This window comes from Bidens hawaiensis, unplaced genomic scaffold, assembly GCF_021521415.1.
Source record: "Bidens hawaiensis isolate Kalapana, Puna unplaced genomic scaffold, B.hawaiensis_p1.1 tig00004003_1, whole genome shotgun sequence".
In the NCBI taxonomy this organism is placed as follows: Eukaryota; Viridiplantae; Streptophyta; class Magnoliopsida; order Asterales; family Asteraceae; genus Bidens; species Bidens hawaiensis.
The window spans coordinates 14,573-86,661 of record NW_027491234.1 but is presented as its reverse complement, the minus strand read 5'-3'; the positions used below and the strand labels follow the sequence as shown (position 1 = coordinate 86,661).

At 34.2% G+C, this 72,089-nt stretch overlaps 3 protein-coding genes, 1 long non-coding RNA gene and 2 pseudogenes across 5 annotated transcripts; 2 read left to right on the top strand and 4 right to left on the bottom strand.

Moving 5' to 3' along the window:
- The first annotated feature begins 12,866 nt into the window (after positions 1-12,866).
- On the top strand, positions 12,867-14,508 carry LOC143624946 (transcription factor HY5-like). Its single transcript, XM_077095434.1, has 4 exons — positions 12,867-12,966; positions 13,764-13,956; positions 14,037-14,193; positions 14,328-14,508. The coding sequence occupies exons 1-4, from the start codon at positions 12,867-12,869 to the stop codon at positions 14,367-14,369; spliced, it is 492 nt and encodes a 163-aa protein (XP_076951549.1). The 3' UTR covers positions 14,370-14,508.
- Positions 14,509-19,531: 5,023 nt separating this feature from the next.
- On the top strand, positions 19,532-24,396 carry LOC143624947 (transcription factor HY5-like; annotated as a pseudogene).
- A 1,172-nt stretch (positions 24,397-25,568) lies between these two features.
- On the bottom strand, positions 25,569-27,937 carry LOC143624945 (uncharacterized). The gene is made up of 6 exons (XR_013152195.1): positions 27,785-27,937; positions 27,624-27,708; positions 26,749-26,858; positions 26,592-26,673; positions 25,814-25,971; positions 25,569-25,613 (listed from the first exon to the last, which is right to left on the bottom strand). It is a non-coding gene; the product is annotated as an uncharacterized LOC143624945 (long non-coding RNA).
- A 1,635-nt stretch (positions 27,938-29,572) lies between these two features.
- LOC143624915 (uncharacterized) lies at positions 29,573-30,961 on the bottom strand. Its single transcript, XM_077095410.1, has one exon. The coding sequence runs from the start codon at positions 30,959-30,961 to the stop codon at positions 29,573-29,575; it is 1,389 nt and encodes a 462-aa protein (XP_076951525.1).
- A 9,400-nt stretch (positions 30,962-40,361) lies between these two features.
- Positions 40,362-45,290, bottom strand: LOC143624914 (uncharacterized protein C115.02c-like; annotated as a pseudogene). Its single transcript, XR_013152194.1, has 12 exons — positions 45,206-45,290; positions 44,331-44,467; positions 43,478-43,614; positions 43,268-43,413; positions 42,737-43,185; positions 42,550-42,672; positions 42,321-42,442; positions 41,396-41,465; positions 41,186-41,278; positions 40,962-41,089; positions 40,744-40,885; positions 40,362-40,651 (listed from the first exon to the last, which is right to left on the bottom strand). The product of XR_013152194.1 is annotated as an uncharacterized protein C115.02c-like (transcript).
- Positions 45,291-51,162: 5,872 nt separating this feature from the next.
- On the bottom strand, positions 51,163-57,476 carry LOC143624944 (putative polygalacturonase). Its single transcript, XM_077095433.1, has 5 exons — positions 57,010-57,476; positions 56,176-56,296; positions 55,226-55,400; positions 51,921-51,991; positions 51,163-51,836 (listed from the first exon to the last, which is right to left on the bottom strand). Exons 1-5 carry the CDS (start codon positions 57,433-57,435, stop codon positions 51,211-51,213), a joined length of 1,419 nt encoding a protein of 472 aa, XP_076951548.1. The 5' UTR covers positions 57,436-57,476; the 3' UTR covers positions 51,163-51,210.
- Positions 57,477-72,089: the final 14,613 nt, after the last annotated feature.

The following is a 72,089-nucleotide window of genomic DNA, read 5'->3' as shown; positions in this document are numbered from 1 at the left end:
AAGTGTCACATGGCATTTCTTAATTATTGATAATTACTTTAATTCAATTTTAAAATCAAACTTGCGATGCCTATTATTCAGAATTTTTTTAATCCCGATTCACATGTTCTATCCTTAGCAATCACTATCTACCTATTACATTGAAATTCATCAGCATTCAAGGTAACTATCAAACCTTTGTAATCAGATTCACATATTCAATTGTTTCATCTTCACAGATTTAATCGGGTTAACATCCTCAATTGAAGTCAATCGATTCACCTAGACATATTCAATCGGATTCAATCGATTCACAGGTTCAATCGATCAATCTTCTTAATGCGATTCATTTAATCTGAATCATGTAATCTAATTCATGTAGTTGATTTATATGTAATCCGTTGTCTTTAAATTGAAACCATAATTCTATGATCATTATATAACACCAATTTTTTACTTAGAAATATATTACAAACAAAATAAAGTATGTCATCAATTATCGATAAGCATTATTTAAATAAAGACATATTATCTTCAAAAACACACATTAAAATATCCAAAAAGCAAGTTGATATAGTACAAGATTCAATGTTTAATAGATTAACGAGTAAATGTCTTCGAATATGCAATGTTTGAATTACTTTTATTCTTAGTTGATTGTTTTCGAAGAACCATGGACTTTTTATTGTTTTTAAGGAGATGATGTATTCTACATTTAGCAATACTACCTTGCGAATATCTCTATCTAATATTACTGATAGTATATTTTTCTAAACTATTATTTTTAGTATTGATTGCATAATAGTTATTTATTTAGTAAATTATCATCTTTAACTTTTTATTTTTTTTATATAGGTATCACCAATGAGAATTTAGAGCATGTTTGGGATTGAGTTTGAAAAATACTTATTGGTATTTTCAAAAAGCTAATAAATTAAAAATGTGTTAGGCAATCACAAAAACTTTCTTATTTTGGATTTTTGAAAGGGTTGAAAAGCATTTTTCCAAAAGCCCCAAATCCTGGCTTTTTAAAATGGCTTTTTGAAAAACCCAATAAGCATTTTTCAAACTCAGTCCCAAACATGCCCTTAGTCTCTACACAACAAAGATTGAGCACAAATAGTAAGTTTTATTTTTTTTAACTGGCCATGTTACTATCACTATTATATTATATTTTAGATTTTTTATAAAGTTTAGCCATCTTAAAGGAGAACCGAAGGATAAAAAAATGGTTTGTGATAACAAAAAGAACTCCTCTCAAATATCTTACCAGTCTGCACATCATAATGCAACTTTATATCACCTTTATCATACAGTTAATTGCAAGTAATTGTAAATGACTTATTTGGGTTCATGTTTAGTTCAAAATAATTGTAAGTAGTTTTATTGAAATTTAATTGATATACATTAAAATTTTCCGACACATATGTTGCGATAACTGTAACCTAAGTTAAGGAAATATTTAGAGAATTGTAATTTAGATGTTTACTTAAAGTGGTATAATTATTTATATAATATGAACCTATTATCTATCTTACTATGTATATATATGTTTTTTTTATTTCGTTTTATTATATTTTTGACCAACCCGTATGTCACACGGGTTCTAACCTAGTTAAATAATAAATTGAATTAAACCATAGTCCTGACTCCTGATCGTCAAAAGAACCTATGCTAGCATGAAGATAAACCAAGCAATTGCTGGACCTCAGTCCAAACCCTTCGTGACCTGCTTTTTTAATTTTTTTAATTGGGCCGCCTAGGCTGCTTTTGTTTATCGCTCATGGGCTGCTTAGCCCAGCCTGTTTGTTTCTGTCTCATAGGCTGCCTTCATTAGTTCGCTTGCTATATGTTAATTTATCACCACATAGGGTTGTTCTTTGAACCGAGCAAAAATCGATACGAGCCAAAATTGAATCGAGCATTTTTTGATCGAACATTGAGCGACTTTTGAGCATTATTTATTTCTTTTTTACTCTAAAATTTTAAATAAGAAATAATTTTGAAGGTTATAAAAAATATATTAAATTAGTAGTTTTTATACAAACGTGTAATATACTGCAAATTTTTAGGAGAAAAAAGTTCGAAGTGAGATATAATAAACATGTAAGCAAACTTCTAGTATTCAAAAAACTTGAAACAAACTAAGGGAACTATAAAATTGACAGAATAAGAAAAATTTAAAAGAGTTTAAAAAATCGTATACTTATATTTTATGTGTGTTGTCTATATGTTTATGTATTTGTTCGTATATAACTATATATCAAATAAATTAAAAATATTCGATCTGGACCAAACCGAGCAGAGCGGCTCGTTTACAATCAAGCGAAAAAACAAGCAAACATTTTCTGTGCAATTTCCAAATGAGTGAACATTTTCTGTGCAATTTCCAAACGAGCGAACATGTTCTGTGCAATTTCCAAGCGAGGGTCGAGCAAGTTCAAGCGACGAGCGGTTTGTACGGCTACTGTCACCACATCAATTCATTCTTGATAACTCCATTTGGTTTTAACTTTGCTAAATTCGATTTAACAAAATTTGACGTTGAGACTTTACCATTCATTTGTTTTGGGTAGTGCATAACGTTTTAACCTGTTGTCATATTTGAAACCCAAAACATCTAGAATTCTAGAAACATTTTATAGCGGTCAAGTTGTGGAACGATGATGACATATATCGAGCAAATTTACAAATCCATAACAGATTTATTTGTAGAAGTATCCGATACACACTCCATGATGAGAAATGGATATCATATTATCTTAAAACCTTAGGAATACAGTTAACATTTTTCTTTTTATTTGAACGGCAAATGTTATATGTATTCTTACTCTTTCCTAAATTACAGCAAATTTCCTCCTTTATTTGAATTGAACCCAAGACCTTTCATTTTAGAGACTTTCACTCTACCGTGTGTCACATTCTGATTTAGGGCCCAGAAGTGTGACACCCAGCTGACACATGTTTTGTAAATACATCAGAGTTGCGGGTTTTATTTTAGTGGAAGACTTTATAAAATATTAATTTACATTGAAAATTTACTCGGGAATTAAATACCCGAAAATTCGATTACAAAATATTGTTTTTATATTACTACAAGGATTATATTCAAAATTGAGCCATCTTGTATAGCGATCGTCTAACCCTATGACTCTAATCCTCGTCTATAGCTACCAGCACTTGTGTACCTGCAATGGTTGGAAAAAATACGTCAGCGATGAGCTGGTAAAACGTTGACTAACTCTTATAAGAATTTATAACAGTTGCTAATTAATACAAATATAGTTTTCTGTTCACAATCTCAGCAGGAATGTCGGTCATTCCCGGGATTTGTACCACTGCCCTACACACACAATTCAAGAGTTCCCCTAGGTTACATAGCCCCTGTTTGGAGATAGAGTTTCCCGAGCTATGTAATCCTGTTTGGAGAACAAGTTATGACTAACTTGGTTTTGTATGCCTGTTTAGTCAGTTATGTTTGGATTCAGACACATGTGTAATCGGTCTGAGTTGCATTTATTTTCTATTTTGTATTGTAACGATTTTAGAGATTATGTAATCTCATGCAAATGTTTATTAGACTCTTTGTAATAAACAACCTGTTTATTACAAGAGTAAAAATGTCTATCTGTAAAAGGTTTAACGTATTCACCTGTGATTGTCGGTCTGGCGATGTTTGAAAACCTTTCCTGTCTGTCTGATGTTAACCTATAGTAAAATAGGTTTGTATAAATACCTTGATAGTGTTTCTTGATTGGACCTTGAATCTGGTTAACCTTGATAGAGCTACAGTCGTTTATGAAAATATACTTGTATTTATATATGACGTTTGGAATAACATGCTTTAGCCTAATAGATTCTATCACGTTGGTAAGTTTCTCCAGGTAAGTAAACGGATCCCGCGGTTGATTGGGATTTGTACGAATTATTTTCCTTAGGCAGAAAACTTGCTACTAGTGATACCCCCCCAGTTACTACATGCCCGTCAAAATATATAGTTTTGATAGCATTACTTCTTATGAAAGTAACGTCATTTCTTTTGTAAAAGCATTAGTTAGAAATCTTTCAAAATTAAAGACTATACCTCGACTAGGTCTAAACTATTATAACTTAAACATAACCTCTACCTTAAACGATCACTCGAGAATAATAATAATAATAATAATAATAATAATAATAATAATAAGAAAAGAACAGCAACTCGTCGATAGAAATTCGGTAAGAGAGAGGTTTGGATGTTAGCAAGGCTTCGTAACTCGCACAATCTTCAAAAAATGAGCCGTCGGTTCGCCGGGAAAGTTAGGGCACGAATTTCTAGGTTAAATGTGTGTTTAGGAAGGTGTTTTTGGGATGAAATGGTTCAAGCCCGTACCGACCCTTTTACATTGGTTTTCGTTATTGTTACTTCGCGTAGCGCGAAGTAAATCTGATGAATGCTTCATCTAGCGCGAACGACTTGGAAATCAGAATTTTTATTTTGGTCCTTTAACTTTAAATCTTGACGTTTTTAGCCAAAGTTAAATGGTGTGTTTTCGAGATGTTACAGCGTGTGAGCTACACCACAATGGCAAGAGTACAATTACTTAAATATGAAAGTTTATTTACATAATAATTTATGTAATCTCAAATTATTATTATTATTATTATATAAGATAAATAACAATTGGTAGATGCCGTATAATCTTCAAGCACATTACTTTGAGTATTTAAGTAATTCAATTGATTATATAGACATATATATATATATATATGTATATGTATATGATGTGATGGATATTATGGTTTTCGTTAAGATTTTCTTGATTTTCCTGTGCAAGTTCGAATTCTAACTTTTTGATGACCTATTTCTCATAGGTGAGTGTAAATGTGTCATTCTTAAGATTTTTTTATTGAACATTTTAATGATCTCTCTCACTCTCTTTCTCTTTTGTTTAATATTTAACATTTTTTTAGTTTTAATATCGTAACGAACGTAACTTCAAGTAAAAATATTAATTTGCATCGACATTTCCTTACAACACCCGAGGTTTACTTGTAGTCACAATAGACTTTTAGAATATTTTAAGTTTTTTTAAGTATGGGGTTTATTCGTTTTGTTTCAAATATGTTAATGGAATTATTTTTCGGGTTTACTTTTGGTACCATAACGAAGCTAATTGATACTGATCGAATTCGTGTCGACTTATCGTTGCAGCCGTTTTACTGACCGAATAAGTGTCGTTTTAAATTTTGTTTTTCATAAGCTATACGAATACCACTATTATTCAAGACGTTTATTAATTTATTTGTTGTGTTTAGTGATGGTATCGTAACAAACCTAAACCAATACCAACCAAATTCGTGTCACTTTGATCATAATTTGTACGTGTGTCGATACCGTTTGGGCGTTTAGGAATTTATTTATTTTTTGTTTTCTACTGATCCCGTAACGGACTTAACCAGTACCAACCAAATTCGCTTTGTTACGTCGTCGCAACGCGGCGGGTTGTTATCTAGTTGTTGTTGTTGTTGTTGTTGTTATTCGAGGAAAATGAATATGGTGTTGTTGAGCGTTTAAGCTTGCACGCAAAACCCATCAAAACTATGTACTTTTGATTAAAATTTCCTAAAATGCATTCATTTAAGTTACATCTATTGGGGAAAAGGAGTATTTGGACGTGGTTGAGTCATCCTTCTTCCTAATGCCTTATGATCTCAATTCCTACACTCATATGTATAAATAAGAAAAGGTTTAATTAAAAACAGAAGTCGTGTGAAATAAAGATATCGATGATGAACCAGTGACTGATTTATGCAAAGATGACGTCTAAAAGATTAAATTCAAGCCATCGCCGAAACATCAAAAAGGGGTGGTTGAAATGATCGATGTCTTAATGCTCTTTCACATGGAGCCATACACAAGGTTTTTTTTGGTAAAAGTAGCAGTTAAAATGAATCTTTATTGATATATTGTGCTCTTAATTTCACAACTACATTAAATATTATCAAATTTGGGGAAACCATTGCTTGCTAAAATTTTAACTTAAATGAAGTCAAGCATAAAAGATGACACCATAGAGAAAAGTTGATTACGTAAAATATGATCTTCAGTGCTCTGTTTGTATTTCAGCATTAAGCCTCATACTCATGTAGGTGTTTTTTTTTTCATCTTACGATCGCATGTGCATTTTTTTATAAGCTATTAAGAAGTTTCAAACTCCTTCTCTAACACATACCCTGCAATGATATAACATACGTGCTCAAATTTCTAAAGGTAGGCTTTGAACAATGAGATCGATATATAACATTATGTTAGATGGGAATTCAGTATCTTACTACGAGGGATTTAAATTGGTTGTAATCAATCCCCTTAAGCGACTTGTGAACTAGTCTATGGGAATTCAGTATCTTATTACGGGTTTTTTCAACTAAGAGGGTTTTCAAACTATATATATATATATATATATATATATATATATATATATATATATATATATATATATATCTCTTAGTTGAGAAAACCCGTGAAACCCTATGTAACATCGTTTTTTTTTTGTTACATGTAATATACGTTGTTACATTTAATACAAAACATCGAAAACATAAAAAAAAAATGTTTTGCTATTTTTTTTACATTTTTTTAGTAATTTTTATATATGTTTTCAGGAGAGAGAAAATGTAAATAAACTTTTATATTTTTTATTAACTTTAATTGTGGACCACAAGATTTAATCTTTAATTAAAAACATATGGTTAATAATGAATTTCTAGAGTTTTCACAACTCAAGTGGGTTTTTATTCTAACCTAACAGGTTTTTATTCTAACATAACCCAATATATATATATATAGGGGAAGTATATAATGAAAACCCATTTTAGTAGTGAAAACCCTATGTAACATCATTTTTTTTTCTTTTTTCTTTTTTTTTTTTGCACACGTAATATATGTTGTAACATTTAATAGAAAATATCGTAACATAAAAAAAATTGTTTTGCTATTTTTTAACATTTTTTTACTAATTTTTTTATATGTTTTCAGGAGAGAGAAAATGTTATATTTATATTTACATATTTTTTATTAACTTTAATTATGCACCACAGGATTCAAACTTTAATTAAAAACATGTGGTTGAGAATGAGTTTCTAGAGTTTTCACAACTCAAGTGAGTTTTTATTTTAACCTAACCCTATATATATATATATAAATATATATATATATATATAGGGAGAGGATCAAGAGAGAACTCCTTTTTAAAGAGAGAACTAGAGAACTAATAAAAAAATATTTTTAATTTAATTAAAAAAATATTTTTAAATTTCCGTTTTTGTCATTATTCTTATATTATGTTACCATTTACTCGAAAAATATAAAAAAAAATTTTAAAAAAAAACTCGTAGTGCACATATGCAAGGGCGGACCTTTGTTGGGGCGGGGAGGGGTCGTGGCCCCTCCAGCTTTTGGACTCGGTAGCATATATTATAAAGTATTAGAGTAGTTAAAATAAAGAAAGGATAGTCGAACAATGTTTTTTATGGTCATCAGCCATAGATGAAAATGGAAGCAATACAGTACTTGTAAATGTAGTGAAGAAGATGGTAGATGGATAGGGTCATTTAAGTAATTATAAGTACACATATATTATAAAAGTCTGGCTAGTCTGCTAGTAGCTAATATCTATTATTTTAAACTTTTATAGTTTTATTACCATTACACTTGCAAAGGTTTCAAACTTTTTTATTAGGTGAATCTTTTCTAAATTAAGAGATTTTGTTATTTAATTAGTAGTTTTATACTTCTATTTATTTATTTATCATTTTATGTTTTTTTGGTCTGAAACGCAAATTTTTATTAAATGAGGCAAACTAACAAGACAATAGGCTAACAAAAAAACAACGAAGTAGATCAGGTTTACATCGTTAAGTTATTCTTGTGTTACATTGATTGGATAAAAAAAAAAAGGTAATTATGACATAATGTTGAATGTATCCCCCCCCCCTCTCCAGTGTTAAAAGAAACATATATGATTTATCGGATTTATTGGAATGTATTTCGCCCCCCCCCCCCCCCCCTCCCCCCCAATTTAAATGGTCAAGTTCCGCCACTGCACATATGCAATACATCGACTTTTTTATTGCATATGTGCACTAGTGTCTATTTTGATATGTGCAATAATATTGAATAGTATGTATGCAATTTTTTGTATTGTATTAGTGCAATAGTGTTATATTATATACAAAAATATCAAAAAAACAATATAGTGCATATGTGCATTAGTGTTGTATTACGTATATGCGATAGTTTGTTTCGAGTACAAATATTAGTGTTTGTATTTACATATATTCAATAGTGTGTATTATATAATGCAATTGTGTTTTATTATATTCAATAAAACACTATCGTATATATGCAATACACATTAGTGCATGCACTACATCGCCAGTTTTTTTTAGGAACAATATCATCTTGAAAGAAAAAAAATCACAAAATATTTTTTTAAAAAAAGTTAAAAATATTTTTTATTAGTTCTCTAGTTCTCTCTTTAAGAGAAGTTCTCTCTAGATCCCACCCCTATATATATATATATATATATATATATATATATATATATATATATAGGGGAGGGATATTTTGAGAACCATGTTGAGTTTTAAAAACTTAAGAACTCAATTCTTGGCCACACATTTAATTAAATGGATTGGAATATGTGGTTGAGATTAAATATGACCAAAAAGTCAAAGTATGAGAGATAATAAATATGTAAGTGATTACACAAACTTTTACATCCGTTACACATGTGTAAAAAGTCGACTCGGTGCGTAAAAAATTATGTAATTTTTTTACATATATGTAACCTACATATATTATGCATGTGTAAAAAAATTTTCGAAAAAAAAAATCATTACGTTAAGTTCTTAAAACTCAAAAGGGTTCTCATTTGAAATCTCCCCTATATATATATATATAGGCTAAGTATAAAATGAAAACCCACTTCAGTTGTGAAAACTCTAAAAACTCATTCTCAACCACATGTTTTTAATTAATGTTTAAATCTTGTGGTCCACAATTAAAGTGAATAAAAAATGTAAATATAAATATAACTTTTTTTCTCTTCTGAAAACATATATAAAAAATTGTAAAAAAATGTTAAAAAATAGCAAAACATTTTTTTTTTATGTTTCGATGTTTTGTATTAAATGTTACAACATATATTACATGTAACAAAAAAACGATGTTACATAGGGTTTTCGCGGGTTTTCACAACTCAAATGAGTTTTCATTTTAACCTTACCCTATATATATATATATATATATATATATATATATATATATATATAGGGAAGGGATATTTTGAGAACAATGTTGAGTTTTAAGAACTTAAGAACTTCATTCTAGGCCACACATTTAATTAAATAGATTAGAATATGTGGTTGAGATTAAATCTGACAAAAAAGTCAAAGTATGAGAAAGAATAAATATTTAAGTGGTTACACTAACTTTTACGTCCGTTACACATGTGTAAAAAGTCGACTCGGTGTGTAAAAAATTCTGTAATTTTTTTACGTTTATGTAATTTACATATATTACGCATGTGTAAAAAAAATTCGAAAAAAAAATCGTTACACTGAGTTCTTAAAACTCAAAGGAGTTCTTAATTGAAATCTCTCATATATATATATATATGTATGGGAGGGAATTTTGAGAACCATATTGAGTTTAAAGAACTTAAGAACTTCATTCTAGGCCACACATTTAATTAAATGGATTGGAATATATGGTTGAAATTAAATCTAGCAAAAAAGTCAAAGTAGGAGAGAGAATAAATATGTAAGTGGTTACACTAACTTTTACATCCGTTACACATGTGTAAAAAGTCGACTCGGTGCGTAAAAAATTATGAGTTCTTTCGAGTTCTTAAAACTCAAAATGGTTCTTAATTGAAATCTTTATATATATATAGGGGAGGGATCTTTTGAGAACCATGTTGAGTTGTAAGAACTTAAGAACTCCATTTTATGCCACACATTTAATTAGGTGGATTGGAATATGTGGTTGAGATTAAATCTGGCAAAAACGTCAAAGTAGGAGAGAGAATAAAGATGTAAGTGGTTACACTACCTTTTACGTCTGTTACAAATGTGTAAAATGTCGGCTCGGTGTGTAAAAAATTCTGCAATTTTTTTACGTGTATGTAACTTACATATATTACGCATGTGTAAAAAAAATTCGAAAAAATCCTTACACTGAGTTCTTTCGAATTCTTAAAACTCAAAGGGGTTCTCATTTGAAATCTCTCATATATATATATATATATATATATATATATATATAGGATTAGTATCATTTGAGAACTTTTAAATTATTTAAGAACTTGAAGGAACTCTTAATAACTAACGTTTTTTATAAATAATTTTGTATATTAATGTTATTTAAGTGTAGTTTTATCACTTTTGACATATATATTTACGATTACAATTATGAAAATTATTTTTATACACATATCTATGTTTTTTTACACATATGTAAATTTTTATCACATAAATTTTACACGTGTAAAACTTGTGATTTATTTATGTAATCAAAATTTTTTTTTATAAATATGATAAAACAAGTATCAAATAATGTTAATATATAAAAAAAGTTTAAAAAATATTTGGTTTTTGAGAGTTCCTAAAAGTTCTTAACTTTTTTTGAGTTCTCAAATGAAACTAACCCATATGTATATATATATATATATAGGGTAAGGATCCTAAGAAAACCATTGGCAAATTGAGAACTTTGAGAACCATTTTGGACCACTAAAAAAACCCTCTAAAAAATATTAAAAAAATTATAAAACAAACAAAACCGAAAATTTTAAAAAAGTAAAAAAACCAAAATTCTTATATTTCATTCCGGTTTCATTAAAGAAAAAAAAAAGACCGAAATTTTTTTTTTCTTTTTAATTCGTATTAGACCTATACACATATGTATAATTTCATTTAATCTTTAGTTACGTAATATACACATATGTACATTATCATTTACCTTAAATTATACATATATGTATAGGAAAAAACATGTGTGCACATATTATACATATATGTATAATAAAAAAACTGATTTTTTTTCTTTTTAATTCGTTTTATACCTATAAACATATGTATACTTTCATTTAATCTCTACTTATGTAATGTACACATATGTACATTATCATGTACCTTAAACTATACATATGTGTATAGGAAAAAAACATGTGTGTACATATATGTACATATTATACATATATGTATATGTATAATTTAGCTAAACCGGTAATTTTTTTTTTAACCGGGATGATAAATAAGAACTTTGGTTTTACTTTTTTTATTTTTATGTTTTTTTTTGTTTTATGATTTTTTTATTTTTGGGTTTTTTGTGATACAAAATGGTTCTCATAGTTCTCAATTCCCAAAAAGTTCTCACATGATCCTGATCATATATATATATATATATATATATATATATATGTAATGATGATGTAGATAAAGATGTTCACTATTTATACTTAGTAAAGTTGTCCAAACATCTAACTTTAGCGAGGATCCAAATCCAATACTTCACTAACTTCATTATTTTAGGAGCTCAAAATCCAAAGTACAGTGACCTAGGATGAATATATCGTTCCTAGTATGATTAAATTCTGTGAATCGAGATTTACACTAAAACGGGTTGAAGAATGTTGGTGATTTTAATATCATCATAATCTTCTAGCATCAAATAAGAGAGAAAATAAATTTTTTACAAGTTATGAAGTTCAGGGTAGATTATTCTCGTTTCTACCACCTTTTGAAGTGGATTATTCTTGTTTCTAGCTAGTACCTTAGAACCTGATAGATCATAGGGGGTGAAACCCCTAGCAACTATATTTGCATAGTTGAGGAAAAGTTTCATGTAAACAATAAAAAGCGAGAACTAGTTATTAGGAACAACCACCTTTAGTAGTAAATTATCATCAGTGGTAACCAAGTTTTTGTGTTGAATCTGCTATTAGTAGTAATTGAGTTATTAAGCTCCCAGTGGAGATATTTCTCAGTATAATTGTCTAACTGCCGGCAAATTATAATCGCTAACTGAAACGTTGTGAGTGTCGGTCACATATAAAAAATACTGGTCTAATTGTATTGTGATGTTTCATAACAAGTCTACATATTCATTCGTGTTATCTTTTATGGACTATACGATTGAACTTTCCTAATCACAAAGAAAATATCACAATTTGAAAGGAACTAGGAAACAATTTCAAAAAGAAATCCAAACCCTATACATTTTAAAACCATATAAAACTAACGGATAATCGATCAGTTCGATCCGTAAGTGAAGTGAGTTTAGTAGTGGTCATGTGATACGATAACACAACTACGCAAGTAGTCCTCCTATATCACATTAACTAAACGACGTTTGAACACGATACGTCATGTGTGATCACATTCTGTTTAGATATTTACACACACAGTCACATGTCCTATTATTAATACAATCATTGTTGATCTCATCACTTTCAAATCACTTTCTTTTGTCATCATATTCCCGTACATAGAGCACCTAGAATACGTCAATAGGGGCCCCGGAATCCCATTAAACCTTTCAAATCGCCACCACCTGTAACCAATCACAGCCATCCAATCATGTCACCATCTTAAGCTCACACTTCCTCCACGTATCTCATCTGCCTGCCTTCAGATTAACACATTCACATTGTGGCACATTACGTTTCCACGTCTCACCTTTTTAACCGTCCGATCATTCATCATCTAACGGCTATAATATTATTCACTTTCTCTTTCTGTCACCAATATCTTCCCGCCTTGTTTCATTCTTTTCACCCGACGACACACTTGAAAAAAGAGTGTTTTCATTGATCAATTGCTCGCTCGTTTTTTCGCTAGAAATGCAAGATCAAGCCGCGGCAACGAGCTCGGTCGCTGCGAGTCTACCGTCAAGTAGTGAAAGATCTTCAAGCTCTGCTCTTCAAATTAACGTCAAAGAAGGTAGATTTTCAGTCATTTAATTTCTTGTATTTTTTTTCTATAAATATCAAATATGGTGATCTGATCCGCATGTACATACATTTGGTGTTAGGATTAAAAATAAATAGATTTAACATGCTAAACGTACAAATAGCTAAAGCATTATTTTTCAGTTTTTGAACTAGAGTACTCTACTTTAATTATTTATTTGTTTTTGAAATTATTCTAGTTCAAATCAGTATAGCAATATATAGCTCTAAATATTACTGTACAATTTAATTTTTGGATTACATTAAATTTGGTGATCACATGTATATTAGCTGATTTTAGGATCAAATACAAATAGATTTAACATTTTAAGAGTGCAAATAACAACTAGAGTATTATTTTTTAGTTCTGAACTAGAACTTAATATATTTATTTTATAATTGCTTTAGTTCAAAATTGTATAAAAATAATTACTCTACAGTTTAATTTTTGAACAAGAGTAAATTTTGTGATCAATCGGCATGCATATATTCGATGTTTGTATTAAATACTAACAGATTTAACATACTAAGCGTCAAATAACCATATTACTTTTTTGTTTTTGAGCTAATTTATTTTTTTGTAATTACTCTAATTCAAAATTGTATAGCAATAATTACTCTAGTTATTACTGTACTATTTAATATTTTATTAGAGTAATTGTTATCGTCCTCCTCCATTTTTTGGCATAACCCTCTGTTTCAAAATTGTATTGTAATAATTACTCTATTTATTTATATGTTTAGTTAGTTTATTTGATTTATGATTTGAGTAATGTGTGATAATAATAGGTATAGAGAGTGATGATGAGATCAGAAAGGTGCCGGAGATTGGTGGAGAAGATGAACCAGAAACCGTCGGCGCATCAGGAACTGGCAGGGAACCGGTGTCGGTTTCACAACCAGACCGGGTTCAAGTATCTACGGAAGGCACAAGGAGAAAAGGGAAAAGTCCGGCTGACAAAGAAAACAAGCGGTTAAAGAGGTATTTAAAGGTTAACTTGTTACAAATGTAACCAATAATATATTAAGAATTTTATTTGAAATTTTGGAATGTTTGAACAGGTTATTGAGGAATAGAGTTTCGGCTCAACAAGCAAGAGAAAGAAAGAAGGCGTACTTGAGCGAGTTGGAGGCACGCGTTAAAGAGTTGGAGAAGAAGAACTCGGAGCTTGAAGAGCGTATGTCGACTTTGCAAAATGAGAACCAGATGCTTAGACATGTATGTATATATTCATTTATTTATGTTCATATCTTTTAGAAAGATAATTTTTTTTTTACTTACTGGAACTTGAACCTAAACCTTTGATATTTAAGAGACTTTGTTCTGATTAGATTATTGTTATTGTGATGCAGATACTGAAGAACACAACGGCTGGCATTCAAGAAAGGAAGTAGAATTAGAAGTAGAATTAGATTTTGTTTTGGAAGTAATTAGCACATGCTTTTGCCGTTTCTTGTGTGTTAAGGAACATAAATGGTGGTGGGGATGGCGATGTTGAAGCTTTATTTGAGAATATTATATAATTATTTTAATGGTGGAATGTTTGTAAAGATATTTAATAAATTAGATGTCCATATAAAATATTGAAATGGGCATGTACTTGGGCCGATTTTATAATTTACAACTTGTCTTAAGTTAATAAAATTGTATAAGGTGTTAGTTTTGCCACATGTTATAACGACATAAAAATCTGACTTTTACATTATTTTGGTAATGGTACCTACCAAAATGATCTTACGGATAAAAAAATAAACATAAAATCAAACGACCAAAAATAAGTCCAATATTCCATCCGTAAAAGAATAATCGAGGAAGAAACAAAGGACCGGGGGACTTGTGGAGGTAGGGTACCAAATACCCTACGACACAAGGATAAATCCTTCGCAGACGTGGTAGACCTTTCGCGGAGAAATATATATTCCCCATGGAGGGATTATTAACCACCCGCATGAAGAATGCCTTAGGCGTAGGAAGATATACACTTCTAGGAAGATATATACTAATTGCGGAAGAAACACTTAACACTTAACAACTCAAAGAGTTCAGCGGAAGATAGTTGTGAAAAAAAGGACAACGCGTGATATGGAAAGAAATGAGCAATCACAGGTTGAGATCCCTATAATGCCTGTGATTGCATGATGAACCATTCACAGGACCCTCGCACGACAGGAATCTTCACGAACCAGCTGTCTAACCAATCAGGAGCCAGCATCATGCTCAACCATGATAATAGAAGGTTCCATTGAGTGGGACAGCTGGCCTAATTCTTCTCCTCCCCTTCAGCTATAAATACGAGAATAATACCAACGATAAACGGATCCACATTAGCTCAATCTCACTAATAATTTCTCATCACTTACCATACTGATTCTCACGCTAGAGGATGGTTACGAGAAGCCCCTCCACCTCCCCTTCTCGTAACGAGCTCACGATGTTTGGTTTTGCAGGTCCCAGTTGTTAGTTACTATCATCGGAACGTATTAAGCTAAGCCCATCAGGGATTAGATAGATATTCGTACACTCTTGGTCGAGATATCAGGTTAAACTTACCAAGGGTCAACTTAATGCTTCTTCGGTATGTATTGATATACAGATGTTTATGGGTTGATCATGACTTGTCTGTCGAATGCTTCTACAGGATTTATCACGTTCCCAAGTTATAAAACAACTCAAGTCTAGTTATATCCTTTTGCTAATAAAAGTAAACAATAAATATTACTATTTGTTGCAAAAAGTAAAAATTAAGAAATAAATATTACATGTCTTGCATTCGCAGCTTTCTCCGTTAATCACATGAAACAAAATGGATTACATGGATATAATCGCTTGTGTTTTTGTTCCTGGATATATGAAGTTGCAACCGACTTTTGCAACTCAAAGAAAATGAAATATATTCGACTAACTTGTTTAACGACCAATAAGAAGAGCCATCTTCAGAGAGGGAAAAGTTTACCTTCTCCTTTAAACAACTTATTCTCTCACACATGTCTTCTCCTTCTTTATCCACCATCACTCGTTTAATCGCCAACTCGATGTCCACCCTTTCAAACCCATCCTCCAACGACATGCCAATCTTCCAAGCATCACTCACATATCTTGCATTTATTGGTTGGTCGACAAAGCATGGGGAACAAATCATGGGAACTCCTTCATTTATGCTCTCCAATGTTGAATTCCATCCATTATGAGTTCAAAAACACCCTATTGCAAGATGAGCTAAGACTTCTTGCTTAGACTACAGGTAAAATTTAGCATGATTCTTGAAAGAAATCATCCCATATATATACACTGCAGATCATTAAAAAATACATATAGGCTATAATATTAACAAAAATACATATAATCGGTATGGTTTGATTTTGCGGGTATAGAAACCTTGTTAGCCATAAAGGCCCCAATATTGTCTGTTTTTGAAAATCAGCAGCTGGCCCAACTGTTTTTAGACCGGTTCAGTTATAGCAATTCGGTTGATTCATATTTTATATCATAATCTTTACTGCCTTTTCTAATTATTTTATTTCTCACAAAGAAAGTAATTTCGTTGTAAATTTATTCATAATTTTTAAACCATTTATACTTCAAAAGGTAATACACATTTACTAGCATAAGTGTAGCAACGAGGCCACGTTACATGAATAAAGTACATATAATTTTGTGCTGTTTTACACATTCAAAAATATATTTTATTACACACTTCAACTTTTACAATTATTTCATTTATTTATTTTTAATAATTAGTTATTTAACACATAGTAATCTTATGTTTGCTTTAGAGCCAAAGATGTAATAATATAGAAGGAAATGTTGCAGTTATTTAGTATACTTCATGAAAATGAAACAATATTTATTATTATAAATATAATAAGCACACAAGGCTTATAGATGATTTGATTCTCCATTATGATCATGTTTCTTTACGAGATTGGGGTCGGGACAACTATCAACACAAGTTCCACCTAAAACTTTAATGCAAATCGTACAATATCCCGCAATTAAGCGGCATCAGAAGCGAGCTGGCAGTATACATAATTTACACTATCCACCATTATTTCCAAGCACATCCCTTATATGAATAAGCAAAATATTAGATGAAATACAAGATGCAAAATTACATATAAATGAAATAAGTAAATAAAAATATCCAACCTGATGAAATGACAACCATCAACATGAATAGAACCAAAGTTTTTTGTGTATTCCTCATCTTTTCTTTCTATGATTTTCTCTGTTATTCATACTACATACATGTATGCGCATATATATACTTACACAAACATATAAAATATTTATTACTTTTCAAATGAAATTAATGAAAATGTAACCTTTTTATTTTATTACATTATATTACGTACATTAGATATGTTAAATATTTAATTAATGTGTATTTATGTCAAGCAACCAAATAATAAGAAAATTACTGTTTGCGTATCTGTGGTTTCAGGGTGAAGGCACAGTTATTCCCCAAATAAAATTTTTAACTGGTTGAGTCCTTGTGGTTTCAGAAACGAATAACTTGAGTCCCTGTCGCTAACTGAAAATGTGAAATTACTAGTTTACTCTTTTCTATGATCTGTATGAGTCATTGTGGTTAAGTGATTGCTCAGTTTAGTCCCTCTTTAAAAATTCCCTCCAAATTAAAGAATTAATCACCAAACTATAACCAATCAATCCATAATCAACCAACCAACCAAACTATAATCTACTAAAAATAAATGAACCGAACTTTTTTTTTTACAAAAATGAAAAACCAAACGTTTTTTTAACAAAAATAACTGAGCCGAACTAATTTTTTTAACAAAAATACGAACTCAACTATTTTGTTAACAAAAATAAACGAAGCGAACTACTTTTTAATAAAAATAAACAAACCGGGCTATATTTTTAACAAAAATAAACGAACTGAACTACCTTTTTTTAACAAAAATAAATGAACCGAGCTACTTTTTTACTAAACTAAACGAACGCAACTACTTCTAAAATAAGTAATCGAATTGAACTCCACCTTAGGGCAAGCTACGACGATATTTTTGTTAATAATAAGCTCGGTTTGCTTATTTTTGTTTTAAAAAAGTTTGGTTCATTTATTTTAGTTAAAAAAAGTAGTTCGATTCTTTTTTTTTTTTTATGTTTTGTTGAAAATAAGTTTGGTTCATTCTTTAGGTAGTTTGATATGTTTGTTTTTATTAAAGCGAATTGTTCAGTTCGTTTAGTTTAGTAAAAAAGTAGTTCATTTTGTTTATTCGTATTGAAAAAAGGTATTTATGTATTTTATTTTTTTTATAAAAGTTGTTCGATTTTTTATTTTTGTTAAAAAATATATTTGATTCGTTTTTTTGTTTGTTTTGTAAAAATATAGTTGGATTCGTTTATTTTTGATAAGCAAAATGAACTAAACTGCTTGTTAAAAAAGTGGTTTTGTTCGTTTAATTTAGTAAAAAAAAAGTAGTTCGATTCGTTTATTTTTGTTAACAACCGATATGCCCTTAGGCACGGCCATACATAACATAGAAATCACACTTGGAAAGGGTGGACAATTAGCTAGAGCAGCGGGTGCTGTAGCGAAACTGATTGCAAAAGAAGGGAAATCGGCCACATTAAAATTACCTTCTGGGGAGGTCCGTTTGATATTCAAAAACTGCTCAGCAACAGTCGGACAAGTGGGTTTATTTTTGTTAAGAAAATAAGTTCGGTTCGTTTATTTTGTTAGAAGGGTAGTTTGACAAAAAATAAGTTCGGTTCGTTTATTTTTATTAAAAAAAAGTAGTTTGTTTCGTTTATTTTTGTTAAACGAAATGAACTACTTGTTAAAAAAGTGATTCGATTCATTTAGTTTGCTAAAAAAATTAGGTTGGTCCATTTATTTTTGTTAAAAAGTTGTTCGGTTCGTTAATTTTTGTTGAAAAGATTGTTCGGTTTGTTTATTTTTATTAAAAAAACTAATCTAGTTCATTTATTTTTATCAAACGTAAGAATAATGTTAATTATTACTGTACAATTTAATTTTTGCATTACAGTAAATTTGGTGATCGCATGTATTTTAGCCGATTTTAGGATCAAATACAAAGAGATTTAACATTTTAAAGGAGTGAATAACTAAAGTATTACTTTTTCAGTTTTGAACTAGAGCTTAATTTATTTATTTTATAATTACTTGAGTTCAAAATGGTATAAAAATAATTACTCTAGTTATTACTCTGCAGTAAGAGTAAATTTGGTGATCTAATCGGCATGCATATATTTGTTGTTTGGATCAAATATAAATAGATTTAACGTACTAGGCATTAAATAAATAGAATATTACTTTTAGTTTTTGAGCTTGAGAACCCAACTTTTTTCATTTATTTTTTCGTAATTATTTTGGTTCAAAACTGTATAGCATTAATTGCTCTAGTTATTACTGTACAGTTTAATTTTTGAATTAGAGTAATTGTTAACATCCTACATCATATTTTTGGCATAACTACTCTGTTTTAAAATTGTATTCTAATAATTACTCTAATTATGTTTACTTAGTTTATTTCAGTTATGATTTGAGTAATGTGTGATAATAATAGGTATGGAGAGTGATGATGAGTTTCGAAAGGTGCCGGAGATTGGTGGAGAAGCTGAACCAGAAACCGTCGGCGCATCAGGAACCGGTAGGGAACCAGTGGGTTCAAGTATTTACTGAAGGCACAAGGAGAAAAGGGAAAAGTCCGGCTAATAAAGAAAACAAGTGGTTAAAGAGGTATTTTAAAGGTTAACTTGTTACAAATGTAAACAATAATATATTAAGAATTTTATTTGAAATTTTGAAATGTTAAACAGGTTAATGAGGAATCGAATTTCGGCTCAACAAGTAAGAGAAAGAAAGAAGGCGTACTTGAGCGAGTTGGAGGCACGCGTTAAAGAGTTGGAGAAGAAGAACTCGGAGCTTGAAGAGCGTATGTCGACTTTGCATAACGGGAACCAAATGCTTAGACATGTATGTATATATTCATGTAAGGCCTCGAGCCCGGCTACCCTACTTTAGCGTTGGATTTACTCATAAACATAGTTTGTTACAGCGGAAGTCTATAAAAATTGCAGCGGAAATTTAAACTTTTATAAAATACTTCTAACTCCAACTAGATCTTCAATGTGGATAGCCTCGTATGCGCCTCAAGCTTACCACGTCATCAATAATACATGCATGCATACTAAAAGTCAGCTACACGCTGAGTGAGTTCTAACGTTTCTTTACTTTCACAACATACGATTTATAAGAAAATCTCATCTCTCAAACATTTATATATATTATAGCGTTTATAATTCTTTATTTACTTCCTCTATGTCTGTCTATCAATCATTTCTTAACTATATTCTTATACGCCTACTCGTAACTGAGCCTCCTACTCTCACTCATAACCGAGCCTCCTATCTTTGCTCATACCGAGCCTTCCTATCTTTGCTCATAACCGAGCCCTTCCTATCTTTACTCATAACTGAGCCTTCCTGCTCTTAACCGAGCCCCATAAAGTTAGAGGGATTTGTCATCCTAACTTATTCTGCATGCAAGAGGCCCAAAGGCTCTACGCATAAACATATACACATTCTTCTATACTTAGCATTCATACTCATTGATATTCATATAACCTTCTACACAAGAATTAGTAGGATATATTCCTTAACTCTTTCTATTCTAGCTATCATTCAACATTCAAATATATATATATATATATATATATATATATATATTAATAAATTAATATATATAAACACATTCTTACAAGATACATGTCATTTACTAAAGTCACATATATCTATTCTTTTACATAGGAGTATGCATACAGCCTCAAAAACGTTTAAAGGAAAAAGGGGGATAGAACTCACCTATTGACGATCTCTTTCTGACCTAATCGTAATGTCTTTCTTCAACTGAGCTCGACTAACTGTTAATAATGTACACATATTAATCTCCACATTTGCTTGTTTACTTATTTTATTGAGTTAACGGAGTTAACTCTTAAACTAACCGAACCGACATGTATTCTTCTTTAACTGATTCTAATTAGCTCAATATATCTAACCTTTGTTTTATTAACGAACCGTCTTCATTAGTTTACATCCTTAACGATATTTATTATTATTATATATACATTTATTTATTATTATACTTGTTTTATTATCATAAGTTTACATTCATAATGCGTTTATAAGTCAACGTTTCCTTAAGCGAGTTCGGGTTCGTGTCAGGTCTACACCTAACATCCTTAAATATTTCACTTCTTTAACGGGTGGGTTTATTCAACTTCCATTCCTTTGTTTGAGGCGGGTCACGAGGTTCTAGACGAGTCGGGTCTCGGGTCCGGGTTTTGTTTAGGTCCTGCACCCATACATTCTTTCAGTTTTATTATTATTATTATTATTATTATTATTATTATTATTATATATTAAAACCCTAGGTAGATATATAACCCTAGCCCCAACCCTTCCTTCTTCTTCCACAACACTGCCGCCCCCTCCCTGCTCTCTATCTTTTTCCAACGACCGGGTTCCGAGTCGGGTTTGGGTTTTAAGCCCCCCCCCTCTCCTTGCCGCTGATCCATGGCTACACCACCACCACCACCACTTTGCTTCTTCCCCTTTCTCACCTACCCACGGCCGCCGCCACCTCTGCTAACTCCGGCCACAGCCACCTGCCCTTCCTTCCTTCACATTTGGCCACACACGTCCAAGATTTTCGCATGAGAACTTCGCACAGACTTTTTGCATAAGTTTTTCGCATAGGGTTTCGCACGCCGTCTTCGCATAGGGTTTCTGATGTAACACAAAGTGTACATCTTATTACACCAAATTTTCCTCATATTTTAGCCGAACTCCATGCAAATTCATTGTTTTTGGTACTTATTTGAGTTATTTGTGAATTTGCAGGTCCGGGCGCCCGCCCACCAAAGAATACAAGAAAAGAGGGCGTTTCGTTGACAAAATCAGCAATCTGCCGACCCCGCACGACCGTGCAAGACCTTGCACGACCGTGCTTCCCTGAGATCTTACCAATGCAAGCCAGTGCCGCAAGAATTCAAAAGTGCACGACCGTGCATGGTCGTGCAGATGCCCGTACATGACCTGCACGGCCGTGCGGGCCCGTGCTGATGACCGTGCCAGAACAGAGAAATCTGACCTTTTGGTCAGACTAAAGCAGGGTGTTGACTTTCCACTTATATGCACGACCGTGCATGCCCGTGCATGGGCCCGTGCCAGACGTCCAGAAAGCTTAAATACACCTCCACTACCCCCATTTCAAGTGTGGAGCCTTAGGGGAATTCTCTAAAATTGCTGGAAAATTATTGTGTGTTTGCTAGAGAGAATTCACGGCTTCCATCTTGTATGATCATCCTTGCAAGTAGCATTCATCATTCATCTTAGTTTGCAATTTCTTGTTCCTAACAATGCTTTGTAAGACTACTTTGATTTTGTTTGTTGTATTAAGCCTTATGGGCTAAATACTCTTGTTACTTAAATTATGTTGAAACTTCTACTTATGTGATATTTATCTATGCATGATTTTGGTAAATTGGTGTTCTTCAAGTTTATGACATGTTCTTGAATAGAGTTTAATGGTTGAATGCTTGTTTTAATTCCTAGACTTAGTTTGATAGATGCTTAGCCATAATATGTTGGAAAACTATGTGTTGAGTATTTGTTTATGAACTTAGTTTGTGTATGCATACTTTGTTTATATCACTAAGTTAGGAATGACTAGTGGAAATTAACTTGGTTATGAATTTTAACAAGCATGAAACCTATCACTTGATATTGAAAATTGTATGGTGATAATATGATTCTTTGAGTTGGTTAATGTTCGCTAGAGATTAAGGCCATAATCCTTAGTTTATATTTTGCTAATTTGAAAGACTCATGTGTTTAACTAGTGTTCTTGAACTTGTCTATTTTACATGATTCTAGGTGGTTAGTTTGTTGTTTTCATGCTAGCTTTCCTTTAATTGTGCGATTAGGTAGTTTTGACAAAATTACTAATCTATGGTTATTAACTTGTTGAATACCCATCATGATATTTTGTTGTTAGTATTAGGTTGCCTTGATTGGAATTTGATATTGATGTTTAATACATGATGTTTGGCATTATCATTGTCATTTTGTCACTAAGTTTAAGTGGATGCATAGTCTAAGTAGCTTTGTTTGGATTGATTGTTAGTTGTATTTATTTGCTTTGTTATTGTTGTATGCTAGTTTAATTACTTGAAAAATTACTTGGATTGTTTGTTTGGTTAAATTAATTACAAAGATTTAGTATCAAAAGTTAGCCGTGTCCATGGATTGACACTCGGTTCTTACCGATACTTTGCTACAAACGATAGGTACACTTGCCTTTCGTGTGTGGTTTGGTTGTTGGTGAAAACCATTTTTAAAACCCGATTTGTGTGAAACTTTTATTCAAATTTTATATATATTCGCACACGTCAGTTTCGCACGTCGTCTTCGCATAGGGTTTCGCACACCGTGCGAATTATCTGTTTCACAAAGGATGCAACCCCTAGAAATTCGCACGGTGATTTCCAGATCTGGTTCGCACAGGGTTTTGGGTTGCATATGGTTAGTTGGGTTTGGTCTACCTAAGCCCACAACTCGAGCCGCCTTGGTGCATATTCACGTAAAACAGATAGAGGTCCGCTTTGGGTTCTTTGGTTCGATTAAATCACCCCTCGGATTCCGTGTCTGCAACCCGGGGGATCCCTAACCCGTGGGTTTTACGGGATAGAACATGTATATGTGTGTGTATATATCCCATGTATATTATTTATATTACTTGCCAAATCTCATGCTTATTGATATTTATTTGATAATCCCGTTCATATCGAGTTTGTTTTTATGTTGGTTTGACTCGGTTCGTTCGTTATTAATCTTAACGAGCAAATGAAATAAATGAATATAGTGTTTACCTCTTTGGTGGGATTGGACTAGATCTAGGATGGAGGATTGGATTTGGATTGTTTGGTGTACAGAAAATTACTTGTGTGTGTATGGATATGTGTGACAATGATGGGGAGATGATGAAATGATGATGATAAGGATTAAAATTAGGGTTTAGGGGTTTAAATAGGCAAAGTCCAAAGACTTTTAGGCCCAAATCACTCTTAAGTCTAATAATCTCCTACTAATATTATCCACAATCGATATATAATCTAATTAATTTGATGACTTCACATGGCACGATAACTAAAATCAACCGAGATACTTTATTTATTTATTTATTTATAGAAACGAGGACATTACAATTCATTTATTTATGTTCATAGCTTTTAGAAAGACCAATTTCTTTTACTTTCTGAAACTCGAACCCAGGCCTTTGGTGTTAAGAGACTTTGTTCTGATTAGATTATTGTTGTTATGATGCAGATATTGAAGAGCACAATGGCGGGCATTCAAGAAAGAAAGTAGAAATAGTAGAATTAGATTTTGTTTTAGAAGTAACTAGGATGTGTACCCGCGCTCCGCGGCTATGGCATGTCGTTGCAAGGATTCGTTACGCTAGAGTATTATAAATATTTGAAAGTAACACTGCACATTGCTAGAAGCATAATAGTTGTTACATGCATATATTGTCATTACAGCCTACATGGCTTTGTTTCAAAAAGCGTTCGCTGGTGCATGTCTTTATTTGGACGGTGTTAACCTTTTTTTGACCGAATATTGCCTCCTGAGGCTGCTTGACAAAGTGTGGCTGACCTTGTCTTCAAAAAGTCATTTGAAGTTCTTTGTGCAGTTTGTTGTTGGGCATTTGATTGTTCAAAAAGTGTGCTTGGGCCCTTTATACTGTTGTTGCTAGACCTTTGCCTTCTTGATGTGGTGATGGTCATCTGTTCGAAATCATTTTGAAGTTAGTGTTTGATGTGCTAGTATTTTATAGTTGGTGGCTATAGTATTTACCTGGAGAGTCTGGCGGTGGTCTCTTCACTGCCGTTGTTTTTGCAGGTGTTGGTGGATTGAAATTAATTTTTTTTGCTCTGTTTACTGCCATTGAATTATCCTTCTTTATAGTCATCTGCAATTGGCAATGTTGTCCTTGAAGTGCAATGATGTCGTTGGGGATGAGTTTTGTGTCTTTGTATCCTCGTTTCATAATCATTTCTTCACATGTTGTTTCCAGTATGTCTGTCATTGCCTCATCAAAGAAGATTGCTTTTGCTGTTGTGTCTTTGTCTTTGATGATGGTGTTTACGCAGTACCTACATTTGGTAATTGAAAAATAAGGGTAAGTGTTTAATTATTAGATGTGTTTAGAATTTTACCTTAAATACTGGTACCGTCTCGGTACCATTTCGCTACCGGTACCTGTTCGGGGTCGGGATTTTCGGTACTGGTACCGGTACGGTACCGAGCTCTTTCCTAGATGTGTTGAATACTAATTTTTAAGTGCAGCAGTTAAATTTTAATGTGTTTTCTTACATGCATTTGACTCCGTAGTCGTCCCAATGGTCTAGGCACACGAACTTATCCTTTTCGTGAAGATGCGCTCTCTGGTTGCAGTTGTTGCAGTTTACATAGGCAACATTTGGTAATTGAAAAATTGCTTTTGGTTGCAGTTGTTGCAATCATCAAAGAAGATTGCTTTTGCTGTTGTGTCTTTGTCTTTGATGATGGTGTTTACGCAGTACCTACATTTGGTAATTGAAAAATAAGGGTAAGTGTTTAATTATTAGAAGTGTTTAGAATTTTACCTTAAATACTTCGTTACCGGTACCTGTTCGGGGTCGGGATTTTCGGTACTGGTACCGGTACGGTACCGAGCTCTTTCCTAGATGTGTTGAATACTAATTTTTAAGTGCAGCAGTTAAATTTTAATGTGTTTTCTAACATGCATTTGACTCCGTAGTCGTCCCAATGGTCTAGGCACACGAACTTATCCTTTTCGTGAAGATGCGCTCTCTGGTTGCAGTTGTTGCAGTTTACATAGGCCCAAGGTTTGTCATGATCAAAGTCTGCTAAAGTAACATTACATGCTCCTTTGTTTTGCTGTTGTGAAAGTGGTTAGTCAACAATCATAGATTTTGTTATAGTGATTTTGTATATAACTTACAGTGATACTGTCTGGATTCTTTTGCAGCATTTGAGTGAGAGTTATGATTGGCTGTGAGTGGAATGTCGTTGGCTGTTCTCCAATTTCTTTGAGCCTGGTGGGTGACACATGAGGCCGAATTGGGCATTAAAACCCGAAACATGATATAGTTGGAACGGGTAATACCGAAGCCATTATGTTTGGGATGGGTTTGGGATAGGTTTAAAATTTTTTTGTGTGTTTGGGACAGGTTTGGGAAATTTAATATACCCGATTACCCGATAATATTGATTCATTTACCCAATTATGTACCCAGTGTAGTCGACATAATTGTTTTATATATTTTTATTATAACTATATATATACATTTATAAGAAGATCCAATGCCTTATTTAAAAAACACACAATTTTTTTACTTTTGCAAGCAATCCGAAACCTGGTGGGTAAAAAGTCGATAAATAGTCAACGGGTTTGGGACGGGTTTTAATAAATGGGTATGGGTTTGGGAAAACATATACCCGACATGCAGCCGAACCTTTGCCATCCTTAGTGATATAGTAAATGTGTTTTAGAATACCTGTTGATGTATTGTTCCAGATCTGGTATCGGAGGGTTTATGGAGACTGCGGAAGCTGATGTTGACTCCAGCTGTAGCTCACCTGCGTAAAGTGTGTTGTTAGTTATGTATGAAGTTTGTGTAGTTACTTTTGTGTTGTAGTTCAGTTGATGGTTACGAAAGAATGTGACAATTGTTGATGACACAGCTAGTATCTTGCCAACTGCGGTTTGGTCTGTAATCAAGTTTCTTTTGTCTTCCCAGAATGTTATTTCAATGTTGTTTTTGCTGCAATAATATACATGTTGTGTATGTTAGTTTCGTTTATGAGATTGCTATGATATCAAAAGAGATGTTAAACTATAAAGAAAATTGGATATGAAGAAAATGAAAACCATAAATGGTTGGATATAAAGGAAAACAAATTGCTTCAGGTTTCGGTACTGATATGAATATCACCCTATCCATCTCAGTAGATGTGCACAAACATGTTTAAAACTCAAAACCGTTTTGGCTTGAAACCGGTTTACTTTGGTTGATAAAAGTCAAAACTGGTTTATTACCGGTTTTGGTTCGGGTTGAAACCGGTTTGTTACCACGTTACGGTTGGTTTCGGTTCAGGTTTTGACCCGCTTTTGGCCGGTTTTAGCCGGTTTCGGTTCGGTTAACCGGTTTGGAACCAGTTTTGGTGGAGAAAATAAAAAACCGGTTCTGAACCTACGGTTTCAGTCGGTTTCAAACCGGTTTTTACAAAATCGATTTCAAACCGGTTCGGTTACGGTTTGATTTTCGGGTCGGTTCAGTTAATCGGTTTATTTGCCCATCTCTACATGTCAGTACTGAAATTTTTCGTTCTCGGGCGATATCAACGAAGCTCTACAAACACAATTTTAAGATATTTTGTAAATTTAACCACTTATTTTTGTTATTATTATTATATAATTATTGTTATAAAGCGATGTGATTTCTGTTTATGTTTTTTTCTAGTTTGAAGTGAACATATTTACTATAAGTGGTATAAACAAATTAAAAGTTACAGGTTATACATCTGACCTTGTGTCGAGTATTGTCACTTTTCGCAGACGTTTGTTCTTTCTTGGTATTTCGTTACCTATGTGCTCGATGCGGCCAATGTAATCTGCGTTTGTTTTTCATGAGCATTATTACTGATGTGTAGGTCAGATCGGATATTAGTAGCATATAGTTCATTATACCTGTTAATGGTTTTATCTCTGTGGTTGGTGCTGGGTTTTTTGGATCATGGATTCTTTCGGTTAACGATGTGTATGGTGCGAAGTCGTAGTAAAAGGTTGGGATTGTAGTGTTATTTATTGGTGTGAAGGTTGCCTTGAGCCCAAATTTGATTGATGCATCATGTGGGACAACTCTAATTTGTCTCCTTGCTTCAGTTGGAAGTATTTGGACACAGCATAGCAACATTGAACCTTTATGAGCTGATCGAAGTGACGCTGGTGCTCTGAGTTTGTGATGGCTTCAATAGCGTCACCCTGAAAGTTGTTAATATGTGTTAATGTGTTGGAGAATGTTTTAATAATCAAGGATTCAGTGATCAATGCAATTTAAAACTGTTTGTATAAGAAAGTTTTTTTATACATGTTATGTGACAAACAACCTAATAGTATAAAGTAGAAAAATTACAATGGGTATGGTCATATTGTTGGTAGTGTTACCGATAAGCTATCTTTTTTAACAGCACGCAGTGTTCCTTTAACTAACCTTGTGTTTTGTCTATTGGTTGAAAAGTGATTGTGTGCAGTAAAGAAGCAAAGTATCTTATTTACATGTGTAATACCTTTATAGTTGTTGTAAGTTAGTTTCATGTATGTGCAGGAGGAGTTTTCTATTTTTTTCATTATACTAATGTAATATAATAAAAGTATGTACATTCTTAGCAAGTAAAATGTTATGTATAGTTATTGCAAGTTAATCTCTGTTATAAAATCTTTGTAGACGACGTTCTTAGTTTCGTTTTCTTTATTGTGGTCGTTAGGTACTATAAGAAGTTTCAGTGTTGAAGGGTTAGTGGATCTTGATAATGCGACGTACAGTTGTCCGTGACTGAAAACCGGTTGTGGCAGGTAGACTCCTATTTTGTTTAGGGTTGCCCCTGGCTTTTGTTTATTGTCATCGCGTAACAAATATTTAAAGGGAATTGTTTCCTTTTAAGTGAAAATGGCAGTTCTTGATCAGTATGTGTAAGATTTATTCGTGGTATGTATACACGATGGCCAATTGATGTTCCTGTCATTATCTGTACCTCAACTATTGCGGGTAAAAGTTGTGTTACTATAAGTCTAGTACCGTTACATAGACCTTTGGTTGGATTAAGGTTGCACAGTAATATTACGGGCGTGTTGACCTTTAGTTCTAGTTTATGTGGTGGCATACCCTTAAAGTTGAGCATATTCAAGTATTCAACCGGATAAAGCAAATCTGTGTCTTCGTTATTTCCAGTATGAGGTATGAGTGTATCTTTACTATGATAAGTAACTGATGTTCCGGGTGCCATGTTAAGCACCCGTGTGTTTATTTCATGAGCTGTTTCATTCTTAGGACATATAATTGCCTTTGTAGGCAGCGTAGAGGTTGATGGATTGTGAAGTGTATTGTCGTCTTATATGAATTTAATTAGGTCAGTGAGTGCGGTTTCATGGAAAGGTATGATGTACTGAGGTGGAATCTGTATGTTTCTGGTGTCTTGCGGATCATTAAGGTCAGGTGTGCCGATCAAGCCGTCTCCAATTGCAAGCAGCCAAGATGAGAACGTAGAAATTTCAGTCTTTTCCTGTTCGCTTAAGCCTGGTCTTTGCACGCGCATGTTGACAGTAAGTTTAAAGATCTTGAATTTGTTCCATAGGTAGGATCTTGCCAATGATGAAGACAGAATGGTTTGCTTAGAGGTTCTTTGTATTATCGGCAGTGTTTGTCTGAAGTCTCCACCTAAGACTATAGACTTGCCACCGAAAAGGCTATCAACATTGTTAAGAAGATCTTTTAAGGCTTCTGTCCAGTGCTTCGAAGCATTTACGATTGTTCATTGGCGCTTCATCCCAAATTATTAATGTTGCCTCGGTTAGTAGCTGTCCTAGCTGTGTGTTTTTCTTTATGTCACATGTTGTGTCATCGCTAAGGTCTATTGGAATTCTGAATCTGGAGTGAGCAGTCCTTCCTGCTGGTAGTAAGAGCGAAGCTATTCCAGATGCAGCCACTGCCAATACAATTTTACCTTGAGAGCGAAGTCCAGATGCGATTGTTGACCACAAGAAAGTCTTTCCAGTGCCTCCATGACCATATACAAAAGCCAAAACCTGCTCGTTTAAGGCCAAAGTGGTCATCACATGTTCATATATGTCACGTTGTTGTCCATTTAAACGACCTTTAGAGTCGGTGTGTTCTGCTGCTAGTGCCTGCCTATCATAGTTTTTTTCTTCCATGAGCAATCTGTTACTTAAAAGAGCAAGATGCTGCTCGTTAGGCAAAGGCAAGCCATACTGAGATAAAGTTGATGGTGTAGGAGCCGCGCAAAGCAATAATTCAATCTCGTAAAGTATTTGCTGCTTTAAGTCTTCTGGGTTGGTAATTCCATGTCTAAGACGAATATCATCAGCCATTTTTTCCCACTGTTCATTCCATAGATCTATAGGCTTCGATACACTGCAGTATAGTAACATGTGTGTGAAGAGGGTTCTTAGTTCTGATGCAGTTCCCCATGCAGCTGCGTCATTAAATGCATTTGACCATTCTCGATCATCTCCAAGTAATCCAAGTCGGTCGCATGCATCTCGGTATGTACTACAGACATGGCCTTCAACTGTACGAATATCCTTGAATGTTCGACAACCTCGTTGGTGAGTTAGAAGCATTCGTAAATAAAATCTTTCACCACATGAAGGATGTACATACGTAAGTCGGCCTATTGCCGGTTTTGTGTTATAAGACCTACGTATCCAGCATTTCCCGGATGTATCCCATCTATATTCAGAGACATAGTCTATGTAACGCAATTCTAAACCTCTATCATCGTGACGGTTGTTGTGAAGCCAGCCGGTGAGTGTAGTGTGTCCTACAGTAGGATTGGAAAGTACGTTGGCTAGATTGTCACTGTCCCTGAAGGTAATAGTTTGCATATGTTCTTGGTGAACAGATAAAACTTGTACAGCTGGATTTCTGCAGTGTATTGGGAAATTAAAGATTCTCCAAGACGCTTCATGAGGACAAATAAAGCGACTGTCTACAAAGTTTTGTATCTCGTCTATGTGACAGTCGTTTGTGGTCGAGGCATTGTCAGAGTTCAATGGGCCTTTGGAGATTCTATAACGTATGCGGTCGGTTCCTTTTGAGATGTACTTGAATAAGTACTTTATCAGCATACTCCAACCGCAATACTCGACATTTATGTGAGCTTGATAATGCAAACACAGAAGCCGGTTGTAAGAAATAACATACCGATTGTCCTATGAAATACTGTTTCGTGTTACTGTACTGCCTGCATCACGCCTCTTGTATTGTGCATAGCCATTCTTATCAAATGATGTCATAAGCTGGAAATGCTTGGGGAAATTCTTAGAGCATGATCCCTTTTTCATGCATGGCGATGATGGTCTGGCAATACCACATGGGCCATGCATCATCAGGTCTGAAATGACTTTATACAGCTGAGGATCAGACACGGGATCAGGTATTTCAGCGGTGATGTACTTGTCAATGTCCTCGGCATTGACTATTTTGTGAGAAGCGGCAACCCATATTAATAGGTGACAATGAGGTAGACCTCGCTTTTGGTACTCAATAGTGTACAAATCTGTGCAACAGGAAACAAATATATACACTTAATAAACATGATACCTCAAACGAAGCATGAAGTATATTGCAATGGATATAACCTGCTGTAACCTCTCCAAACGGTTTGATAGTTTTCAAAAAATTGATAAGTGAGGAAACCTTTATCTGGAAAACTCGTGCAATTATGTCCGGTCGATCATGTGCCTTGAGTGAAGGGTACTGAGACATGTATCTTTCAATTTCCGGCCACTTTACATTACATGTAAAGGTAATAAAGTATTGCGGGTTACCATGCACTCTACATATTGCAAGAGCATCTTGGTAATGCTTATACATGTATCGAGGACCACCCTTAAAAGACGAAGGTAATATCGTTCTCTTGCCAATGTCACGGCCTTCCGTGTCACCTCGTGTGACAGCGTCTTCCACACCTTGAAATAACTCCGTTCTGACCGTGTTCTGGTTAAAGCGTATATAATCGAGTCTACTTTGTTCAATACAAACGTACGCGTCAACAAAATATTGCTGAGAAAGGCGGCCACCACGAAGTACTAAGGTGTACATGTGCCGGCGATCATGAAGCTGATAACTATAAAACATGTTCATAGTTAATTTTCTGTTCTTAGCCATCGCATCCGTATTACACAACATCTTAGGTGACCAACCACTTTCGCCATGGACAAACAATAAAGGATACTGAAGTGGCATATAAAGTGGGTGCAACTTGCTTATACGTTTAGGATCACCGCCTTTAGAACGAATGACAATGTCAAAACCATCGGACATTGGCTCATTATCAGTGACAATAGCCCCAATACAATTGTTAGATGGTCTGTCATAGCACGGGGTGTTGTGACAGTCATATAAACGTATGTAGAAGTCAGTAGTTTCACCGGACTGCAGAAGATCCCTGGCAGTATGGAAAAGCTTGATCAGCTCGTTTGAGTGTTCGAGCTCTTTTAAAAGAATTGAGACAACTTCTGGACTAAGTGGTGAGTGATTACTACCAGTAAAGGCATGCAATCTGTTTGAAACCTCATTTTCGGTATCGTAAACATACATTTGCAAAAAGCGAGGCCTTTCATTCGCAAGCGGGCACAAAGAACCGATCCAGTGATGAACCTGCCCTTCAATCTTAAAAACGTACGGGCCTGAACCACGGTTGATAGAGTTATCGATGTGTGCACCAAAAGATGTCATCGAGAACATCGAGTTGTAGGCACGTATATTTGTGAGGAAATCAGGCTGTGAAAACAGTTGGACAATTGCTGGACTATACGTCCGTACAAAGGGCAACTTAACAACACCACCTTTGCAACATTGTGTATATCTAGGATAACGATTGACAGAAGCCAAAACACAACGTTCCTCAAACCAGAAAAATGCATTGCAGTACTCGCATACACAACCGCAGTCGCCGCTGTCCTTGTAAAGAGACGTGTCAGAAGTAGAGGCATGATAGAGAGCAGAACGACGGGTAGAGAACGTGTCGGTGAAATGATCATTGCTATTAGATGCAGACGCTTCTGGCATTAAGGAATAGTCTAGTCGTCTTCGACGTCTCCTCGACGTAGACATTTTATTAACAGGTATGATACGTTAAGGCAAGGAAGTTGATAGGTAAGGGTCCAAAACAGTATAGAAACCGAGTAAACGGCGAGCACAAAGTATAAAAAAAAGGCTAGTCAAACATGTAAATTCACCTAACAGGGAAACATCTAGTAAACAGGGAACAACACATGCAAAGGTTATCTAGTATGCAAACTCAAGCAACACACTAATAAAGACAAAAGCAGGAACGAAAAAGTTGTGCTGAACAGTTACCTCGACGAAGACGTACGCATGATGCAATCAGCTTTCCAACACGCCAATCAACTGCAGTAACAGGCAATTAAAATTAAAGAAGCAATTAAAAAAATACAAACCCTTAATCTTTAATATTTAAAAATAGCAACATATTTACTACATAACAATCTGCTGTACAAATTGCATCAAAATGCCAAAAGCTTTGTTTAAGGTGGAAAAAAAAACCATTGATATTAAATACATCTGTCTAAGATCGAACATTAGACGGGGTGGATCACGAACTGACCAAACAGAGGAAAGAATAAATAAAGAACAAAAACCGTTTGAGATAAATCTAATAATACGGATGGTTCCTAATATTTTTTTAACTCTGAGTTTGTAAACAACTATAGTCTCAACATCCTTAAAAGAATTTTTCCTTCTATTTACTATGCATTTTTGTATTTTTGTATCAGAACTTGTCTTCTTTTGTATGAGTGATTAAAAAAAACAGTCTTTGAAAATTGGAAAACTATACCATTTTTGGGTATTCCAAGATGGGCAGGCTGGATAACGAGTTAAGATTCTATGGTTAAGTTCATGATTGTAGGTCTATATTTTAAGTGTAGAATTTTATGCTACTAAATCTCATTTTTGTTGGTAATAATTCTAGGGGTGAGCATTGGTTCTGACCTGTGTCGACACAAGAAGAAAATACCCAGAACTGGACCGGATTGTTTCCATACCGCCATGCCATTTTTGTTTAAGCATGAGAGGTAATGCTTTATTTGGTTTGAAAAATATAGATTAATGTGTCTTTGTCTATCTCTCTAAAAAACCCATTAATTAGGGCTTCCATTAACGATTACATTGGATGCCGCGGAAAGCAGTCAACAGTGAGTCATCTGCACTGTTTGATAAACAGTGGTGAGGCGTTTCGTTGCTGCTCAATGATCAAATATACAATTTTTTTTTCCATTTTAGTATTGTTACATACTGAGAAATGTTAGAACTTCATCTGCAAACAATCACTTGAAATTTTTGTGTACATTCTTTTTTATGATTGTTACACAGAGGGCACAATTGACAAATTTTATGGATGTTTTGTTGACTTTGACGTTATTTGATATCAGTTTGACAAGAGTTTTTTTTTATCTATTTGGAAGTCATATAATGTTTCAAAACCACTGGCTCTCTCATTATCAGCTTAGCAACATGGCAAGAAATTGTGAGTTGCTAACTCACTTAAGCACGAAAGAAAATGAATATCTAACATGGCTATAATTTTAAATGGCTATAATTATATCTTTATTTAAATCTTTTATTCTCAAAGAATATATATGGCAAATACAATTATTTAGGTTACTGATCTACCTAAAGCTTTTAAGTTTTAACCTAAGAGAGCAACAAATGACAACCTAATTTACTCAATTAAGCAAGAAAGAGAACAAATAACCAGAAAGTACTCACCACAACAAAACCCCAAACCAAATGCAATTGAACCTGAAAAACCCAAATCAACAACAAATGTCAGCGATTTGCAGAAAATGGAGCAACAATTGATGAAGATGTTAACTTACGAAACCTGCAACGAAGGCCCGAAATATGCCCACATGCAATTGATAGTGAAGACAGATGTAATACTGCAAAGGAGCACTAAAGTGGCAACAAACTACGAGTGAAAGGCACGTGTACTGCCAGCTTGCAACTGAAAGGCGCTTCAAACTCTTGTAACTGATGCTTGAAATATGCTATCCGTACAGTACCATTTTATGTCTAACGTCCACTTTCAAATTAATAAAGATATAATTAGATATCGCCCAATTTTATAATTTACAACTTGTCCTAAAAGTTGTTTAAAATGTATTAGGTGATGGTTTTGCCACGTGTTATAAAAACATAAAAATCTGGACTTTTACATTATTTTGGTACTTGTTACCTACCACAATTATCTTACGGATCACTCTAGAAGTTTTGGGTGGGGTACATGCTTTGTGTGTTGTATAAAGGATATGAAATGTTGTGAAATGTTATTTCTTTATATTCAATTGATTGACAATAGATACAGAACTGATAAAGAAAATAATTATAATATCTTGACTAGCTAATATAAACGAATATAACGCTTCAAGTTTGGGATTATTAACCAAGAGGAGATTGAGGCATGATGTATGTTATTCTTTGATATGTTGTACAAGTGTTTAAGGGTATTTCTAAGAAAAGACAAGAGACACCATACCATAATTGAAGAGAAGAGTATATGATACGGAGGAGAAAGAATGAAATTGATTAGAATAATCAAGATAGTCAGTTGAAGAAAAAAAGAAAGAAAATGTCTCTAGCCATTGGCTAAGCATTAAAAATGCCCCTACTCTTCGGCTAAGCCTTCTAGCCATCGGCTTAACATTAAAAATACCTTTAACCGGTGGCCAGGCCCGGCCCAAGGAGAGGGCAAGAAAGGCGACGGACTCAAGTCCACTCTCCTGAGATGCCCTTAATTGTTAAAAAAAATTAAATTTATATTTTATATATAATTTTGTTTTAACACAAAGGTCTACAAATGGCTCTTTTGTTGAATGGAAAGTCTTCTAGACTATGGAAACAAAGGTCATAGGTTCAATTCCCATAATTAGTGTTTATTTTTTTATAGAAGAAAACTTTCATTTGTGTTTTATATATCATTTTAGTAACATACTTATTATTATTTGTTTGTTTTATGCTTTTGAAAGACTGCCTTATCGGTAAAATTGTCAAACTAGCTATTGCATCATTGAGAACGCAATTTTAGGGGCCTATTCTTTTACTCATCCCACGCCCCAAAATTTTAAAAGGTTCTCGAAGACAGCCCTGCCGGTGGCTAAACACTAAAAAAAGCCCAAAGCCGCTGGCCAAGCTCTCTTTCAGTATAGAAACCGAGTAAAAAGCCCAAATATGTAGCTACCTATAGTTTGTCTAGTCTTCATGTAAGATTGTACCTCTAAGACTATCCCCAATGCAATCAAAAATACTTAGGTAGTATTTGGTATGTAGGAATTACAGTAGGAATGGAATGATTCATTACGTGGAAATGAAAAAGTGGTGTTTGGTTGCTCAATGGAATGAAATCATCCATTACACATGGAATCGATTCCATCAAAACCATTCCTTCCCACCCCCTTCTTTTTTTTCATTCCATTCCTCATTCACCCTACTTTCTCAACAACACCATCACTTAACAACCACCACTACTATTGGCACCACCACCAACTCCGCCGACACCACCATCGCATCCACCACCACCGCCACCGCCACCACCATTTTCGTTGCCAGAGCAACCATCGTCGCCATTGTAGGGGTTTTTTTTGTTTTTTTTGGTTAAAAAGTATTTTGAGATAGGAGTGTTTTTGTTATTTCTATTTCATTTATACAATTTTTTTGGATACCAAACAATAAAAATTAATAATTGATTTCATTCCTATAGATTAACCAAACAAGACAAAGAATGGTAATGATCAATTTCATTCCCTTGTCCATTCCATTCATTCTCCCATTCCATTACCCCTTCATTCCATTACCTTCAACCAAACATACCCTTAGGGTCTGTTTGGTATGGTGTAATGGAATGAAATGAACGAGTTAATGGAATGGACGTGGTAACGGAATGGATAATTACCTTTCCATTGACATGTTTGATTACCATGGGGGAATGAAATAAATTATTATTCTTTATTTTTTGATAAGCTAGAAAAAGTTGGAACAAAATAAAAATGGTAGTGAGTGGCAATGGGATGGTGGTGGTGGGCGACGACTAGTAATGGTGGTGGTGGATGGTGGCGGTGGCGATGGGCGGGAGCTGGGAGCGATTGTTGGTGGTGGCAGGTGGTGCTAATATTGGGTGGTGGTGGCGATGACGGTGGTAAGCGGTAGGTGATGGGCGGTGGTGGTGATTGCGGGAGCGATGGTTGGTGGTGGTAGTGGTGAGCGGTGCTGGTAGGTGGTGGCGGCGGAGGTGGGTGGTGGTGGTGACCGGTGGCGGAGGCGGGTGGTGGCGGGCGGCGAAGGTGGTGGTGGGTGGTGAGAGGGCAATGGGTAATGGTGGTGGGAAGGTGGTGAAGGTGACATAGTGTGAAGGTAGGATAGAATGAAAAAAAATAACGGGGAGGGGGGGTGGATGGAATGAATTTGAGGTGTTTTAAACTAACCTTATCAACAACTTCCTATGAGGTTGTTACACTTTTCACCTATTAAAAAAATAAATTAAATGAGCTATAGTGCACAACCCAAGCTATGAGATCAACCTAGGCTATGACCCAACTTCATTTAAATATTCATTTTTTCATTCTTTTCTTTCAAACAATTTCTTTTGTATATAATTTGATTTTTTTTAATAACCTATATTATTTAACTTATTTTAAAATTTTTAAAACACAGCCTTGTTTAGTTTATTTTTATGAGAATTTTGATATAAATTTTGTTAGAAACGGAGCACTTTTAAAAACATGTATTTTTTATAATATTATTATATGTAAAATTAGTTTTGTTACTGTAAAAAATTCAATTTTTTTAATATTTTTTATATTTAAAATAATACAATTTAAAAAATAAACATTTTTTAATTATAATAAATTTTATAGAATAAATTAAAACCTAAATATATATATATATATTAAAATAATTGAATTGGGTTGGGTTGGGTTGGGTTAGGAATAAAAGTGAAAATTTGGGTTAGGTTGGGTTGTGTATGTGGAACAGAGAGAAATTAATTTTTTTTATTAAAATGTTGGGTTGGGTTGGGTTGGGTTGGGTTGGGTTGGGTTGGTTTGTTGATAAAACTAGTCGGGGGGAATGGAATGACCATAGTAATGGGTGATTTCATTCCATTAACCCATCAAACACATTTTTTTTCATTCCATTACAATGGTTTATTTCATTCCACCTTTCATTCATACATACCGAACGTTACCTTAGCAAAAATCTTTGCCGCATCACCTCACTACTCAATCTCTTCCATCTTTCTTTTTCTACATTTAATACCCACTACTCACAATTTTTTTCTCTCTCTTTAAATATGCGCACTTAGCCAAGTATTTACACATTATCTCTCATCTCTCTCTCTTCCACGTCACATTCAACATCACCTCCACCTCTCCAAATACACTATAAATGTAACCAATGAGGGGCCCAAAAATATGATTTGGTGGTCGTACAGAAAGAGAAATATCTCTTCCCTCTTCTCTCGAACCACTTACACACCTTAAAACATTATTTTTTAGTTGTTCCTTCTCTCCATTCCCTGTCACATAACTCGTTTAAAGTTGTTCATGCAGAAAACTACTCAACACCCTCTTTCCTCAACCACACTAAAAATAAAAAATGCCTAAATCACTCGTTTTAAGTAGTTCTTTGATGTCTTGTTAATAGGGAAGAAACGATCGCATTGGTAAATCCAATCATCCACGTATATCCTATCTAGTGAATCTAGGAAATTTATTTTCTCCTCAATCGATGCCTAGTGGTAAGGAATCTATTGCCGAGGTTTGGGGATCAAACCCCAGCACCACTCGATTTATTCTGGGACACGTAATTTACCTCCCTTATGCTGGCGCTGGGACCGATTGATCGGTGTGGCCAATACAACATTTTTAGGTTCTTGGTACGGAATTTGGTTCCAGAATGGTATATGGTGAAGCACGACTTATGTTGTTCAAATTCCTAACTAAATTTTCAAAGATCTATCGAGCATTTGCGAAGAAAAAAAAAGTTTTACATTTGGACGAAAAAGAGTCCGTTTAACTCTTGCTCCTTGTGGTCATCTTGATCATTGTTGGTATAAATTCCAGTAACTGAGCATCTACTCCTAGGACCGATAGTTTGGATACCAATGAAATGGTTTAAGAAACAATACGAAAGACTCGGTACCGCTATGTGTATATAAGAAAAAATGGGCCTTTTAAATGATACATATATATATATATACTGGTGTTGGTGAAGAGGGAGCTCTTGCAAAACATGACATCTCAAAGCCCACGAATGTGGAATATAGCAAAATATGTTTGGGTTAGTTGGAGTAAAATTACCACCCCGATCGACGCTAGCAGATAAGGGATGCTAGCATTGCCCTGGAAATTGTGGTGGCGTTTTAAATCGGGCACTTTGGAGAAGAGTGTTGTTATCATACAACGCAAAGATCATTGCCGTTATTACTTCATGTGAGCCATATATATAATCTGCTTGCATTCTCAAATCTGGAGCTGACCAGCATGATTAAGGGCAAAGTGGAGACTGTAGGGATATTCGATTTTAGATTGATGCATGGGTTTTCCCTCAGCCGCTTTTGGAGTTGTTTCTGAATCTGTTTTTGAAGGAAACCAACAAAAACAAATTGATCATTGATTGTCCTGATCCTCTTGATTGATCTGGGCATGGGCCCTTAATGTTTAGCCTAGAAACAACTTAACTTTCAGATTCGAATAATCTGATCCAACAGGTGGTTCTTACGAATAACCAACCCTTCTGGTAGATTTACGGTGCCTCAATGAAAATGCTTTGGTTAATGCTTCTAATACTTATCCCCTCAATTTGTCTTGTCTTGGAATAATTGAGTATTAAAAGAAAAAAGATAAGCAGTTTTGCATGAAAGCTGTGATGGACATGATTTCGACGCATGAGGCCCTATCGAACCAAAATGTGCAAGTAGGCTTGGTTCCTGTGGATTGTGTGAAGATGGTCGTGAAGCTACACAGCATTTGTTCACTTCTTGCCCCCTTGCTTCGTTTATTTGGAATTTTGTTAGCTCTTGTTGTCGAGTTCCACCAATCTGTGCTTTCTCGGTCCAAGATCTTCTTACGCTTCACTAAACTCTTTCATTGGATTGCATAATAGGAAAGTTGTATACTCCAATAAAGTCTATTCCAACACATAAAACTTCTTTTTGAAAAGTAAGGACTAACCGGATACCAATAATACATAACACATAAAACTTCTTTTTTGCAGATTTCACATAGCAACAGTACTCTCAATATCGGCTGCTGGTATCTCCATACGAGACAGACAGCTCATATAATTTGTGCATCACATCCGAGACAATAGCTATAGTGTTAAACAAACATCGGGGAACTAAAAGCAAAGGGAAAACACAAAATGTTGTTTTGCAGTTTAGAATCAATGTCTTTCAAATCAAATAAGCAATGCGACTTCACTCGGCCATTAAATGTTAATCATATAACTACTAACAGGTAAGAGCTTTGAGTATACACATAAGGAGGCTGCTGATTCCAAACAAGCCCAACATGTCACATTATCACCCCTTAAATATAACTTTATTAGGATTCTTTCACCAATTTATCATCATATCCTACACAAAACAAATCCATCTTTCAAACACTTGTTTCTATACCGGTAACATGTTTCATGTTACGCATGTTGAGCCCAATACGGTCTGCTTGAAAAAGTGGATGATAAAGCCGTACGCCTTCCTGATAGAAAGGCGTTTGCATTTCTATGAGACGAGAGACCTACAAAATTACCATTAATGTCACATCATATGTATGCTAATATATTATACATAGATATATGTATGTGCACATAGAAATATCAAGAGAGAGACCGCTCGACGAAAAGCAAACATTTCCTCTTTTCCAGAAAGCATGGAAATGATGCCAGCTGGCGCACCTCCAGAACCAATATTTCCCTCCGCTAAAACATCTCTACGAAGCTTTGAACCTTCTGCCTCCGTTTCAAACTGAAAACTGTTATTCGAATCACATAATTAGCTACATAAAAACAATAAAAAAAAAATCAAAATTTTCAATAACAAAAACTTACCTCTCTAAATCAAAAAGAGTCCCCTCTTCGGTTCCCTGGAATAATTCTTCGATAGAAGAAGCTGCAGAACAGTATAAACAACAATGATGATTGTATAACTCATCAACGAGTATGATAAATCTCCGTGCCTGAAATAATAATAAAAATACTAATGTAAATACGAATCCGCATACTCATCAAGGATGTCAAATTGGTTATCGTTTGACCAAATTTGTTCGGCGCACCTTGTCACGAATCCGCATACTCATCATAGGAATGTCTGATACGAATACCGTATGGTAATTCTTGGCCACAGCAATGTAATCTGCAGCCCCGACCTAAACATGATGCTTATCGTTATTAACTCAAAAATGGTAAATGTAAAAAAAATTACACTCAATGAACTAATAAAGTACATGTATAACAATATAAAGCAAATTATATCAGAATTTTACCGGACGACCACATAAATATTCAAATGAAAACTTTGCTGCCCCGTTACAGCTTTCAGGAACTTCCAGTGTTCTACATAATGCATTAATCATTCAACACTTAGCTTCATATATTGAAAGTCTAGTGGCGTTAAAAACATGTTGACCTTAAGACTAGGGGTGTAAAACGAGTCGAGACTGACCTTGCCTAAGCTCCAAAGTGGCTCGATTAGTTAAAAGAGCTTGAGCTAAGCTCATGATAAAGTTTTCAAGATAAAGCTTGGTTTATAAACTTTAATTTACATATATAATATAACATATATTATTTAGTTATTTATACTGTACTACGTAATTATAAGTTTATTATATAAAAAATAAGTTTCTATATTTATCTAAATAATAGGCTTGTTTAGGCTCGCAAGTCCAGCCAACCTCACTATATGAAGCTCAAGCTCGTTTAAGCTATGCTCAGTTTGAGCCTTTAGCTAGCCACAGGCCCAGCCCATGGGCCAGCCAAGTCAGGCCATCGCCTTGGGTCTCCAACTTTGTTAGGCCTCCAAAATAATGCAACATGTATATACTATATGTTTTAAAATGGGCCAAAGTAAGGCCCAATTCTATTATTATGATATATGCACGTCTGAATAGGAAATAATTAAAAAAAAAACAAAAACAAAACTAAAGCCAAAAGGACGGACGGGCAGAGGAGGAAATAGTTAAAAAACAAAATTTAACTCCGCCAACTATAAACTTAATAGTTTATTATTGCCGGTCCCAAGCCTGGGCAAAGGAGGAGGATTTATATCAAATTATTTTTTAAAATAGACCTCAACATTTTAGTTCGCTTTAGGCCTTCAAGAACGTTGAGACGGCCCTGGCTAGCCAGTCTCGAGTAGTTCATGAGTGGCCTGGGCCGCCTGGCACGTTTACACCCCTACTTAAGACGTACCTGCCAAACATTACTCAGATAGTTTCAGATCTGACAGGTTCCCCAAAATTTCTTACGGTTTCATCCCACACACTTTCAAATTTCTTGTTTGCAATGCTGTTTAAAGGGTAAAAGTAGGTCACCTGTGCATAAATAATATCAGTTTAACCACCTGTCCACCTCAAATAAAATTTGACAAATTCATAAATGAAAGTATTGTGTAGATAAATGGTAAACCTTAAATTCTTACCAGGTTTATAGATCTTTGTGATAATAAACGACGGTAATCCGTTTCACTTCCAATTAAAACAGTTGCACAATGGTCTTCTAATTTTTCAAGAAGCTTCAAAAATATCTCCCATTGCATACCATCCTAAATAATTTAATAAACGTGAGTAATTAACGCAATTTCATTGTAATTAATATGAAAACCTTACTTGATTCAAGTCACTTGGTGCTCGGTTACTAGTGGCAACAAGAATCGTTCCAGTACTTAACAGTCTGCTAATAATTCCCGATAAGGCGACAATAGCAAACACATCAACAGTCTGGATTTCATCAAAACATAGAATACTAGCGCCTCTGCTTTGACTTTTCTGGTCAACAAGAAACTTATCTGCAACAGCCGGAAGAATATTCTTCATTTGCATATTCTCTTTATAACTTTCTTCACCAGCTATCCATTCCTTAACTTTAGTATCAAACGGAAGGTTTATTATCCAATTAGAAATGGTTGACTGCGTTGACTTTTCTTGTACTTCATTCTTCCATACCTTATGCATACGCTCGTTAATCTCTAACATTGCCTCATGAAAGTGAAACCGTCTTCTATGTGTAACAATCCCTTTGGTGGAATTATAAAACATATCCATCAGCATCGTCTTGCCTACATGGCATTAAGCAAATTATAAAAAAAAAAATACAAGTAAAGGTGACTAAAGTCAAAGGATTATAAACGGTCAACAGACCGCTTCCGACATTCCCGTAAATGTATAATCCTTTAGGAGCTGGTGGGATATCGGGGCGTTTGCCAACTGCTAAATCCAACTTCTTTTCTCGGTTTAGATATGAAACCCATTTTCCGACTCCGGCTTCTACATTCACGGGTTTTTTCCTGCGTAAGATTAAGTGTCATTAATTTAATTAAACGAGAAAAGAATGTGATTATTATGAGTTACCGATCAAGCCATCGGCCCAAGAATCTATTGTGTGTCTTGCCTAATGCTTCATTTCATTGTTGCTTACTCTCGGCTTCCTTTAGTAAAAGCTTGCGACGCTCATTCTCACGGTTTTCTTCCCACTTGGCCAGTTTAATCTAAAGATAATATGAAATAAATCACTAATAGGCAAAATATAGGTAAACTGGATTTTAATAATCCAGACGATGACCCATTGACCATAATTAGGCCTGGTAAATATGTCGGGTTCGAATCAGAACAGGTTCGGGTCAAAACGGGTTGACTCAAAAAAGGTTGATTTTGGTTCGGGTTGAAAGGGGTTCGGGTCAGAACAGAGTTGGGTCGGATGAGGTTTCGGGTCAGAAAAGGTTGGTTTAAACAATTGGGGAAAAAAATCATAGCTAGAGAAAATTCAAATAATATGACTAAAATTCTTTCATTTAAAAAAACCATCCAAAATGTTTGGTCCAGAACCGGTTTCGCATCAGACACATAACTGGCACCACCGTGGCGCGCTATGTACCAGTATCGAGTTACACGTCCAATGTCTGGTTATGTGCATACTGGCGCCGGTTGTGTGTAAGACACTAAGACCAACCCATTCACTGAAAAGGGTTGTCTCAATCAACCCACTCTTGACCCGTTCTCTGAGAAACAACCGCCCATATCACCCCAGTATTTTAAAAAAACAACATATCAACCCATTTTTAGGACGGTCCGTCAAAATTGTCAGGCCTATCGATCATAATCAACATCGGTAATGTGACCAGTGGGTAATAGTTCGGATTATTAAAATTCAATTTACATAAAAAATGAATAATATAAACCGGGGATGCTAACTTTCAAAACCTACATGATATTCTTGCATTTCTTTTTCATACTGCTCCAATCTTTGAAGCAAGTTATCCAGTTCTAAAGCAACTTTCTCCTGGTAAGCATCAAACTGCAACTTTCCTTCTTTGACCAGGTTTTTATATTGTATAAGTGGCCCTGAATCAATATAAATTTGTATAATAATATTAATCAGATAATGTGAGGCAGAAACAAAGGGGACTAAAGATTGCATTCCATCAAACACCTTATGACTGGGGGTGTGCAAAGTCGGTTATGTTCAGTTATGGGGACTTAGCCATAACCATAACTGAGCTTCAGTTATGTGTCGATTAATCGTCCAATGCATTTTTTTTCTTTGTTGTATGGTGTTCTAAGCTCATTTGTGACCTTTCGAAGCTGAAATGCGCCGGTTCCAAGCTTGGTTATGGGGTTTCAAGCTACGTTATAGACGTAGCATAAATTTAAATGTTTGAAAATGGAGGTATAACATTTTGAAAAACACAAGCATACAAGGTTCGGTACGGTTTGGTTTTGATTAAAGTGAGTTAACGAAGACACATTTACCATAGCCATCACTGAATGATCGATTAGTCAGACCCACTTAATTTCACAAAATAGAAACGAACTCATTTGAATTTGCATCTCGGTCGGATGCGAATAAAGAGGATAGGATAATATGAATTGAAGGTACCTGGAATATTATTAGATGCTGAAGATTGAGAATATAGGCGGAGGGCGGTGAATCGGTAACAAGAGTGCGGAAAGAAGAAAAGAAGCGATGACGACTCATGGTTGGTTTGAGGATGGATTACTGTTATTGTTGTTGGATCATTGGGAGCTGATGATTTATTATTATTATTATTATTATTATTATTATTATTATTATTATTATACCGGTGGGAGGGAGTAAAGTGCCGCCATCTCTGTGACGTCGCCAACGGTCGGACCATCCACTAGATTGAGACACCACTTTCAACATGATCGAAACAGTACGCTCGTAACTACTTTTTAACCCCTTTTGTATTGACCTGTTCTAACACCAGTAGCTGCCCGACCCGTTATTGATCTTAATTGGTAATCACGTAGCATGTAAGTTTTTTTTAATTAATAAACTATAGAAATACTATACTCAAATTAAAGAGAATAAAACGTTGGTTTGTACGGTGTAATTGTTTAAAAAATATTAACGTGTGAAAAAGTTATGATCCTTTAAAAGTGGTGAGGTAGTTTGTTTAGAATAAGAGGTAAATATGTAACCATTATTCAAATTAACAAAATTTAACTAAAGTTGAACGGTTAAAGTTGTAACTATTTTTTAAGAAATTGAAGTTAACATATGAAGTGCCATAAAGACAAAATTGTCTCTCAAATCTTATAAGTTAATGCATTGTGTGTGGTACATTATGCATTGTTTATTGCATATCTTAAAATGTAAGCGTTCTTCCACTCTTATATCATATATAGTAAGTATGGATATAGATAAGATATATATTTTACACACACTTGACATACTATTTACATACGGAAAATAAAATAAGGTTTAATACAAGTTGTTATATGAATCATTTAAGGTGGTTTACAAAAGTTATATGACTCATATAACTTTATTGAAAATGATTGATGTGTTATACGTTCTAATTATACGACCAGTATAGCCTTATACGATTCGTATAACAAATGAAGAGTTATAACTTTAGCGGGTCAGCAACACTTAGAGATACAACTTAGATTCTTGACTTAGAGTTTGTCCTATTATCCTAATGGGTATTGAAGTTTTATGTTAATTATACACCTTAACTGTGCGTATCTTACTTGTATATCACATGTATCGATGTTATAAATTCATTCGTCTAGCACGTTGCTTTTTAGACATGTTGGCCAAAAGTGAAAGGCGTGATTGATGCATAACTAAATTCCTCACAAAGTGGGAAGGCTTTGGACATGTAGTTTATACGCTTGAAGGTGTAAGCAAGTTGTTTATAAATGGATCATTCTACAAAAATGTAATGACAAAATATGATTGTACAATACAAGTCTTGATCGGTAGAAGGCGGATTTTGTCACACCCCAACCTACGACAGAAAATGTTAGTACGCAACTGATTGCACAGTAGCTCTCACAAGACATTATTAATAAAAATGACGGTAACTAATTAATTTATTATTTCATAAATCGAAGTACATCAAAATACAAACAAAATAATCCATCATAGATACTAGATTTTTATTTAACAACCTGGAGTCAAGCTAAATGTTTTCTAAAATATTCAATTCTTCAATTAGCAAACCTGTAACACGTGTAAAATAGAGTTTGATTAACATAAAGTTGAGTGAGCAAAACACAAGTTTAGATATATATGTTTATATTTAAAACAAAACAAATCTGTATGTGAACATGAAAAATTACAATATTAATGATATATAACAATTACCAAATAAAATAGATGTGGACCATTTTGGTCTAGCACAAAACCAACTAACCGGGGTAATGTATGCATACCAGATGAGAATGATGTGGCCCAACCATCAAACAATAAAAATATACACATAATATTGAATTATGGCTAATGAGATATAAATGTATTTAATAAATTTTGATGTGCGCATATTACCCCAAAATGTAAAAGATGAAAAGGGGTGTGAATTACTCACCTTGAAAATAGGCGAGCAATGAAATAGATATCAATTAAGAAAAAGTAAAGTTAAGCGAGCTGACGATCCGATTAAACGAAGAGTCCCTTGCATTAGATGAAAACTATAAACAAATGAGAATAATGATATTAAATGGAATAATTAATCAAATATGAGATTTTTAAACGAAAAATAGAAAGTTCATTTTTAAGCGAGTGTTCGGTTCATGTTCGACCCGAATGCTGATTTGAGGTCAAATTCGGATCCAACATGTTCAAAACACAAATACAAACATAAAACATTGAAGGAACATAAATTAATTCAGGTCAATTCATGGTATAATTGAAAAACTCCAATTTAGCTCATAAGATAAACTCTAAATTGAATTTGATTCAATCGAACTTGTAATCCCCCAAATCTTTGAATTAGACGAGGGCTTTCGTTCAAAGGTTGATAACTAACAATAAAAACCAAAACTTACTTGAGAATTGTATGAGGAACTAGTTGATTGAGGATTAAAATGCCCGTTTGACTTTATAGAAGTCAAACCTTTAAAAAAAAACTTTGATTAAGCTTGAATTCGTGAAAGAGAGAGTAAGAAGCGAGTTGTGTAATAGAGAATGAATTATAACACACCTTTGTTTGTATAGGAAACAAATTAAGCTTCATGTTTATCAATAATTTGAAGATAATTCGTTTAAAACTTAAAGCATGAAGATAAACACTAGAATATGACAAAATATGATCAAGTTTACATCTTTATCACGAACTAGATGATAAAACTTATGAGTTTTTGATAGATTATGACAATGGAAAGTTCTAGAATCAACAATTCAAATAATAAACGAGTTTAGGATGGATTAACAGATTAAACAAGTTGAAAATCGAACTAAAACTATACAGACCCATAGGCCGTGCCCCACATAGGAACCACCCTCCCCCTACGCGCCACGTTAGGTGGTGGTTTCACCCGAAGTTTCATTTTTGACAATATTGGTCCCTATAATTTTCAGAAATGTGTTTTAAGCTTGAAATAAGTGATTTTAACAATGTTTTAACAAGTTTGAATGACCTAACAATATAAAATGAATTAAACAATACAGGCCCGTGTCGGGTAAACAAGTAGAAATAATAATCTGAAAATTGACGGATGTCACATATTTCACACAGACTCGAAAATGATTATGCGAAGACATATTAGCCAGGAGGATGACTAGATGTTGTGCCTTTACTATAACTTGTTATTATGGTGATACAAGAAGAACTTGATCTATCAGTCTGACTGATGGATGCCATAGCTCATTTGGTACCGAAATTTTTATGAACCTCTTAAAGGATTCAACTTATTGAAATAACGTAGATTAAATTTGCGACAACACCTTCCATTTAATTTAATCAATCACATATGGGTGTATGTGATGCTAGGCTTAGTGAGTATTTGTAGAAAGAATGTAATAAACATGTTTATTTATCCACACATGTCTATAAATGTATGGTACTAGCAAAATTACCCGCGCGTTGCGGCGGGAATTCAATAAGTATTGACTCGGTTCAATTCATTATGACATTGACATAGTATCAACATTCATATAACAACTAAAAAACCTTGATGTTGTGCTGAATTTAATAATTCTAGTTTATTATATTAGCAAATAATATTTCAATTAACCAAAGATGAACCAATGTATTGGGACTCTATGTAACAAAAGATGAGACAATGGATTAGGACTCAATGTACTATACTACCAGACTTTATTTATCAAATAATTCCAACTAATGGCATGTGAATATGCTTGGGGTTGAGTACTTTGAATTGATGATGAGAATGAAACAGGTGACCTAATATGAAGAAGATGAGGGCAATATGGTAATTGTAAATGTTTTCTTTTCCTTTCTCACTCATTTCGTTCAATTTGGAGAGAAAGCAAATGCCTTCATTTTCTTCTCTATTTCTTTTTTCTTTCTATTGTTTTCCATCATTTAAAAAACTTTGGAACATCATTTTCATCTTGATTCACCCCATTTTTCTTTCCTTTCTCTTTATAATTTAACTCAGGAACACAGAGTAAGTTCCATCTTTTGGAATAAAACATTATAATCGTATGAATTTTTCTTTGCACAGGCACAGACGAAATACTAAATTGCATATAAGATTATACCAAAATTTTATTCACCGTGTTTGAAGGTTCCAACACTTTTGTAATGCCAAAAGAGTTTTAACACATTCAAAACCTTTCACTTACCATAACAATAACAATATAATATTTTAATGTCCAAGTAAAAGCCTAAATCCGTGTACAAATTATTTTAGGATTTTAATTGTTTATCGGAAAGAATGAGAAGGGTTGGTTTGGTGAAAATACATGAATATTACCACGGTGAAACTACCGTATCTTCGCCATAGCATCGTTACCGGAACCGACATTCCTTCACCATAAGTCCATAATATCACCATGTTGACAGTTGCCGCTAGAAATAATCATTCGCCCCCGTCCCCTAAAAAAACCGCCACAAAAAATCGTCGGAGATTGCCTTTAACCATCACCGGTCACTACTGTTCCGGTCGATTCTATTTCCGACAATCCTAGTGACAGTCCTTTGAAGGCGATTGTTTGTTGGGTGGAAGAAGAAGGTTGCCAATCAAATTAATGCCTTAGTCGAAATTAGGGGTTGGGTATTTATAGGGTACCAAGCATCCCTTCAAATCGACACAACTGTACCCTGCTGCCGTTTCGAGTCGTCGTGAATTTTCAAACAGGCTACGTGGGAGGCTAAATATATAACACGTGTATGGCTAAATATATAACAACGGTTGGCCGGAAACTTCCTATGTGACGGTTGGTCATAACCCGCCACCACAATTTTAAATAAAATATATGATGCGTGAATAAATACGTCAAAAGAGGGTAAAACAAAGACCTTATTTTGGGCACCAATTCTAATTGTAGAATAGAATAATATGCCAAATTCTTATACCGGTCGATCACAACCTTGATAAATGCTTTCGGGTTAACCCGGTTTCACTACAACCAGCTGGTTTGAAATCATGGGCGGACCTAATTAAGGGCGGGGAGGGTTTGTGCCCCCCCCCCTCGGGTTTTCGGTTCAGAAGTAGAATATATAGCCCATGTCTTTATAATTATGCTATGTTTTATATCTTTTGTTCCTCCTATCCGAAAGCTCATATTCATTTATGTGAAATAACATGCTATTTTTTAGGATTTATGTTCTTTATTTGATGAAAAAAAAATGTAGTTGCTTTATATGTGTGAACTTATGACTAGTTTAAAATTTTTGGCCCCTCCAATGTAACTGTTCAAGTTCCGCCACTGTTTGAAATGCTAGTAGTTTAGTCAGGTGTAAATGTACCAGATCCTCAACTGGTTCCCAATTTAATTGGTGCAACTTTTCAGTTTGCCGTTGATAAAAACAATTAAGGAAATAAACTAACAAGTGTTAAAAGACTTGGTAGCATTACAGAACACCCAATAATAAACTATGAAGCCAGCTGATCATACAAGTATATAACAAACTCACTAATGCATTCGGTTTCAGGCCTTTCGGTCCCAACCAGATAAAAACCCAAAGAGACCCAAAAACAACCGAACTAAAACTGTATACACATACCATGATACAATTTATAGTTTTTCTATTACTGTCTCCTCTAAATGCAATAATTCTCAAGATAATTAGTTCGTTTCACCAAAATGACAATAAATTAAGTGCATTGCATTTAAATTCAAATTATCTTAAATTTTTTCAGTATAAAGCTGTTGCAAATTATCTTGATTTATAATAACATCTACAATGCCAAACCTATTGCCAATGAAATATATATTGCATGGTAAGAACTAAAAACCGAGCAAAATACATTCTTATTCCCTTCAACTATATGAACTATAAGTTAATAAATTTTTAATTGATAATCAAAAGAATACAAATTTGGCAGCCCAAGTGTTCCTGTCCGACCCGAGACTGAGTCCTGGCCCGACCCGACTAACCCAACACATTATGAACTATAAGTTAATAACTTTTTAATTAAAAAAAATAAAAATTTGCAACCCAAGTGTTCCAGTCCGACCCGACTAACCCAACACAACACAGACCGGCCCAAACAATAATCGTCCTGCTCTCAGGGTATGATTTTTGCATTTCCCATCTGGTCTGAATTTGACCCGCTTTACGGACAAGAATCACATGCAGCCGTCGCAGTTGTCTATTAACAACATATCCAAACAGCACAAAACATTCCACTCAAACCACAGACGCCTACACACAACTCATCGAACCGTTTATTTGCAACAACGGACATGGTGTCGGCACAACGCCACTGGCAAAACCCGATATATGCTCACAGTTCCACTGTGCGGTTGCCGGCAAACCAAGCAAACTAACATTTTTCATACATATTCCTTCAAAAGGTGCACCCTCTAACCCTAACAACATAGGAGCTTTCCTAGAGTTGAAACTAACCACATCACTAATATAAATACCCTTAATCTTCGGTAACGCTTGCGGGTCCCACAAATCATCGGGGTGATCATCGGCACCTCGGCTAAACCTTAGGGGCACCTTAACATTCTCCATTGTAACATTTGTAATTGTGATATTTACAATATACCCCCCTCGACCTTTGTCGGTTTTTATCCTAACACCCGCTGCTGAGTTTCGGATGTGAAGATTTTCCATTAATATGTTTGAAATGCCGCCCGACATTTCACTGCCGATCCCGACTCCTGAGCATGTCGGTGTTGTTCCTGATACTCGTCTTATAATAATGTTGGAGCTCGGGCGGGCCATGGATGTCCCATATTGGTCCCACCCGCTTTTTATGGCCACGAGATCATCCCCGCTTTCTATGTAACAGTCTTCGATGCATACGTTTGTACATGAATCTGTAACGGTACCGAATTAGTTGTTTTGATAAATTGTAATATAAGTTTTTAAGGGTAGAATGGGAATTTTTGAAAAGGCATTACCTGGGTCTATGCCGTCAGTATTTGGAGCGTTGAGCGGAGCCAATATCGTCATGTCTTTTATTACGACGTTACTGGAACACCAAAAAGCGAAGGATTATTTTATGATTTTCTCTAGGCTTGTAAAGGAACCGAACAATATGAACATAACTTTAACTTTAACTTTAACTTTAACTGAACAAGCGATTGAACATGAATAACTAAAGGACAGAGTTCTCTTGCTCATGGTGGTTAATTAAGAAAATGAACGCATTCATGTTCGTTTATGTTCGTTCATTGACAATATAAACAAGCTGTTCACGAAACATAAATGAGCAAACATACTTGAACATACATGAACGAACATAACTCCGCTAAAACCAATTATAAAGTAAATGTGCTCATGTGAACAACAAATTGTTAGGCTTAAAAGGTTATTAAAACCAAAGTAGTTTGTAATGGGCCTAAAATATTTAAATGCATATATTAACTATGCAAAGTAATGAACATAAATGAACATGTTCGTAAACAAATGTTCACGAACATAAAAATGAACAAGACATATGCTCATGTTTGTTTGTTTAACTAAATGAACAAAAAAAAAATTGTTCATGTTCATTCATTTATTAAATAAGTGAACATAAACGAACTTTCCAAGTCCAACGAACAGTTCACGAAACTTTAACTAAACGTTACTGGCCTAATTTTCTCTTCAATTTACAAGAGAAAAGTTGTCCATCAGCATTTTCTCTTCGGTTCATTGAAAACAAAAGTGCCCAAATTTTATATTTTTATCATGCAATGAATTAATGGTGGGAGCTTGTATGTCACGTTACCCTCATTATAGTCATTAAAATAAAAACTAGATCATGTGCAACTTCTTGTTGTCACATAGAACATGTGAACAAGCATGTGATCTGTGTTTCAAGATTCATTACTATTCAATGTTAAAGCCTAGGTAAGTGATAAGGGTAAGTGACAATTGGGGTGATTTTGGGGGATAATTTGGAGGAACCCAAATCACCTAATTTTGTAGCCCCTCCGCTACACATAACCTATGGCCTGTTTGGTTGGAGGATTTCAAAGGATTTCAAGGGAATTGGAATTCGAATTCCATTTGGTTGGGTATGTGAAAGAATTGGAATTGGAATTGGAATTGGAATTGGAATTGGAATTGGAATTGGTTTCCATCCAAATTCATCATTTAATGGAATTTAGATTCCTTCCATATATCAAAGGATTTTAAGGTATTTCAAATGAATGTTCACAATTTACTCAAATAACCCTAGCAAGTAGTAACCAAAGTCACCTGCATAGTCACCAACTACCACCACCATTTTTTCCGGCCACTAACATTTTATTCCGGCACCACCATTTTTTCCGGCCAACACCAACGAAATTCCGGCGAGATCTGAATCATGTTTTTCCGACCCGGAAACAACGGCTAATTAGTGCGTTTTCCGGCCAGATATAAACGTGCGTTTTCCGGTCAGATCTAAACCCGCATTTTCCGGCCATGTTTAAGTCAACGCAACCCTTTTTTTCAACATTTTTGATTGCTAGCGGTGGTCGTAGATGGTGGTTGACAGTGCTGACCGACAGTGGTGAGTAACAAAGGAGCAGTGGTGGTGGTGACGATTGTGACCGGCGGTGGTGGCTGGCAGCTTCAAAGAAAAAGGAAGAAGTCTGATAATTTTACAAATGGGTAGGGTTAGTTATATTTGATAATTTGGAAGGGTAATTTTGTCTTTTTAGGTGTTTTTCAATTCCAATTCCTTTTAACAAATGTATAACCAAACAAGATATGGATTTGTAATGGAATTCATAAATTCCAATTCAAATTCCATTTCCCATACAAATTCCAATTCCAATTCCAATAAAGTCCACGAACCAAACGCACCCTAAGACATCCTATGACGAGAAATGAAGACGGGCCCCACAAAACGAAAACAGAATGGGCTAAAAGAATGAAAAATAAATTAACCTAAATAAATGCTATTTTGTACATAACCAAAAGTGCATATGAATCCAAATCTGGACCAGGGGTAAAATGGACAAAATAGCATCATGGAGCACATATGGCCATAAATAAAATATTAATTAGCATCATACTTTTCCTAGTGCCCTATCACTGCTTTTCTTTTTGTTTCTTAATTGTATGAATGTGATTCATAGTCTATGTTCAAATTGCTTTAAAATGGCAAAAAAGTAACATAAATTCAGTTTTGTCAACAATGTGAATTGTGAAGTACTTTAAACATGGGTTTTGTTCATATGATACTCTCGCTTTCTTAAATAAAAAAGTAAACCTTTTACAAAGTATTCACAGTCCAGTTTGACTGGTTTTGATATAATCATATAGATATAGATTAAACCGCTAACTAGCCAGTTTGGAAAACAAAAAAACTGAACCGGATGAGCTGGTTAGATCAGCCAGGCCTGTTTTATTTTAACTTTTTTTCTTTTAATTAAATCAATAGTATTATTGTTTTTACTGATTAAGATGATTTATTAATATAATACATATACATAATTAATATTACAAATAAATACTAAAGGTTTAAACAGTCATAATCACCCGACCAGTTCCAAACTGTCAGCTGAATCGTTAAATTGCCAACACCAAACTGATAACTCGCCAAAGTGCCTTAATCAGCCAATTTGCATCAGTTTGGCCAGTTGGTTTTAACGGTTTACGAGTACACCTTTTATAAAAAAAGGTGATAGTAATTCAGGTAGGAGAATGGCTGGGAAAATTGAAATCGAATGAAACGTATACTAACGGATCAATCAAGATACAGAAAACACCACTCAATCAAATCCGTCGGCCAAACCTAATCAGAGATAGGATACAGAGACACCACCTGGCTTTGATTAGGGTCCAAAGAACACCACCCAAGTGGCCAAACTTGGATTAGCAATGGAAATCTGGTTACTCACGAACGTAGAGAAAATTAATTAAATACCAAAAAAGACCACCTTTCATTCTTCCAGAAAATCAATACATAAAGACCTAGTTAGTAGTTATCCACGTTCCTAAACTTCAACCAACTGTTAAGACTACTTACTACCTAATAAGTTAAGAGTACAAGTAAACAAAGCTCGAAGTAAATTGCAACAAAATTAAATAAAACATGATAAATAAAAGAAACTGCTTGGTGGTAAAAAAACGTGGGGTAATGCTTGATCAGTAAGCTTAACCAGTTAACCGTTTCCATACTTTGCGGACCACTGACGGGTTACGCCCGACCCGTTTCTTACGGCTGGACCGGGGTCTATCAAAAGGTTTTCAACATACAAAGGTCAAGAGGAAGAATAGAAGATCATACCTGCAGTAAACAGGGTGGATGGTCCAAAATGGAGAATTTCTAAATGTAAGGTTGGAAATGAGTATGTTGTTTGAGTTCATAATTTCAACAAGGTGGCCTCTAGTGTGTTCCAATGTCCTATTCCACCATAGGTCCCACCATATCTTACCGTGTCCATCAATCGTTCCGTTTTGCCCTAACATTACACATCAAAAACTCAAGTTCGTTATCATTCATCATCATGATAATAACCCATAAGTGCAAAGTACGTTGACTTTTCGGATCTATGGTTTCTATGACATGATGCAAATGTTAGTGGGCTTATTAAAGTTCTTTAGAAAAACGACCACTAACATTTTAATATCGTTCATTGGATTTATAACTTTTATAGTTAACCGACAAAATGGAACATATATGAATTATGAAACTTGATTATCGTTTATTTTGAAAAACGTTGACTACTTTTATACACCATGCCGTCTTTTGGATCAGAAAATTATTCCTTGGACTGCATATGACAGACCGTAACCTTTGTATGATGAACATGGGATTATTCTAATAATCAAACAACATAAAAAACAGTAACCAAATCCAATTTGAGTTACTTGGTACATGGATAACATCATCCAACGTAACAATCAAAGAATGGTCCAATTTGAACATTATTTAAAGAACTTTTATTCACTAATATAATATTAACCAAAAGCATAACAATCATAGGTATGATTCCCCTTTTAGTGTGTGGCTAATAAGATGAATAGTTTGGCCCAAAAACCATATATTTTTTATTCTCTGCTATAGAATGATGATGCTAAAGTAATGATTTCCCACCAGACATTAGTATTTGAATAATTAAAGAGACAAACAACTGATAATGACAATTATTTAGTGGCAATGACAAGAATAGTAACATGATACCATGTTTTCTAACAAAAAAATATTACAAAAATAATAATAAAATTATGGTGTACCTGTAATGACAACATTTGTGAGACCATCACCATGAATTAGGCTTATATGTCTCCCTCCTAATCTTTCTCTTCCTCTTCCATAAGAAGGTAACGGCTCGATTATAGGCCATTCTTTCGGATCCTAAAATTTAAACGACAAATCAAAATTTTAGTTTCGTTAGTCGTTTGACCTTTGGTCAAATGCCAAAAACATGATTATGCAGTGATAGAATATGTAACAAGCTTATATAAATGAACTATTAATCTTCAAATTTGAGCAAATTTTGTTGGTCAAACGAAATACCGATAGAGTTTTCATGATAAAAGTGAGGACAAATTGGTAATTTTAACCTTTCTTATAAAAAATGTTGAAATTTACAGTCTTTCCATCCCCTAGCTACTTCATTTATTTGGCAACTACATACTTTAAGCAAAATTAATTACTCAACCAAAATTAGATACAAAAAGGTACCCTTTTTAACCTTTTTGATTAAAAGCACTGTTTAAAACATAAATTGATTTTAAAACTTGATAAAGAAAGTATTTTTAAAGGTAATATACCAAGAACTTTGACTCCAGAAATTCAAAGTCAACATTGTAATTGAAAATCAAAGAAATATGAGATGCTTGACTCAAAATCAACCAACTTTAAACCTACAAACTAACTTCTATGATCAAGTCATTAAACATCTAAAATAGCTTATATCCTAATCAATCTATTATATAAACATTCAACTATCACGTGGTTGTAAAAACTAGGCGCTGTTTAATCCCGATTAGTCACCGGTCCCCACCGACCAATTATGACTTTTGACTTTTTGCAAACAACAGTAAAAAATAAAAATAAAAATTTACCTCTGAGCCCATAATAACAGCCCCTTGTTCAAGAAACAAAGTAAAATCACTCGTAAGATTAAAACTCCCAGTAACCCAGTAACCTTTCGGAACATTCAACTGGGCCCCACCTTTATTTTCAAACTCCTTCGCCTTCCTCATCGCCGCCGTAAACGCCGCCGTGTTCGACGTCACTCCGTCACCGACACCACCAAACTCCACGATCGACATCTTCACCGCCCGCTCCGGCACCGACCCGTCACACGTGCCCGACCCGGGTACCCGGAAACGAACACCCGGGTCGGAAAACAGGCGTTGGGTGGTGATCTGGAGGGTGAGAATAAGGATAAGGGTGAAGAGGAGGAGAAGAAAGAACCATGATGGTTTCTTGATGGCGGAGAGTAGTTTGTTGAGGATTGGATTCGGGTATTCGTTGACGTCCATCATGGTATTGAATTTGATTGTTATTTACACATGCATAATAATATGTATATATATATATGAAAGGAGATGGGGTGAGGAGCGTGTTGTGTTTGTTTTGGTTAGGCCGGATGGAGACGAAAGGGGTAATATTTTTGGTTTATATGTGACATGAAACATGAAAGAGACGCCTAAACAACTCTGTATTTTTATTAAAATAACTATAAATATATTCTCATGAAGAATTAATTAAGAAATTAATAGAATCTTAACTTATTGGTAGGGATTCAACTCGGTAACTATTTATGGATTGTCTTAATTTTGAATGTATTTTTCTCTAACACTAATCTCAAAGTATTTTTATTTTAGGGATTCAACTCGGTAACTATTTATGGATTGTCTTAATTTTGAATGTATTTTTCTCTAACACTAATCTCAAAGTATTTTTATTTTAGGGTAAGGTTAAATAAAAACTCATTTGAGTTGTAAAAAGTTTAAAAACTCATTTGAAACTTGTGGTTCACAATTAAAGTTAATAAAAAATATAAATATAAATATAACTTTTTATCTCTCCTGAAAACATACATAAAAGTTAGTAAAAAAATGCTAAAAAATAGCAAAACAATTTTTTTTTAGTTTTCGATATTTTGTGTTAAATGTTACAACATATATTACGTGTGTTAAAAAAAAAACGATGTTACATAGGGTTTTCACTTTATACTTCTCCTCTGTGTGTGTGTATATATACGGATTAGCTTCATTTTAGAAGTGTTTCTTAGAGAAGAATGGGCACTCATGGGTATTACCCATGTACCGACCAATCATACACCGTTATTTTATTTTTACCCTTAACTATCCACAAACCAAAAAATAACTGGAAACACCTATCCACAAGTACTCTAAAACTTTTTTTGTTTTTTGTTAAAATTTAAAAATAAATAAAACAATTTAATTTAAATAAAATTAAAATTAAAATTATTACATAATTGAAAACCGGAAAAATAATATATGACGATAAAAAAAAAAATTAAAACACGAACATCTAAACAAGATGATTCTTCGGTCAATTATATTTTTCCCCAATTTCTCGTTTGCAATTTATAGCGATTTTCTTCACCTCGTCCTCTAGATGATCATGTGGTCGAGTATATGTCTTAAAGTCTATGTCATACATCCCTTTGGCTACACTCTCGCGTTGTTTAGCAATCAACGCTCTAGAATCCTCCACTTGTTGCTTTTTAGCATCCACCAAATCTTGAAGAGTTGCTTCCTTTCTTAGCGTGTGCGCATCTAGTGTGTCACTCGAGATCATCGTTTGAGAAATTTGCCATTGGGGTTTGAGTGAATAGAAATAGTGAATGTTGAGTGAATAAAAATGATGAAATGTTTGAGTGACTAAAAATGATGAAGAGTTAGTGGTAGTTATATGTAATAAATTGAGTATTAATGGGTGTTTTAATTTCTTCAAAAATCTCCAACGGTCATATGTTTCATGGTAAACCTTTGCCACAAATTGTAATTTGGCAAACTACCCACATATAGAGATGGGCAAAAAAACCGGTTGGTGAACCGGTTCAACGGTTGAAACCGAAAACCGGTTTTTACAAAAACCGGTTATTTAAAAACCGGTTTGACCGGTTTAGTAACCGCCGGTTCGTATATCAGTTACAAGTTCTAGAGAAAAAACCGGTTACTGAACCGGTTATGGAAAAAACCGGTTAATTTTAAAACCGGTTATTATGAAAAAAACCGGTTATTAACCGGTTATTTAAAAAAAAAACCGGTTAATTAAAAAAACCGGTTATTAACCGGTTCTAACCGGTTTCTAAACCGGTCCTAACCGGTTAGACCGGTCCGAGTTTTGCACCAAAAAAACCGGTTAATAAACCGGTCCGGTTATTTAAAAACCGGTTTTTTTCCAGGCCAAGAAAAACCGGTCCGGTTATTAACCGAACCGGTTTTTTTAAAAAAACCGATTTGTGCACCTCTACCCACATAGTTAGGGGTGGGTTTGCCATGTGGTAAACAACCCATAAACCTTACCCATATAGTGCCCCTTCCCCTCTTAGTGCCGGAAGAGATTCTAGCCAATCAAATGATTTCCTTTTATTTCATGATTATTGGTAAGTTACTATAATGGTAAGTTACAAACTATTATTATTTTTTTCTTATTTCATCCAAAATTTAAACTATTAAAATTTATTTGATCTAAATTTTTAATCTAATGCCTGGCTAGTTATTATTATTTTTTATTTGATCTCAAACGTGTAGTGTTTTTGTCTTTGATTTTAATAAACTATTATAATGTAGGCGTATCTTATGTAATGCAGATATAACTACACAATGTAGTATAAGGATACTTTCAAATGCTGCGTACTCATAACTAATGTAGGGTAGACATATCTATTATAGTGTAGGCGCACTTTTAATGTTGTGTAGTCATAACTAATGTAGTGTTGACATATCTAATGTATTGTAGCCATATCTAATGTAGTGCAGACAAAACTAATTTTATGTAGGTAAAACTAACATAGGGTATACATATCTAATGTAATGTAAACAAAACTAATGTTATGCAGGCACACTACTTTCAAATGGTTGTTTAGTCATAACTAACGTAGTGTAGACATATCTAATGTATTGTAGGCAAAATAAATGCAGTGTATGAACACTTTCAAATGTTGTGTAGTTATACTAATGTAGTATCTAATATAGTGTAGGCAAAACTAATTAGTATAACTACACAACATTTGAAAGTGTTGTGTAGGAATCAATTTGTTTATATAATAAAACGTTGGCAAAACAAATAAAAATAGGCTTACTGCAATACATTGTATGTACTATATAAACAAATCCATAATATACAATGTAATGTTGCAAGCTTTATGTGCTTTATGAACAAATTCTAAAAACAAATAAACAACTTACAAAACTATACAAAAAGATCATAATTTTAATGAAAAAGGGTAAAATAGTAGTAACCTTATGATGAGCATTAAAATGGCACAAAAAAGTAACCACTTAACGCATTAAAGTATGGTTTAATGAGGCATGCATCACAAAAGATGTATATAACCTTTTTATTAAATTATATGTCATAAATATGTGTTTTTAATTACGAATATGCCATTTCTAATATAGACCATTGATTAAACACAATCAATGGTTCAGATTTATTTCTCGCACTTCTCGCTATAATATCACTTCTCGTATGAACCATCCCCATATATATATAGGGTTAGTCTCATTTAAGAACTCAGAAAAAGTTAAGAACTTTTAGGAACTCTTACAAACCAAATATTTTTTTTAACTTTTTTTATATAATAACATTATTTGAGAGTAGTTTTATCATATTTGATATATAAATTTTTGATTTACATATATAAATCACAAGTTTACATATATGTAAAATTTATGTAATAACAAACTTCTATATTTGTAAAAGAAAATTAGATATGTGTAAAACTAATTTGTATAATTGTAATTATATATATAAATATACAAAATGATAAAACTACACTCAAATAATATTATCATACAAAATTTTTTATAAAAAACATTAGTTATTATGAGTTCCTTAAAGTTCTTAAATAATTTAAGAGTTCTGAAATGATACTCATCCTATATATATATATATTGGGGATGGTTCAGGCGAAAAATGAAATTAGTGCGACAAGTGCAAAAAGTTAATTATTACAACCCTTGATTGTATTTATACAAGATGGCAATTTTTTTAACATTATGATTAGGGGTGTTCAAAATACCCGAACCCGATTAACCTGACCTGAACCCTAATAAGCTTATTAGGGTCGGGTTAAACATGGTCAAAAAGTATTAATCGGGTTATTCGGGTTGACCCGAATTATTAATAGGGTCGGGTTTCGGGTTCGTTTTTGGAAAAAAATCGGGTTTTGGGTTAACCCGAATAACTCGATTAGTGATGTTTGTTTGTGTTCATTTAAGTCCCCGATTAGTGGTGTTTGTTTGTGTTCATTTTAAGTATGTTCATTTGTGTTCGTTTATGTTTGTTTGTGTTCATTTACGCATGTACATATATGTTCATTTACGTTCGTTTATGTTCGTGAACTGTTCATTTAGATTTTAAATGAATGAATATAAACGAACATGAACATTTTTAAACGAACGAACATGAACACAAATATTTGTTCGTTAAGTGTTCGTGTTCGTTTAAAGTTAAATGAACGAAGACAAATATGCCCTTGTACGTGATCCTTTGTAAGGGTGTTCACGGTCCAGTTTTAATGGTTTTTAGGACAAACCGTGAGCCAAACATTAATAAAAAACAAAAACTGAACTGTTAAGATAGGAAACCAAACCAAACTGAACCGTTACTAACCGTTTGGTTTATCTGTTTGGGTATATATATAAAAAAGGTACGAAACAAATTATATTAGTTACAAAAATTCCTTTATTGCATACCATCATGCTACAAAGGATTTGCTCAAGTTTTGAGGTGTTGTCTAAGGTGAACATGTGTAAGGTTCTTAAAAATTAACAACAATCAACTAGATCTACTAATAATAGATATGCATCAAATCGGCTTCAATCTTAATCAGAAATGAAATAACAAATAGAATTGAAAATTTTAATACCATAAACACGCCTCATTATAGTAGTACAGTTTAAACAAGTTAATAGTCATAGCCAAGTTTTACTTTTATTAAGCCTAACATAAAATATAAATAATTAACTGCATGTAGTATAATATATATATATATATATATATATATATATATATATATATATATATATATATATTTAAAAACATAAAGTATATTCATCTTACGGTCTGATCTGGTTATACGGTTTGAAAATTTAAGAACTGTAAACCAAAACCGTTCTTTACGGTTTGAAAATTTTGAAACCGACCGACCGAAAGTTAATAAGAAAGCCCGACCATGAAACTAAACAAATGATCGGTTTAAACGGTTTCAAACCGAAGTATCAAACCATGAACATCCCTAATCGTTTGGTTTGTCTTTAGTCCTATATGCAATAAAGATAAATATTGTAGTCCACTGGTTACCAACACAAAAATCAACTTAAAAATATATAGCAACCCGATTAACCCGACTAACCCGACCTGATTAACCCGAAACCCGATCGGGTTGACCCGATTAACACCCCTAATTATGATGGTTCATTTTAATGCATTTAAGAGCAAAAGGGTATTTTAGTATTTAGCTCTCATTTTAATGCATTTACGAGAATCCCTTAATCATAGGGCTGTCAATTTATGACACGGACCTGTTAACACGACATGACACGACACGGGTTTTAGCAGGTTTGTGTTTGAGCTTAACAGGTTTCGTGTCTTAAACAGGTCAACCTGTTTAAGACATGTTTAAATTCGTGTCTTAACAGGTTAAAGACCTGTTAACCTGTTAGTAACCTGTGTATATTTTTAATTTATAAAATAAATAAATGAATATATATATATATATATATATATATACACACTCCTAAAATCCTAAAACTAAAGTCATATTTACATACAACATTTAACTCATGCCCGTCAAAACAGGATATTATATTTTTAATGAATGTTATGATTTTCTTCTATGGTTTTTTGTTTCAAGTATGTTATAGATTTGTGGTTTTTTTTTGTTCAAATATGCCATGGATTATGTATTCAGTAAGACTTTTATGCTTGTTTTAAAAATTTTTGTTTCATTACACATGCATTATTCATTGTGTCTTTAAATAGGTCTATTAATAGGTCTAATAGGTTAACCCGTTACTAAACAAGTTCGTGTTTAGAAAAAATGACAAGATTAGTTATCGTGTCGTGTTCGTGTTTAGTATCACAGGTCATCGTGTTTTATCATGTCGTGTCTTATCGTGTCGTGTACGACATGTTATGACAGCCCTACTTAATCACATCCCATGATAAGGCTGTATGCTATGGTGAGTGGTATCGAAGCCCCTCCACCGTGCCACATCAACGCCACGTCATCGCCTCGTAAACAACAGGACATCAAAGCTCGCCTCACTATGGTTTAATGCCCCTTGGGCGCCCCCAATATATATATATGCATATATATGTATGTGTGTATGTGAGAGAGGAAGAAAGAGAAGGCCCACCACCCTTCCTTCAGCGCCGGTCGTCCCAACCACATAACTCCCCTCCGCGCCCCCATCGACGGCGCCCCACGGCGGTGTTCCGCACCCACCGCGCCCTCCGAATGGCGCCCATAGCATACATCCTAATTGCCTAGGCCATAATTCAATTTTAAACATTCCAAAAATCACACAACTTTCAAAATTATATAATTGACAAGGAAATAAAAAGGGAAAATTCTCAAAATAGCCCTTTCTAGAGAGAGATAGTCCAAAATAGCCCTTTTTCATAAGAATTTTTTAGAATTTGAACTCTAGCGACGCATTGGGAAAAGATAATAATTATGAGGGAGCAGGCCAAATCTTTAAAGAAAGTTAGGGAGCAGACCAAATTTGGAAAAATATTGAAGATAAAGTCCAAATTACTTTGAAATGTTGGAGCAAAAGTTCAATTTTTCCTAAACTTTTTTTCTCAAAATACGGTCTCCCAAGACTGTTTTTTTATGTTTCCTACCTGGCCCGTCCATATTTTCAAATTCTAGGAAAAAGAGATTTTTTACAATTATACCCATGATAACCACCAGAAAAGCTCACTTATCTCCTCTCTTACTCTCCCATCATACTCCTCACTCCGGCGACTACTTCACGCGAAAAACCTGCCGGAGCTCCTAAATGACTGGGACAGTGACGATATCGATACCAATACTCTGTCCATGTAATCACGTAGCCAGTTTAACCGTCCGCTTCCTCCGCCACCGCCTCCTATCTCCGCCGTTAAGTTCGATACTTGAATCTCCGGCGTACCGGAATCCCTATCGGAAACTTCTCTCCGGTGACTCCGGTGAGCTGATTCCACCCGAACTGGAACTTCGTATCTGTCGTCAAGCACGTACTCGTACGAAGCGATAGAGTACGATCTCTGGTTGGAATCCGACGGAATCCGTAGCCGGCTTAAACTCCCGATCTCGATTCTAAAACCATTACTTCTAACTCCGGTGCCAGGGGTATAATTGTAAAAAATCTCTTTTTCCTAGAATTTGAAAATATGGACGGGCTAGGTAAAAAACATAAAAAAACAGTCTTGGGAGACCGTATTTTGAGAAAAAAAGTTTAGGAAAATTTGAACTTTTGCTCCAACATTTCAAAATAATTTGGACTTTATCTTTAATATTTTCCCAAATTTGGTCTGCTCCCTAACTTTCTTTAAAGATTTGGTCTACTCCCTCATAATTATTATCTTTTCCTAATGCGTATCTAAAGTTCAAATTCTAAAAACTTCTCAGAAAAAAGGGCTATTTTGGGTATTCTCTCTTTAAAAATGGCTATTTTAAAAATTTTCTCATATAAAAGCTACACATAAATATTTTAGCCTTACACAAAAAATACATTAGTTTTGTGATAGATATGAAATGTGATGTAAATTGTAATAATATAGTAATCATACACAAATTGATTATGCCTACACTTGGTTGTCAAATCCGACACTAATGTTGAAAGCCTATACAAAACTAACATTACTATGTAAAGCCTATATATATATATATCATCCCTGCATAGACCCAACATTACGTATTGTGTAGGGTTGTTTTTTTGGTTTAGTGTTTATGGTGATCGAACTTATTTATCCTCACACTAATAACTGTGAATTATAAAGTGATTAATAATTTAAAACAATTTAAAACGTCATAATGGACTCTAATTTGAACAAAATGGATCGAAATTGAATGTATATGACTTTTGAAGATTAATCAACTTAAAAAAATAAAAATCTAATATGATAAATTATAATTAAATTAATTTAAAATAATTTGAATTTCTTTTTTACATTTAAACTAACAAAACAAATACATAAAATAATTGTTTAGTAAATTAAACATCAAAAACACTAATAGTTATCATATAAAAAAATTAGGATATTTACTATTATACCCCTATATTTAACATTATGATGCTTCATTTTAATGCATTTATGAGAATCCCTTAATCACATCTCACAATATATATATATATATATATATATAGGAGAGGGTTATAGTAAAAATAAGTAGTTTTTTAAGAAGACTAGGAATAAATCATAGCCATTGGATCATGTTAATCAATGGTTGAGATTTAAAATTACCAAAAACCGACATAGTTTCCTAGAATTACTCTTTCACCTTTATAACCGACATAGTTTCCTATAACTATTCTTTCACCATAGGATATAATGTCACATGCCAAAAATCTATTGGTTCTTACTATTCATAGGAAACTCCTTATTCTTATTTGAACCCTTTTATATATATATATATATATATATATATTGGGAAGTTAACGCACAAAGTAAATTAACGTGCTAACTGTGAGAATCAAGTAGTTTACTTATGTAATTACAGAATAGTGTAACATCGTAGTGTAATTACACTACGCTATAATTACACTATCTTGTATATATAATTAAACTATTTGATTTTCACAATTAACTTGCTAATTTAATTTATATTTTATCCAAACCCTACACACACACACACATACTAGCTTTTCTCCCATGTATTATGAGGTTGTTTTACACTATTCGTTTATAATATTTATATATTTTTCAGTATTTTAATTTTATTTATTGTAAGGAAGTTAATAATATACTTAGAATTTGATTATGAAAGGATTTCACAAATAAAAAAGATGTTATAACCCGGCTTAAAAACTATCTGGGTTTGTGAGACCCATGACCACTTTTTTCACTGTAAAATTCTTTCTTAATTATAAATAATATCTTTTAAAAAAGTGGGATATTAATTTTAGTATATCTCTATTTTATAGGATTTTTATATCAAATATTTGATAACTTTAATTTTGAATATAATGAGATGTTATAACTCGTTTAAGAGCTATCTGTATTTGATAAGACCCATACCCGTGAATTCGGGTCAAATGCATGAGAAGCCTTCATTACAAATAAAGCAATCTGATGGCTTGAGAGAATTTAGGGAGGTTTCACACACACACACACACACACAAAGATATATATATATATATATAGATAAAGGATAAAATACAATAATCCTTTATCGTACATTACGTACGCGACATTTCAAACCGTTGATTTTCAAAAACCCAAAATCGCAATTACACTCATCTGTCCATCCCTATCTCTCAATTCGTCTCCACTACCCCTCATCGACATCAGCACACCTCCTTCACCTCCGCTCACCGGCGCCATCAACACTCTTCGTCACCATAATCGCCGTCGACAACGAACTCATCGGAAAAATGCAAAACTCGTCACAGGTTTGTTTAGTTGATTAAAATTGAAATTGAAGCCAATTGATCGGTTAAACTTTGAAATCGATTCAATTAATTATCAATTTGAAGCTTCAATCGATCAATTTTGAGTTATGGATGATGGGTTTTTGACATTGAACGTTTAAGATTTGAAACTGTCACACCCCATCTCAGGGCCTGGGTGTGACGTCCCGGGTTGGTACCTGTTTTATAAATATACCAGAGTAGCGGGTTCATTTTAGCGGAAGTCTTATATATTAAAATATTAATTTACATTATCAAAATTACTCGGGAATTAAATACCCAAGTTTAGTTACAAAACAGTGTTATATTATTATTACAAGGATTTTATAATATCAAAAATGGAGCCATCTCAAGCGATCTTCTAATGACTCTAAATACTTGCATATTATCCATCATCACTTAATTACCTGCATGGGTTGGAAAAACACGTCAGCTATATGCTGGTGAAACGTTGACTTGATAAAACAGTTTATAACAGTCGTAAAATACAAATATAGTTTTTTGTTTTACAAACTCAGCAGGAATGCCTGTTATTCCCGGGATTTGTACCACTGCCCTACACACACAATTCAAAGGTTCCCCAAGTACATAGCCCCTTTTCGGACACAACCTTCCCCTAGGCTATGTGACCCTGTTGGAGAACTGGTTATGACTGACTTGGTTTTGTATGCCAATTATCAGTTATGTTTGGATCCTGACACATGTGTATTCGGTCTGAGTTGCTTTTTCTTATCTATTTTGTATTATAACGATTTTAGAGACAATAATCTCATGCAAACATTTATCAGACTCTTTGCAATAAACAACCTGTCTATTACAAGAGTTAAATCAGTTCAAACCATAAAAGGTTAACGTGTTCATCTTGTATTATCAGTTGCTGATATCAGAACCCCTTATCTTCAGTATGCTATTAACCTATATATCATAATAGGTATGCATAAGTACCTAGTTGGTAATATTTAGCAGACTTTAAGCCTGTTTCAGTTCAGCAGACTCGAGGTCTCATCTGTAGACTCTTAGGTCTAACCTAACCTTAGTTGACTTATAGTCGTTTTATGAAAATACTTTGGACTTACAAATGACGTTTGGAATAGCATGCTTTGGCCTAATAAAGGATATCACGTTGGTAAACTTCTCCAGATAAGTAAACGGGTCCCGCGGTTGATCGGGATGTGTACGAATTACTTACCTTAGGCAAGAATAGTCTACTAATGATATCCCCCTTCCAGTTATTAAGTGCCCGTCAAAATATAGTTTTGGCTAACATTACTTTTTGTGTAAGTAACATCTTTACTTTGTAAAACATTACTTGGAAAACATGTACAGTTTAACGACCATACCCTTAACTAGGTTTTAGTAACTATATAACAAAGTAACTTAACAAAAATCCTACCTTAGTCGGCTAGTCGAGAATAAAAACTAAGAAAATCAGCAGCGGTTCAGCTCGTGCTTCGCATAACAGCACACAGATCGTTTTACAACGTCTCGGCACCTCGTTTCTTCGTGAAATCAACCCTCGGAACCTCGGAACGCTCTAGCACGCTTACCAATGTTAACTATGTGAAATCTAAGGTGAAAATGGTATGAATGGGGTTGAACCCGTAGCTGCCCTTTTATACTTGAGTTTTGCAGACCATCGCGTAGCGATAGGCTTTCTCCCATGGCCATCGCGTAGCGCGACGCCGCAACTTATCCGGTGATGCCACGTGTCGACACGTGGTTGGACACGTGTCAAGATTACTTAACCTGGTCATAGCGTAGCGCGATGGACCAGTTGGATTTGGACACGTGTCGACACGTGGTTGAAACACATAATGAATTCCTTGTATTTCGTCAGGTAGCTCAAGACGGTAGGCTACAAGACCTATTATTTTAATAATCTTGAATCGTCCAATAAATCGTGGACTTAACTTTCCTTTTTTCCAAAACGAACAACACCCTTACAAGGTGGCACTTTAAGCAACACTTTATCTCCTTCTTTAAACTCTAACGGTTTTCGTCTTATGTCAGCATAACTTTTTTGTCTATCATGTCCTGCTTTTAGTCGTTCTCGGATTTGAATTACTTGATTAGTCGTTCTTTGGACAATTTCAGGGCCAGACAATTGATTATCACCGTTCTCGGACCAACATACAGGCGTTCTAGACTTACGTCCGTATAATGCTTCATATGGTGCCATTTGTATAATTGTGTGATAGCTATTGTTGTACGCGAATTCCATTAGAGATAGGTGAGTATCCCAACTACCACCTAAGTCTATAACACAATGTTGGTGCATAAATGTCAGTAGTTCATAGTCTAGTGTCTGTAATCGAGTCTGTAATGTTATTTATGTTTTTGTTTAAGCGAAGTTGTTAACAAGTTCGCCTAGGCGAACTTGTTGAACAAGCGAAGTTATGGACAACTTCGCCTGAACATATCAGGCGAAGTTGTCGTGTATTTATATATAGGTTACGGCTTGTTTTGTGTAGGTTGTTCAGTGAGTCGTTTGAGTCAATCGAGTTGATCTAAGTCTGTATCAGTGATTCATATCACGTGTGTTCGGTTATTAATATATAACGTGTTTCGTTTATTCGTGTGTGTTTGTTTGATTTGCTTTCTACGCTCGTAACGTCTACGCAGGGATTCCGCACCTGAGTAGACCGAGATATCTCGTGTGATCCGTCCAGGGAACCTACACACAAGCATGAAGCATGTCTTCTAGAGTCTGAATCGTCCTTTCACTTTGTTCATCTGTTTGTGGGTGATATACAGTACTCAAGTTTAAGCGCGTACCCATCGCCTTTTGAAAACTTCTCCAAAAATTGGAGGTGAAACGACTGTCTCTATCAGATATAATCAATAATGGGACACCATGCAATGATACAATATTTTCCACATACAGTTGTGCCAACTTGACCATACTAAACGTTTCTTGGATAGGAATGAAATGGGCAGATTTGGTCAATCTATCAACAATAACCCAATAGTATCATTCTGTCGAGACGTCTTTGGTAATTTCATTATGAAATCCATAGTAATCATGTCCCATTTCCAAATCGGTATCTCAGGTTGTTGCAATAAACCTAAAGGCTTCTGATGCTCAGCCTTAACCTTTGAACATGCTAAACATTTTGCCACATACAAGGCAATTTCTTTCTTCATTCCGATCCACCAATAATCATTTTTTAGATTATGATACATCTTATTACTTCCGGGATGCATCATATATTTCGACTTATGAGCTTCTTCTAAAATTTTCTCCCGTAAGCTTCCAACCATTGATACCCAGATTCTTTTTCCTAACCTGAGTATTTCATCATTGACTTTAACTAATTGATCTATTGTACCGTTCTCTTTTTCGGCTTTTATGTTATTTTCTTCCGGTGCTAATTTATGAGCTTCTTTAATTTTGGTTAATAGATCAATCTTGAGTTCTAACCTTAGAGCTCGAACTCTTTTCGGATTCTCGTGTTCTTTCCTACTTAAAGCGTCAGCCACCATATTAGCTTTTCCTTTATGATAGACAATTTCGCAATCATAATCGTTAAGCGTTTCCATCTATCGCCTTTGTCTCATGTTTAATTCTTTTTGATCAAATATATGCTTCAAACTTTTATGATCAGTATAGACAGTAAACTTTACACCATATAAGTAATATCGCCATAACTTCAATGCGAAAATTATAGCTCCTAACTCAAGGTCATGAGTGGTGTAGTTCTTCTCGTGAACTTTTAACTGTCTTGAAGCATAAGCAATTACCTTCTTTTCCTGCATTAGAACGCACCCCATTCTTGTTTGCGAAGCATCACAGTATACAACGAAATTATCTTGCCCTTCGGGTAAGGCTAAAATTGGTGCATTTGTCAATTTCTGCTTTAATGTCTCAAATGCTTCTTCTTGCTTCAATCCCCATTTGAATTTAACAGATTTTCGGTTGAGTGAAGTCAAAGGAACCGCTATTCTTGAAAAGTTTTGTATGAATCTTCGGTAATAACCAGCTAACCCCAGAAAACTTCTAACTTGTGTCGTGGTCTTGGGTTTCTCCCATTTCGTAATAGCTTCAATTTTGGCTGGATCAACTTGAATACCTTTCTTATTAACAATATGCCCGAGAAATTGTACTTCGGATAACCAGAACTCACACTTCAAGAATTTAGCATACAACTTTTCTTTCCTCAATGTTTCAAGTATGGTTCTTAAGTGAGCTTGATGATCTTCTTTCGTTTTGGAATAGATAAGAATGTCATCTATGAAAACAATGACGAACTTATCCAAATAGGCCGCCGGAGCATTAGTAAGTCCAGAAGGTATGATAGTGAACTCATAATGTCCGTATCGGGTTCTGAAAGCTGTCTTTGATATATCTTCTTCTTGCACCTTCAGTTGATGATACCCGGATCTCAAATCAATCTTAGAAAAACAACTTGCCCCTTGAAGCTGATCGAAAAGATCATTGATTCTCGGTAGCGGATATTGATTTTTGATCGTAACTTTATTTAATTCCCGATAGTCAATACACATTCTCATTGATCCGTCTTTCTTCTTGACAAACAATATTAGAGCTCCCCACGGTGAAGAACTCGTTCGTATAAACCCCTTTTCCAATAGCTCATCCAGTTGCTTCTTCAGTTCCTTCATTTCAGTCGGTGCCAGTCTGTAAGGAGACTTAGCAATCGGAGCTGTTCCCAGAACTAAGTCTATTCTAAATTCAACTTCTCGGTCAGGTGGGATTCCAGGTAATTCATCAGGAAATACATCCTTAAATTCAGAAACAATCGTAACTTCGTCCATCTTTTAAGGTTCGGGTTCCTTAGTTACATATGCCGTAAATGCAAAGCAACCTTTACCTAAACAGTGACTCGCCTTGATCTTCGAAATGATTCCAATTCTACCAGATTCTTTATCGCCAGCTATGTGGATAGTCTTCCTATTCGGAGTTAGTATTTCTATAGTTTTCTCGTACACAAAATTCGGGCTTGGTTGGCAGCTAGCCAATCCATTCCTAATCTAACATCAAATCCAGCTAACTCCATAGGTAATATTTGTACTGGCAATTCATATCCGGCTAAAGAGATATAGCTACTTAATACTTCAGATATTCGGATTAAGTTTCCATTGACCGTTTCTACTTCATAATGGTTATTTAGTTTAGCTAGAGGTTCATTTAGCAGATTACAGAATTCATAATCTATTAAACTTTGATTAGCTCCTGAATCAAATAAAACCCCTAGCATACACATTATTGATAGGGAACGTACCAGTAATCACGTCTGGCAATTCTCCTGCCTTATGAGTGTTTAGCATAAATGCACGCGTGTTCCCTTTCTTTCCGT

Bases quoted from the DNA above. Each gene is read 5' to 3' on its own strand.
- LOC143624944 (XM_077095433.1), bottom strand. From the start codon at position 57,435: ATGATGGACGTCAACGAATACCCGAATCCAATCCTCAACAAACTACTC. The intron at 55,401-56,175 runs GTACACCATAAT...GTGTAATGTTAG, and splicing joins CACAAATGTTGTCATTACAG to GGCAAAACGGAACGATTGAT. The intron at 51,992-55,225 runs GTATGATCTTCT...TTGGTGTTCCAG, and splicing joins ATCCACCCTGTTTACTGCAG to TAACGTCGTAATAAAAGACA.
- LOC143624915 (XM_077095410.1), bottom strand. From the start codon at position 30,961: ATGCTGATAAAGTACTTATTCAAGTACATCTCAAAAGGAACCGACCGC.
- LOC143624946 (XM_077095434.1), top strand. From the start codon at position 12,867: ATGCAAGATCAAGCCGCGGCAACGAGCTCGGTCGCTGCGAGTCTACCG. The intron at 13,957-14,036 runs GTATTTAAAGGT...ATGTTTGAACAG, and splicing joins GAAAACAAGCGGTTAAAGAG to GTTATTGAGGAATAGAGTTT. The intron at 14,194-14,327 runs GTATGTATATAT...ATTGTGATGCAG, and splicing joins AGAACCAGATGCTTAGACAT to ATACTGAAGAACACAACGGC.